The 72,089-nt window shown below is 41.7% G+C and overlaps 1 protein-coding gene across 1 annotated transcript; it reads left to right on the top strand.

The window, feature by feature from the left end:
- Positions 1-16,502: 16,502 nt before the first annotated feature.
- Positions 16,503-59,032, top strand: LOC126413021 (uncharacterized). Its single transcript, XM_050082914.1, has 4 exons — positions 16,503-16,640; positions 27,589-27,803; positions 47,836-47,929; positions 58,826-59,032. Exons 1-4 carry the CDS (start codon positions 16,503-16,505, stop codon positions 59,030-59,032), a joined length of 654 nt encoding a protein of 217 aa, XP_049938871.1.
- Positions 59,033-72,089: the final 13,057 nt, after the last annotated feature.

Below are 72,089 nucleotides of genomic sequence, written 5' to 3'. Positions count from 1 at the left end.
CTGCAGCAGGCTGTCACGAACTTCTGCGCACGGAAGGACACGGTATTTTGCTACACTGATATCGTCGACCGCTAAGGTGGTTGCCTCAATGCTGACGGTGATTTTGCCTGAATGGCATGACAATTCCGCAACTCCGGACTGTACGGCGTTCGAATACGTTTTAGATCGCCCTTTGTACTTATAGCGGTGAGTCACGGACCATGAGGAGAAATTCGTTCAGGAACTGCAAGCTGGACGACAGCAAAGAAGAGATGCATGGTGAGAAATAGAAAAAGAATAAAATAAATCAGAAAACTGACTAGAGTGAAAGAGGTAATTATGAATGTAATGAAAATTACGTAGAGTTTACTTGCAAATTTAATAGGACAATACGTGTCTGTTGAGTTTTACCACTCTGAATGGGAATGAGTTTCTATGGCGAAGAGGGAAGCAAGTCCCGTTAAAGCCCCGTGCTGGCCTCATTACCTGGCGAAGAACGAAACCGCTGCTGAGTTTTCTGGGGCACGTGGCGGGCAGAGCTACGTGAGAGTCGCACGCAGCCGTGTTGTACGACCAGTGCTCGCCTGTCGTTCGCCGAGTGAGTTACACGTCGTACGTTAAAATCGTCTCATTCTGAAAGGTGAGTGGGCAAGTGCTGTTAACGTCACTGGATAACATATCGCTGTGAATCTCAGGGCAATGTCTCTAGGCAAACTGGCAAACTCTTTTCAGCTTTTCTGAGAAAAGATTTCTGCTCAGTCAGCTGTTAACGTCACTGGATAACATGTCGCTGTGAATCGCTGGACAACGTCTCAAGGCAAACTGGCAAACACTTTTCAGCTTTTCTGAGAAAATATTTCTGCTCAGTCGCTTTCTACTTTTGGAGAATTCCAACACACCGTACAACGTGAGTCGCGTAAGATGTAATTTCCCTTTTATTTCATGGTTTAAAGCATCTAAACTTAGTTTTCGGTAAAAGAGCTTCTGCAGAGTGAAACGAAAGTGTATTATATGGCACTACCCTTAACTCCTATATACGATATGTAGGAAAAATGTGGTTGGTTATTAATATGACGATATACTGTTTTTAACGCCATTCAACAACCATCGAAACGAGGAAACCAGAGATTGTAACGAGTCAGGAAGAATTTTCAATCTGCATCGAAGTGCGCACTGATTTGAAACTTCCTAGCAGGTCTGGATCGTGCTGGAACTCGAACCTTAGCGCTTTTCCTTTGAGAAGCAAGTACTCTACGGAGCGAGCTGTCCAGGTGAGCTGTCGGCGCGAATACTTCTCTAACATCTAAACGCCACAGAATTTCACCTACATATCTTGCGGGATTGGCACGCCAGCAAGAAAGGATATTGCGGAGAAATGGTCATTTCTCCTTCCAAGCTCTAAAGCAGTGCCGAAATAAAAAACTGTGACTTCATTTTACTTGGGGCGTGATGAGTATGTTCGTCGTTACCAGCAATGAGTTACAGAGAAACCTGTATCTTTCATCGTAGTGACAGCGCACCCATTTTATCGCAGTTGCCCAGATGAGTTCGATGTACGTCAAAACTGTCCCATCTGCGTCTACCATCCTTATCTTCCTCTCACTAAGACGCAGTAGCAGTTTATATTACAACGAAGGAGATAAAGATTTGCTATTCAAACTATCTTCCGAAACTGTAATATATTTATTTAAAAATCAGCAACCTGTTGCACAAAAGAAATTTAATATCCAGGTTCCTACTGCAATTCTCCAGAAGATTTGGCGAGGACATAGACGGAAATAACTACAGTGCCATGCTGCAAACAGTGCTTATTTTCGACTCTCGCTAATATACGATAATTCTAATCTTCTAAAGAAGCGCACTAGGTGCCTGAAACCCGGAAAGAAATAAAATTTATTTTATAGTTGAGACAGGAAACTTCGTATCAGAGAAGCGACCATAGTTGTATTAAAATGTAGTGCTGTATTGGAGGTGAATAAATCGCTTCAAAACATACAGCAGGTGATAAATTTCTTTATTTCTCCAACTGCTCACTGGACGCGATCCGGATTTGTTTCCATATTTTCAAATGTAGCAGATGAAGTAAAATGAGAACAAATTTGTACACGCAATATGAAAAAATATAACAGACACTAACAGAGTACATAATTCAATACATGGAAACCAACCGAAGTCCACCGAGAGTCACAGGATACGAGCGTCACAAGATGTATATGTAACGTAAACTAAGACACTACCAGCTATCGAAGAAAGACAGAGGAAGACAGAAGACATAGTTGGACATCAGAGGGCAGGGATTACATGGTGGCGTCAAACCACATTCACAAAGATTACAAACTTAGTGCTGGCAGGAAATATGAAATTTACAAATACCAACGGATAATTTTTTGACTCATAAGGTGTACATAAGCACACATAACAATCATATACAGATCTTAGATTCCACGTGGAAATGATGCTGGCAGTGAACAAATAGGAAAGAAAAATGGGTGGGTCAAATATTGCAAAGACGACTATGAGTTATTACTAACTGATATTTATACCCATTGCTAGGTAACTGATTTCCAAATGTAAACAAAGGTTGACTTTATAAGCACACAGGTGAAGGGGCTGCAGGAACAGGTGACGTAATTTTAGTAACAGTAATGAAATTATGTGAATATTCATATTTTAGCGGCTCAATGGCTGTTCCATAAATTATGTTTACATGATGAACGCATCTAGTGTAGAATAACAAAGACAAATTATCTACTGAAATGGGACGGTTTAACTAAAAAGTTGTTGTGACAGGAGAAGGTAATAGATGGCGTGCAGATATAAACCAAAGTGACATAAGATTGAGAGATTGAGGAATGTGTGTGTGAGGTGGAGGTTGGGGGGGGGGGGGAGGAGGAAAAGCGAGTGGAGGAACGTTAACAAACCAATTTGAGTCACACAGTCATTTTTCATCGGCTGTTTGAGTTTTTTGAAGTGACGTAATTAGCTCTAATACGGTACTGCCTCATAAAATTTATTTTGTGCAACTGGTTGCTAATTTTTTCAACAATTATAAACATTTACGTTAGCTGTGTGGTATATAATTCCTGATTAAGTGTTTTTCATTGTTTGCAACTGGCAAGAATCGATTACTTGAGCCATAATCATAGAAGAAATCGTTTGAGTAGATGCGTCTGATGTTACTTTCATCGTTTCAAATGCATGTTACGAGAACTGTCTACAAGGTAAAACCGGTAACAATCGATAAATTTTCGGAAGCTGTTCAGGTATACTTCCTAAGTATTTTCGTATTAGGAACTCTGTTCTCTTCGATGGCGCATTGTAGAGTAATTGCATTTTCTTTGATTTGTTGCCACTATGAACTTTGTACCTGTATTACAATGTATTACAAAAAACTGGAAATGTAGACGTCATATGCTGTGTGTATTACCTGGAAACAAACTAAGTCCTGTCAGTCACATTACTTGATGTTGGCAACAGAAATGCCCATTTTAGTCTTCATCCTCAAGTTAGCATGAAGTAGAGTACCGTCCAGGGTTTCATGTTTTGGCGTTGTTAATCGTACGTTAAGAGTTATATACAGCACTGTAGAGATGTTTACTGGTGAGGGAAGTTGGTCTCATGTACAGGTTCACTGAATGAAGGAAAGAGCGGAACAGCGGTGTCACAGTGCTCTGCTCCCACATTGACGGCAACCGCGTCATAGTACTACTTCATCGGTACCCAGACACACAAAAAATCAAAATTCCTCCCGAGTTAGAATGAGGGCATATTGCAGATTTATCCACTGACGTAAAGATATTATGACAGAAACAATAAATCATAATTTGATTATTACTCTATAACCAATACCCGGAAACGACAGTTCGCATGGACTAAAATGGTCAATTTCAACCTTTAAAACATAATGCACCTTGTATCCTTAGAGACAAAAAATATATTGTCTATCAGCTGAAACAGAGCACTGGTCACATCTGTCCATAATAAGTGTAGCAGAAATGATCTCCATGACTACCGTTCAATATAATAGACATTTCTTTGTTGTAGAATCTTAAAATACATTGTTAACTCTAACTCGACGATGTTTTTCGAACAGAATAATCTCCTACATGCCAGCCAGAATAGATACCGAAAACAGCGATCGTATGGAACACTGCCCGCACTTTTCTCACATTACATACAGAAAGCCACGCATCTAGGCTTCCAAAAAGCATCTGTCTCAGCAACACGGATAATATCGAAACAACGATCGTATGAGGTTATCAACCGATAACTGAGACTTGACTGACGATATCTTGGTATGATGGCGCATAGTGTTATCCTGGATACAGAGTCATCCAAGATGTAGAAATAACTCGGAGGGTGCCCCAGGGAAATGTAATGGGACTTTTGCTGTTCATACTGTATGTTAATGACGTCGTAGAAAATAAAAATACAAACCACACCCGTTGTTGATACGATTATCTGTAATAAAGTACTGTATGAAGAAAGCTTCACAGATATTCACATGGATCGTGTTAAGATGTCAACTTTTTTTAAATTGTAAGAAATATACAATTGTTCATTTCTTGAAACGAAAAGACTTGGTATACAAAGACAACAACATCACTGAGGGACGACTGGATTCCGTCAACTCACACGCATGCCTATGTGCAACAATTTGCTGGTACATGAAATGCAGTGATCACACACGTTCAGTCGTAGGTAAAATAGGTGCTAGCCTTCAGTTCCTTGGTAGAATAATGGAAAAATCCCATCGATTAGAGATTGCTTACAAACCACTCGCGCGATACATCCAAGAATATTACCCAGATGTGGAAGAGCATTACCTAGTAGTACCAAGAGGCGATACTGAAGAGCACTATGAATAGTCACAGAATTTTTTTGATTCGTGGGAAACGGTGGGAGCTGCCATATCCTTCAAGATCCTTTGATATTGAGAAAGCCTGCTTACAGTGCTTCAAGAAGAAGCTTTAAGTCATGAATATAGGAATAAACTCTCTAGGATTGTACTGCATAGAATGCCTATTGCCACCGCAATGATCGTAAGGACAAGATTAGGCTAATAACAGAGCGTACAGAAACATTTACATGTATTTAATGTGCCAGCGAAAAACCTAAATATGGCCAAAATCAATTGTTTGCGAGATGGAAGTAGATGGAAAAGATTTTCAACAGGTAATGATGTTTAAATACCATGTCACTTAACTGTCGGCGATAGAAATGTCCAGAAGGCTGTTAGAGAACAAGTAACGAAAAAGATAAAAGTGGCAGGGTATCTGAATGATAAAACTGAACCGCTCTTTTCTAAAATGGGACGTTTGACGACTGATAAACCATTCAGGAGAAGGAAAAAAAAACATTCCACAGCAACTGTTTACTAATTTAATGTCGATTTTCTTCCGCGGTGTGAAACCATTAATTTTCTGGATTCTGTAAATGTAATATTGCCTGTCCTCAAAACTATTTGTAACTGATATCGTGACTCTTATCACCGGTAGTTCTCCCCCTGTAGGAATAAATATTTAAGAAAATGTATTCTATTGCACTTACTGAAGTTACATGAAACTAAGAAGTTACAATTAATTACTTATATACTTTCTAGTGCAATACATGGAATCTAAAGTAAATACGTATGCCCTGAATGTAGTATTATGCAGGAACATGCATTATCACCACATGTAATTACCTTACGAAGCACTTTTAAACGGTAACTAAATAATCTTAAATTTCTCGATGCTTTTGAATTTAAAGCTCTAGATATTTTTAAGAATAACAATATAACTCTCAATTATTCAGAAAATTGTACTCAGTTCGGACACAATGAAAACAAAACATGCTACAAAAAGTGATAGGCCACTTGTCGACAAAACTTTCATACGTGTATACAGAAATCAATATAAAACATGTTAAAATGTGACAGACCACTTGCTGACAAAACTGCCTTAAGTTTATATAAAAATGAATACAGAACACATTACCAAAGACAACTGGGCAGTTGTTCACAACTCTGAGTTAATTACAGTTTACTACCAAATCCATCAACAGGTTAAGTATAATTCCAGAACTGCACCATGTTTATTTCTTAAACGTAATAACTCCTAGAGTTTTTCTGTGTTAGAAACAATTAGAAACAATTTTTATTGATCTATGAGTATGTCATTTATTTTCTGGTTTCCTATGTCTGCATTAATTGATAAATTAGACTATGTGGCAGTCCTAAGCTCATTGACTATACTATCGTAATATTTTTATATCTTCAGGTAAGATTGTATTTGTGCGTCGTTATTACACATTTTTGGTGACAAATGGCATTGTAGGCAAGGCACTCTTGACATAAATATTCTTCGAAGTTCTTATTTATGGTTATGTAGGTGTATACTCTTTGTTAATTTGATACCCTATTTGCAGATCACTTTTGAAGAATTATTATCTAATTATTCCATGTGATAGTCCACTAACTGGTCATACCTGTTCTTATCGTTTCACATTACTGTGACTATGAATAATTCTGGTTGCCTTTGTTGAAAGTGTTTCAGCAACTGGGTTTAAAAATTGGTGTACTACTGCGTTGTATTTTCCCCTATCAGTCTCTAAATTGGGTCAATTCCTTTTACCTGTGTATATTAGCATGAACTGGATATTTGCAGTGTGGCATTAACCACATTCTGATAGCTTTGTTATATTTTATTGGAAATGTGTTACTTTTCAGTCCTTCCAGGGATAAGGAATAATGTTACCCTATAGTAATTAAGTATGAAAGAAAAAGAAAAAACCATCCATAAAGTAATTTTAAATGTTTACTACATTGTCTTCTTGACAATATTGGTTAGTATACATATTTACTACAAGACGTTCAATTAACGTTACCTTCATCCACGGATGTAATATCTTTGTAATTGTTGACATATGGATTGTTTACTATGACTTCTGGTCCCGTAATGGCAGTGTATGTCTCGTGTTGGTGGTCTTCAGTTAGTTGCTCTTCACACAGATATCATACTTGTAATATTCGGAATGAATGATATTCTTAGTTTGGACTTGAAATGTTGACTGCACACTAATTTTGCAAGCTAATGTATTTTTTTGTTGTACTTTCGAAACACTCTTGTGACTGTTTACATCATCTCCTTTCTGAATATGACGTGATTTTTGATTTTTTATGGTGGATAGGACCACTAACATGGTCTATGGCCAAAATAAGTGTGAATAAAATATAAATAAAGTCACCATTTGTATTAGCCATTTATTCAGCAGTGCTTTCTCTTACGTACTCTCTAATGGAGTACATTTTGTAAAGCACGGTCAACTGAAAGCGAGACCAATGGATGAAAGTTGCATATAATCTTTTTACCATCAGTCAAGCCCTCACTTGACGGTGCGTTATGAACTGGACTCCATTAGTAAGTGCAGTAAGAGGAAGAACGAATGAAACGAACACATAGACAGGATAGATGAACAGAAGAGAACTCAGTGACCTGCTCGTATAAAGAAAAGAAATTATTATGTGTCTAAGGAAAGGATAACGTGACATCATCAAAACATCTCTGACGAACTGACGGAAACAGATTAGCCTATGAAGGAAGGAAGGAAGGAAGGGAAGAAGAGAAGACAGAGTGCACAGAGGCACTCAAGCAGTCAGTCTTCCCAAGCGCCATACTTGAACTGAAGGGGAAGAATCCCTGACAACTGCTACAATAGAAAATACCATCTGCCATGCACTTCAAAGTGGTCTGCTGAGTGTGGAATTAAATGTAGATAAAACTGTAGAACCGTTTCCGAAAATAAATACTTGAACTGAACATGAAGAAGCCCTGGTAACTTCTGTAATGGGAATGGCATGCGCTTTAGTGAGTTTTGCTGGATGTGTATTTAAATACAGATAAAGCTCTAGGATCAGTTCCGAAATTTTGTCGGTGGATTTCCGGTGCACAGCATACAAAGACACTGTGAGATATCTCAATAGCCACGAACTGGAAGACAGCCGCTTGTCACTGTGAGCCAGGACGTCTACTGTACACAGAACGGCTGCGGCTATTAGTGCCGCTTAGCCGGTGCCAGCTAAGTGGTCGGGTTGACTGCCGTCCCGTTGCCAGCGGCGGCCCTTCTTCTCGTCAGACCGTCAGGAGGGCTCACAGAGACGTCATTAGGGGATCCCGTTTCCTGTGGAGCACATCCGTTTGTATACAAGGCACACAGGAAGCGAAGGACCCTAGCGACCTAGCGAGCGCTACCGAACTGCCGAAGTGATTGGGCTGTTCGGAGCTAAGTGAATTTCGGAAAAAAATAATATTCACACAGTACAAAAGAAAACTGGCTGAAATATCTGTCTTACAGTAAGCTCAACAGCCCATGCATTTAAGCTGCCATCAAGAATAATACTTAGAAGAATGGAGAGGAAAATTAAGAATCTCTTAGACGATCATCACTTTGGGTTGAGAGAAGGTAAAAGCATCAGATGGGCAGTTATGATGTTGCACATGACTGAAGATATAGCAAGAAGGTTTACTGGAAACTAGCCTTTCCCCATGGCTTCACTCACGTATTTGTACTCACTCCCTCCTTCCCCATATGTGTCTACCTCTTCCCCCCCCCCCCCCCCCGTCTGTCATTCCACCCCATCCTGCCATATTAGTATATCTCTTTCCCCCACTCTCTCTGCTTCTTCATCTCTTGGATCATTTCCTCCACCCCCTCTCTCTGACTATATCTTTTTCCACTTCGCTGTGACCATATCCTCCTCACTTTCTCTCTTCTCATCTCTGCTTCCCCCTCTTTCCTTACCACTTGCCCACTACCCCTGTACACCATGCACTTGCCTCACGCATTTACCCCGCCTCCCCTCTCTCTGTCCATTTCCTCCACCCCATCACGCTGTCCATCAACTTCTCTGCCCACTTCAACCTATAACTGGCCATGCTCATCGGAATATGTAGCCCCTGCAATACAGTTCTGTAAAGTAAGTTGGTATAACTCCCACATCACACCTATCATTCACAGCACGTTTTACGTCAGGCGCTTGAAAATCATTTATTTGGCAGTGACTTACAGGTCTCTGCGTGAAGCACGTCAGTAAAACAGGCTAATACTACTATAACCCCCCTCCATGAACCATGGACCTTGCCGTTGGTGGGGAGGCTTGCGTGCCTCAGCGATACAGATAGCCGTACCGTAGGTGCAACCACAACGGAGGGGTATCTGTTGAGAGGCCAGACAAACGTGTGGTTCCTGAAGAGGGGCAGCAGCCTTTTCAGTAGTTGCAAGGGCAACAGTCTGGATGATTGACTGATCTGACCTTGTAACATTAACCAAAACGGCCTTGCTGTTGTGATACTGCGAATGGCTGAAAGCAAGGGGAAACTACAGCCGTAATTTTTCCCGAGGGCATGCAGCTTTAATGTTTGATTAAATGATGATGGCGTCCTCTTGGGTACAATATTCCGGAGGTGAAATAGCCCCCATTTGGATCTCCGGGCGGGGACTACTCAAGAGGATGTCGTTATCAGGAGAAAGAAAACTGGCGTTCTACGCATCGGAGCGTGGAATGTCAGATCCCTTAATCGGGCAGGAAGGTTAGAAAATTTAAAAAGGGGAATGGATAGCTTAAAGTTAGATATAATGGGAATTAGTGAAGTTCAGTGGCAGGAGGAAGAAGACTTCTGGTCAGGTGACTACAGGGTTATAAACACAAAATCAAATAGGGGTAATGCAGGCGTATGTTTAATAATGAATAGGAAAATAGGAATGCGGGTAAGCTACTACAAACAGCATAGTGAACGCATTATTGTGGCCAAGATAGATACGAAGCCTTACGACAGTAGTACAAGTTTATATGCCAACTAGCTCTACAGATGACGAAGAAATTGAAGAAATGTATGAAGAAATAAAAGAAATTATTCAGATAGTGAAGGGAGACGAAAATTTAATAGTCATGGGTGACTGGAATTCGAGTGTAGGAAAAGGGAGAGAAGGAAACGTAGTAGGTGAATATGGATTGGGGCTAAGAAATGAAAGAGGAAGCCGCCTGGTGGAATTTTGCACAGAGCACAACATAATCGTAGCTAACACTTGGTTTAAGAACCATGAAACAAGGTTGTATACATGGAAGAACCCTGGAGATACTAAAAGGTATCAGATAGATTATATAATGGTAAGACAGAGATTTAGGAACCAGGTTTAAAAATTTTAAGACATTTCCAGGGGCAGATGTGGACTCCGACCACAATCTATTGGTTATGACCTGTAGATTAAAACTGAAGAAACTGCAAAAAGGTGGGAATTTAACGAGATGGGAAATGGATAAACTGAAAGAACCAGAGGTTGTACAGAGTTTCAGGGAGAGCATAAGGGAACAATTGACAGGAATGGGGGAAAGAAATACGGTAGAAGAAGAATGGGTAGCTTTGAGGGATGAAGTAGTGAAGGCAGCAGAGGATCAAGTAAGTAAAAAGACGAGGACTAGTAGAAATCCTTGGGTAACAGAAGAAATATTGAATTTAATTGATGAAAGGAGAAAATATAAAAATGCAGTAAATGAAGCAGGCAAAAAAGAATACAAAAGTCTCAAAAATGAGATCGACAGGAAGTGCAAAATGGCTAAGCAGGCATGGCTAGAGGTCAAATGTAAGGATGTAGAGGCTTATCTCACTAGGGGTAAGATAGATACTGCCTACAGGAAAATTAAAGAGATCTTTGGAGATAAGAGAACGATTTGTATGAATATCAAAAGCTCAGATGGAAACCCAGTTCTAAGCAAAGAGGGGAAAGCAGAAAGGTGGAAGGAGTATATAGAGGGTCTATACAAGGGCGATGTACTTGAGGACAATATTATGGAAATGGAAGAGGATGTAGATGAAGATGAAATGGGAGATACGATACTGCGTGAAGAGTTTGACAGAGTTCTGAAAGACAAGAGTCGAAACAAGGCCCCCGGAGTAGACAATATTCCATTGGAGCTACTGACAGCCTTGGGAGAGCCAGTCCTGATAAAACTCTACCATCTGGTGAGCAGGATGTATGAAACAGGCGAAATACCCTCAGACTTCAAGAAGAATATAATAATTCCAATCCCAAAGAAAGCAGGTGTTGACAGATCTGAAAATTACCGAACAATCAGTTTAATAAGCCACAGGTGCAAAATACTAACACGAATTCTTTACAGACGAATGGAAAAACTAGTAGAAGCCGACCTCGGGGAAGATCAGTTTGGATTCCGTAGAAACACTGGAACACGTGGGGCAATACTGACCTTACGACTTATCTTAGAAGAAAGATTAAGAAAGGCAAACCTACGTTTCTAGCATTTGTAGACTTAGAGAAAGCTTTTGACAATGTTGACTGGAATACTCTCTTTCAAACTCTAAAGGTGGCAGGGGTAAAATACAGGGAGCGAAAGGGTATTTACAATTTTTACAGAAACCAGATGGCAGTTATAAGAGTCGAGGGACATGAAAGGGAAGCAGTGGTAGGGAAGGGAGTGAGACAGGGTTGTAGCATCTCCCCAATGTTATTCAATCTGCATATTGAGCAAGCAGTAAAGGAAACAAAAGAAAAATCCGGAGTAGGTATTAAAATCCATGGAGAAGAAATAAAAAACTTTGAGGTTGGCCGATGACATTGTAATTCTGTCAGAGACAGCAAAGGATTTGGAAGAGCAGTTGAATGGAATGGACAGTGTCTTGAAAGGAGGATATAAGATGAACATCAACAAAAGCAAATCGAGGATAATGGAATGTAGTCAAATTAAGTCGGGTAATGCTGAGGGAATTAGATTAGGAAATGAGACACTTAAAGTAGTAAAGGAGTTTTGCTATTTGGGGAGCAAAATAACTGATGATGGTCGAAGTAGAGAGGATATAAAATGTAGACTGGCAATGGAAAGGAAAGCGTTTCTGAAGAAGAGAAATTTGTTAACATCGAGTATTGATTAAAGTGTCAGGAAGTCATTTCTGAAAGTATTTGTATGGAGTGTAGCCACGTATGGAAGTGAAACATGGACGATAAATAGTTTGGACAAGAAGAGAATAGAAGCTCTCGAAATGTGGTGCTACAGAAGAATGCTGAAGATTAGATGGGTAGATCCCATAACTAATGAGGAAGTATTGAATAGGATTGGGGAGAAGAGAAGTTTGTGGCACAACTTGACCAAAAGAAGGGATCTGTTGGTAGGACATGTTCTAAGGCATCAAGGGATCACCATTTTAGTATTGGAGGGCAGCGTGGAGGGTAAAAATCGTAGAGGGAGACCAAGAGATGAATACACTAAGCAGATTCAGAAGGATGTAGGTTGCAGTAGATACTGGGAGATGAAGAGGTTTGCACAGGATAGAGTAGCACGGAGAGCTGCATCAAACCAGTCTCAGGACTGAAGACCACAACAACAACTACTACTATAACAAAACAACCCTCTTGTGCAGGGCATCCTATGCTTCAGGACCCAGAATACAGTTTTTTCAACCAGGCACATTATCTGCCCTGTGAAATTGGTTGCTTTGGTAGAGTAACAGAGTTTCCACACAATATTGCCTTGCTTCGGGGCAGCCTGTATGCCAGGTGCTTAAAGAAACATGTTTCAGTATGTGTGACCACTCCTATTGGAGCTAGGATATTATAAAACTCACAGTTCCGATACTCAAGATGTCGTTTCTGTGCCGAAGTTTGGTACAATTGATTCAGGGGGTCGCGAGGTGACCCCAGTTGTGCACACCAACATACATGCTGCTTTACATATATAACATATTACATTTACTTTAGACTATGTGAATGAAGTTTGAGAAGTAGATTCGTTCAACAACAGTTTCCACTAACATTTCTACGATATCCGTTCAATAAGCCTGACAATGCTACACCAACCTGACAATAAACGTCAAACTTACTGTGTTATAAGTAATAAATGAAAAGCACCAGTTTGCTTTTGTTCTACAATATTACTTTTATTTTTAACTGGTTTTCGCCTTACAAGTCCATCTTCTGACATTTACTGAGTATTATCACCAAAGAAATTAAATGTTAGCAAACAACGTTGGAAGAGAATTAACACATCTAGACTGAAGTAGAAACATACAGTAAGTAACATCTTTGCAATGAAAAAGTAAAAACTGAACATTACATAAACAACAATGGAATAGACTGGAAAACCTTTAGCACAAAATAGGAATAGCATGCCTACATAACAGTTTCTATTAATAAACAAAACTAATAAGATTAGTACTAGACGAGGCTGCATCAGGAGGTATGAAACATGGAGAGTGATACACAACCAATTAAAAGAGGAGACAGTTATCAATGTAAATACACAACAGATAAGGAACTTAAGCAATATTCATAAGATAAACAGAAATAAATAATTCCAGGAAAATGGAGGTGTTTGAGGGAACTTACAGTTTGACAGTGTAGTGGTATTGCATTTTAACATTAACATTATAATCAAAGCAGTGGCTGTGTAACAGTTTTCATTAAATAAATGAGCAAAGTAAAATATGAACAGTATTTGATGAGACAACTATAAGGGGTGTTAACATGGACAGTAATACAAGTACCTGTTAAAAGAAAGCCTTTACTATTGAAACTAAAGTCTTTGTGGAATACAAAGACAACTTCAACAAAAAAACAACTTAATGAACACAGGAAAAAATGGGAATATGTAGGAAGAGAGAGAGAGCGTGGGAAGTAGTGAACAACAAAGATGATTATATGAAGTTTATGAAAGGGGAAGTGTTGAGCTGTGTCTGGTCATTTAGGATGAGATCTGGACTGTGAGTAAGATGTTTGTTAATTTCCAGGGCTTCCAGCAGGTTGCGTTTCTGGCCTTTGTTTGGCAAGTGAAGTACATGGGACATTGGCTGGTAGTTGTGACTCTCACTCAGTATATGCTCAGCAAATGCAGAGTCAGAATTCTGCAACCTCCAGCTGCGTTCATCTTCAGCCAGCCTAGCTGATATGTCTCTGCCTGACTGACCAATGTAAAATTTGTCACAATCAGAACAGATGATTTTGTATACCCCACTGTTGGCTAATAACTGGATCTTGTCTTTGCTATTAAAAACACACTGGGCTGTCGTGTTCCTGACATAGTAGGAAAGCCTATACTTGCAGGATTTCAGTGCTTTGGCTACAATCTGTGATACCTGACCTATAAATGGTAGTGTACACCATTTCTTGCAGACAGTGAATGGGGGAGCAAGTGGGGCATAGAGGAGGGGTATAATTCTCCGTTTTTGTTTCCTGTGCAAGATGTGGTCTATAAGAACTGGATTGTAGCCATTGGCTGTGGCATTAAGTTTTATTGTATCTACCTCTGCTTAAAAATCATCTCTGGACATGGGGATGGATATGAGACGGTTTACCATTGAGTTGGAAGCTGCATGTTTGTGAGCTATGGGGTGTTGTGAGCAAGAAGGTATTACTGTGTCTGTAGTTGTTGTTTTTCTGTAAATTTTGAAATTATGTGTGTGTTGGTTGTGTGTGTGTGTACTGATGTCAATGTTGAGAGTTTATGGATTTGTTGCCAATCTCCATAGTGAACTGGCTATTTTTATGTTGACTATTTAGGTTTTTCAAGAATGTGTTGAGTTGTCTTGTAGTACCAGTCCACATACACAGGACATCATCTACATATCTGAACCAGTATTTGATGTTTGCACTCAAAGGTTCTGTTTTTAGAAACTTTTTTTCAAAATGGTCCATAAATATTTCAGCTAACAGTGGACTAAGAGGGGAACCCATAGCTAAACCATGTAGTTGTTTATGAAGAGTCCCTTGGAACTGGCAATAGTTCTGTGCGAGAGATGTCTGTCTGGCCAGTCTCAGGTCATTCAATTCCACAGGACTGACATTAGACTTGTGCATAAGCTCTGTCTGAATATCAATGCATTCTACAATGGGTATGTTAGAAAACAAACTGCTGAAATCAAAGGATACTAATTTATCACTGTGTGAGGCAGATATCCTTTTTTAACTTGTTTACTAGGTCCACAGAGTTTGAAATATCATGCTTTGGTTTGAATTTAGTCTTGCTCTTAATTAGGACATCCAATTTACTGGCTAGTTTGTAAGATGGAGCAGTGAATGATGATACAGCTGGACGAATAGGAACATTTCGTTTATGCAGTTTAGGAAGCCCATACATTCTAGGAGGCACTGGGTTCATACTAGTTAACAGTTTTGCTTCAAATTCAGAAAATATGCTTTTGCATGAATAGATCGCATATTTAACATCCACTTTGAACAATTTAGTTGGGTCTTTAGGAAGGACTTGGAAGCCTGTGGTATCCAGGAAATTATTAACTTTATCCACATAATCACATTTGTTCAAAAGCACAATACTGTTGCCTTTATCAGATGTTGTGGCAATGATACCTTGGCGTTGTAATTTCTGTTTTAAGGACTAGTGGGTGTGAAAGTCAATAGACCATGGGATGTTCCACACGAATTTGGTTTAGTGCACTAAAGGTATGCTATTCCTATTTTGTGCCAAACGTTTTCCTGTCTACTCCATTGTTATTTATGTACTGTTCAGTTTTTACTTTTTCAGTGCAAAGATGTTACGCACTGAATGTTTCTATTTCAGTCTAGATGTGTTAATTCCCTTCCAATGTTGTTTGCTAACATTTAACTTCTCTGGTGATAATACTCAGTAAATGACTGAAGATGGCCTTGTAAACGGAAAACCAATTAACAATAAAAGTAATATTGTAGAACAAAAGCAAACTGGTGCTTTTCATTTATTATAATGTTGTTCTACCAAAAACCGACGGAAGATTCTGTTAATAGAGGAATTTCACTTGGATTCATAGTTACTTTCGATTTTCTAATGGATATATTTCATTGGTTTACCGTTCCAACTTTTTTTAGTTCAAATTAGGCTGTCTTGATGTTATATTATTCTGTTCCTCCCATAGGCAGCCCTCAAGAATAAAAAGAAAATCAATAAAATACATGATAATGGGAAAACTACACCTAAAAATTTTTATGTGAGTTAAATAGTACAATGAATACTGAATAAAGTCAGTAGTAGATAGGCATTACATGAAAACTACTATACTAAATTCATATTCATTATTACTTCTTTAAATTGTCTCGGAGATGGATATAAACTCTAATGTGCGGTACATCTCAAGTTTTCTAGAAGGTTAAAAATGTGTGCAAGAACTATATTCAACAGAAACGTTCAGGTAATTTGAGTTCAGTCAGCTCCTTCTACAGCATATGTTAGTGACTGTACAGCATTAAATATGTCGGAACTTTCCTAATGTTCAATGTTCTCCCTTCAAGTACCACGTGCGTATCATCTGTATGTAAATACTACTAAATATAAAAATTTCAGGTTTTCTTTTTGATAAAGGGTTTGTTAGAAGTTATATCCAACAGTTGATAAATAAAACTCTTTTGCAACTATGTATCGTTAGCGAAGATGTCATTCAGGAAATAATTTTTGTATGTAAGGTATTGTGCCACGCTTTAATAATATCCATGGAAATATGTTGTTAATCCTCATGGAGGCACTTTTTCTTTCCTTCAGGCCGAAGATGTGTGTGTTGCGATGGATTATCTTCACCATCGCGGCAGCGCTGCTGTCGCTGACTGTAGGTCCTGCTGCTTCTAGCGAGAGGAGGTTGTCTCGTCACAGACGATATGCAGTCTTCCCTGAAGGCAGCACCTGGTCGGTAAGTCACTGTCATTGTTACTGACCTGCAGCTAAGTACTCTCTGTACTCTACTAGTAACTTTGGTGGTGAGTAATAGCATGACAGTGCAGGTGTGCGATAACCACGACGAAATAACGATGCTAAACACTTACTGGACTTAAACATTTGGAAGTACTTTAATCTGTTTCAACTGCCTATTTCTGTGTAACAAGAGAGACCTTCTTCTGTATGTTAAGAGAAGCTGCCGATACGCATAATTTTCGAAAATGTGTTCCATATTCTGTGTGATTTTTATATGGGCCAAACCAAGAAAAATAAATCATCTTAACAATGCTCAAAATGCATAGGTTGAGATCCTCGAGCAATCAGAACGTGAACATGTGCAAGCTCCATGTACGTGAAAGGTTGCGATTGGCTATATTTGGTCAAAAACTCACACGGAAGAAATTTTTATAGTTAGGTGCAATCCATTGTACTAGATATGAATGCACGTAATAAACGATAAAAACGGAATTCCTTATCACAGAGAAAAGTATACAATCCTAGTGAGGATTTATCACAAATAGGCAAATACGGCTTCATCCGAGGGTAAGTGCCTTTCTAAAACGCTTTATTAGGCCGCTTTCTTGTCCGCTTGGCGCAAATTTTGCAGTTGATTTTAAAATAAGTTTTTGATAAGCAGGAAACATGAAACTCTGAAAATAGCTCAGAAAAGGATGCCAATTCAATATCAGCTTGCTTTCTTTTTTGGTGTGTGGCGGAGGGCACTTTGTTTGCCATTATCATATTCCGACGTGTCGTAGACCTGAAACTCTCAACGTAGAAGTGGATAACAATTCAGCATTAACTCGCTTTCTTGTGTGGTGTCTGGCGAAAGGTGCTTTGTTTCCACAATCATTTTGTAAATGACTTAGAGCCTAGGTATTTTCATCATAGCTCAGAACGCGATATCAGTGCAGTATTAAATCGCTCTCGTCTCTCTTGTGTGACGTAGGATACTTTTTGTACCATCAGTGTTTACTCTTTTTTCTGCTCCACTTGTGAATGTTTCGTGGTAAGAAGAGTTGCTGTTAAGACATTGTGAGTCCGAGTCTGTCGTTCGAGGTCTTCTCGTGAGAGGATTGTGCGAGCACACAGTATAATGGTTGCCTCAGACGAAAATAAACTGAAATAATCCTGAAATTTACCACATTTCTCTGTTGTAATCTCATGGAAGTATTTGAAATCGATTAAATATTTGACACATACAAGACTACAAATCAGAAAATAATTTTTAAACAAAACCTTTTTATAATGATGCCTACTTAAAATGGACTAAATGGCATAAAATAATTTCCCCTAGACTTATATATATACACATACAAGACTACAAATCAGAAAATAATTTTTAAATAAAACCTTTTTATAATGATGCCTACTTAAAATGGACTAAATGGTATAAAATAATTTCCCCTAGACTTGTATATATTCTTAACCCAGTTCTGACAGTCTCGAAACTTTCTGCTTGTGAATTTTGAGTAGCTGTGAAAATACCTGTAGAATTTGAAACGAAAAATCTTGGGTGCTTGCAGTACCTAAGGGATGCTTGAATAGGTCGGTCACCTTCTTACTATCTACTGCATGCAGCCAAAGGTTTTCGTTTTAAATTCTAAAATTAATTTCGTAACCATTAAAAACTCACACGCACAAATTACCATGACTATGTGTATTGTGTTATAAATCTGTATGGGGCTCTGATAAACTGTTTTTCACTTTTAGTTCGGTTTAAAGTCGAGATATAAGAAAAGTTTTTAGTTTAAATAATTATTGGTGTTCACTCAACACAGTTTTTATTCTGAAACTTAGTGGGCAATGTTGTCTGTTGTGGTGTATGTGGGATGGGTTATCCAGTCCATCGACTATAGATGAGTTAATAATTCTAGAGAAATTTGTACTTTATTTAATGTCTGATTATTCCATATATCAATACAGTGGTTGCTGCCATGGTGGAGCTAGCGTCATTCATGACTACATTACGTCTAAATGGTGAAATGGTCTGCTGCATGCGGTTTGCAATACGCGCCGGCTTCCGGGGACATTGAGTCGGCCGCAGTTGAACTAAGGACCCTCAGAGACCGTCCGACGTGTCAGGTGTTGGCAGCCATTGATTGGCTTTGCTCTAATGAATCCCACTATACCCGCCGACATCGCTGCTCAGTGAGGGCCGGTGTGGACTAGCGGTATGTTTGATCGATAACCGTCCAGGAGACTGCGCTAGTAGAATACAGGATTTCAAAGAATTTTGCTGGCTGAGCCAAGAACTTTTGTGTTCTTCCATCAGTGTTCTGGAATATGGGAGTTTGACGTACCATCGATTACGAGGTTACTTAGAGACAGACCATGAAGCTCGATGTAGGAAAGGATGGGGAACGATATCGGCAGTGTGCTTCACAAACTAATCATCCTGGCACTTGTCTGGACTGATATAGGGAAACCACAGGGAACCAAAATCTGTATGGTCGGACAGAGATTTGAAACATTGTATTCCTCAATTGAAGTAAAGTGTGCTAGCTGCTGCTGCAGAAGGCAGGCTCGCGTCGCGTACTTGGCTGTGGAACTGCCACACAATGCTACACAGTGTAGTTGTGCGGCGAGTGAATGATAGCAGAATGTAGGTTTGCTGGTTTTCTGATGGCCAGACAGCAGCAGCTAATACTCATCTCACAAAACATTGCGCAGATGTGACATTTCGACTTACGAGCTGTATAGAAGACGGAAAGAGGTGTCTGTAATTCGTCCTGATAGTACAGTTCACAATACGTGAGGCTAACGTGACGTTTCAAAACCACACCATTCCATTCAGTTAGCGAGAACTGGAGGTTAACCATTTTCTTTATTGCAGGATGCGTTAACATCGAAGTTAATTGTTTATAAATGTGTAAAATTCAGCACTGGAGTGTAGCAGGTGTAGAAGTATGAAAACGGAATTAGGTTGCAATAATGACACATCTGTTGTTTGAAACTGATCGACTATATTTTATTCAAAATAATCTCCATTGCTGTTTGGTTCAAATGGCTCTGAGCACTGTGGGACTTAACATGTGAGGTCATCAGTCCCCTAGAACTTAGAACCAGTTAAACCTAACTAACCGAAGGACATTACACACATCCATGCCCGAGGTAGGGTTCGAACCTGCGACCGTAGCAGTCGCGCGGTTCCGGACTGAAGCGCCTACAACCGCTCGGTCACCGCGGCCGTCCCCCATTGCTGTTTATACCTTTCTCCCACCTCTCCGGCAGGCTATGTATGTCACTCCAAAAAGGTCTTCTTTTGAAGCTAACCAGTCAGCGTGCAATTTTCGTACATTTTCGTACTAATTGTAACGTTGTTGAGCGAGAGTGTATCCCAGTGATGCAAATAGACGATAATCGGACGGAGCCAAGTCTAGAATAAGCTGCATGCCCTAATATTTTCCATGTGAACGCTTCGATCGTTCCCCTGACCTGCTTTGCTGTGTGTAATGGGGTGTTTTCATGGAGTAATAAGACTTTGTGCTGCTTTTTGCACATTCCGCTCGTTTTTCACAGAAATGGTCGATTTAAAACGATCATTTGCAGTTGGTAGTGATCAAAGTTAACGGTTTCACCAGCTTTTAGCAGCTCATAATAGATTCTATCCTTTTGATTCCACCAACACAGAGCATTGTCTTCTTTCCTATGCGACTTGGTCTTGCGGTAGATGTCGATGGTTTGCCTGGATTCACCCATGATTTAGAACGCTTAGGATCCATTTTTAATCAACTGTCACCTATGCAATGCAGAAAGGACCTTCTTTTGTATCTGGCGAGCAGCATTTCACAAGAGGTCTTTCGATTTGCTTTCTGTCTTTCACTCAGTTAATGCGGAACCAATTTTCCCACTTTATGCACCTTCTCCTTAGCTTTCAACCGAAGAGAAACGGCTTCCCGCGTAACATTCAGTTGTTATGCGAGTTCCCGTTGAGTTTGAATATCATCTTCATCCAATAAACCCTGTAATCCGTTGTCTTCGAACTTTTTCGGTGGTTTCCTGCACTCGTCGTTTCTCCCGTCACAGTCACCACTTCTGAATTTCTTGAACCACTCGGAAGACTGTGTTTTCCCATGAGCATGTTTGTCGAAAAGTTCGACAAGCATTCGATGCGATTCTTTGGCAGCTTCATTCAAATGACAACAGAAAACCAATGTTGTTTGTAAATCGTAGTTCGTAGGCGCAAAAGTTGGCATGTTTAGGCGTTTGAAACAGATGCCGATGTATGGAACTTCCATCACTGTGTGCTGACATTCGACGGCAGCCGTGACAGGTAGCAGATAGCGCTACAAACGCGGTCTCACCGGCTTTACCCTGACGACTAGCACCATCTACAGGGAAACTCCGGTTTCATACTTCTATACCTGGTATTGGCCTGTGTATGATAGAATTAGTTTCGAGACTTGATGAAAAGCTATATTAACTAATTTTCCTAATACGCCTTCATCAACACCGAGTGTGAGAAGGCTCGCTGCTTCACAAGAAAACCCGAGTCAGCACTAAAGACAGTTAACGTATATATTCAAAGTCGTTCATTACGGTTGATTAACAACACCAGTTTATTTTTAGAAACTAGGAATTCTAGTCTCAGGCGTTCTACTGTAATCAAATATGGTAAACAGCCATTATAACGGACAAATTAAAGAAGTTTTTCATTTAACTTATATTCGGTTGATAAATGCTGCTTCAAAACAACAGCACTTTGAGGGTTTGTGGAAAACGCGTTGGAATTTATACCATTTGTTGTAATAAAGTGACGAAGCACTTCATACTAGTGGCTAAAGACGTACTTCAGTTGTAAACATTCTCGAAGTGTCCTAAACGAACTACCTCCTTAACTTTGTCGACGGCAGAGACTAAGTTATAATTTAATGTGTTTGCAACTCTATCAGTCTTTGTTATGCATGTGTCAGCCATGTCTCTGCTGCAGAATTGCGGCTGCGACAATTCTGTGTATAACTCGACTGGTTTTGAAGGCAAATCGGCAGACTGGACTGCAGAAATGTGTTTCCCACTTCCATTGCTGAACACCTGTCGTGTCTGCAAAGTCGAAGACCCGGGCTCAGCTCTCAATAGTGAAAGAGACTGATTCTTAGTTAGAGGCTAAAAAGGAGCACAACGATGGCAATTGAGAGATTACTTCAATACAGTGTAATGCACCCAACATCTGGAACTCTGACATTCGCTGGGCGATCATTGTGTTTATCTCATGCCCTTCCACTCCGAATGATGCCAATGACAGAGAATGTCCATAACCAATTATATCACGGGGCGTGGGGGTTCAAAAATGGCTCTGAGCACTATGGGACTTAACATCTGAGGTCATCAGTCCCCTAGAACTTCGAACTACTTAAACCAAACTAACCTAAGGACATCACTCACATCCATGCCCGAGGCAGGATTTGAACCTGCGACCGTAGCGGTCGCGCGGTTCCAGACCGAAGCGCCTAGAACCGCTCGGCGACACCAGCCGTGGGGAGAGGGGGGAGGGGGGGTTCACCCTCAGAGTGTTTCATAAGGGTATACCACCATTACGCAATGTGCCTTTAAAGCAGTGGACATAAAGTGGGCAGAGACGCCCGGGCAGTATATGTCTTCCAACGAATTCTTTAACATTTTACGTAATAGAAAAATTTGTAGCTACCATAACACTGAAGCACACGAACGAAATCTACGTAAATAACTGCGCTAGGATTGCACTGGACGGGAAAGTGGTTCTCAGCGCTCGCATTCGACAGTCCGGCAGAGGCTACTTCCCCGCAGCAAGTGGTAGTCGCTCTTCAGTTTACAGACAGATAGTGAGTTACGAGAAGGAGACGAATGCCACAACGTCATAAATAACATTGCAGAAGGGACCGTCTGCTCCTTCCTCTTTGGATTTAATGTATACAACTTGACAACAAGGATACACTGTCTTACTTTCAAAATCGTTGAACGCCTCTCTCATTGCGCTCCTTACGCTCATTTTAGCTTCCTTCAGCCTTTGTTTGTCAGCTACGTTTTTACTTCTCTTGAATCTGAGATGAAGTGCTTTTTGTTTACATAGCGCTTTTCTAACAAGGCTATTAAACCAGGGTGGATCTTTCCCATCCCTTAAAACTTAAAGCAGACCATACTTGTCTAGGCATATTGAACGATACCTTTGAATTTGTTCTATTTGTTCTCTACATCTACGTCCTCGTCACCGAATATTTGATGCTGACTGCTGATATATTCTGAAACCTATATCGTGTCAGCCCTGCTGAGCAAATGTATCATCCTATCTTTCTTAACATTCCTTGTAGGACCCGTCATCATCGATGCTGTCACACCCTTATGATCACTGATATCGTCCTCTACGTTAATTGATTCGATAGGTTCAGGTCTGTTTCTTGCCAGGAGGTCTAAGACCTTACGCTCACGAGTTGGGTCTCTAACTATTCGCTCAAGGTCATTTTCGGACAAGACATCCAGAACACGATTCCCTATCTCTGGCACCAGTTTTAATGGCATAACACTCCAAATCTATACCTGCCAAGTTGAAGTCACCCCACATTACAGCGGCATGATCAGAAAAATTACTAATAATGTTCTGCAAGCTCTGTCTGAAGCACTCTTCAACTACAGAACCTGACCCAGGTGGTCTATAAAAGCATCCGATCAACATTTTTGACCGTTCTTTGATACTCAGTTTCACCCAGATTAATTCACATTTTACTGCAAGAACACGCCGCCACCATTGTCCTTACGACAAACATTTCAGTCGGAACATAGGATTTCGTTGTCATAGACGTCTGGCTTCAACCAGCTTTCTGTTCCCAGTACTATCCGTGCATTATAACCTTCAATAAGCGATACTAATTCTGTGACCTTTCCTTGGATGCTCATGCAGTTTTTAAAATCATATTAATGTTTTCTATCTCTGATCTGCGAGGACGAAGATTCTATTAGGTCGCTGTGGCTGATTTAACAGGCAAATCGTGTTTGCTGCCAAGAGAGGGATCCTCTAACCCAAAAAAGCCCCATGTGCACGCCACAAGTACTCCGGTACCCTGCCGGCCGCTGTGGCCGAGCGTTTCTAGGCGCTTCAGTCCGGAACCGCGCTGCTGCTACGGTCGCAAGTTCGAATCCTGCCTCGGGCATGGATGTGCGTGATGTCCTTAGGTAAGTTAGGTTTATGTAGTTCAAAGACTAGGGGCCTGATGGCCTCAGATGTTGAGTCCCTTAGTGCTTAGAGCCATTTGAACCATCCGCTACCCTAGTAGCCGCTTCCTGCGTGTAGTGCACGCCTAACCTGTTACGGGAAACCCTACAGTTCTGTACCCCATAGCTGAGGTCGAGAAATTCGCATCCGATGTCGTCGTAGAGCCTTTTGAGCCTCTGGTTTAGACCTTCCAGTCTTGTCCAAACCAGAGGACCGCCATCAAATTTGGGAACGATCCGGTAAATAGACAGCTTAGCCTGCACCCCGAGTGCGATGCTAATTGTCTTCACAAAATCAGCCAGCCGGAGAAAGGAGCCGAGGGTGGCTTCAGAAACCAACACCGAATGTGTCACAGGTATTGTCACTGGCGTCCGAAAGTCACCGCAACTTCGAGCATTAGCTAGAAGCTTGTCGACGGTAGCCATCGCAGCTTCCAGCTGTTTACGGACAGCAGCCAACTCTGCTTGCGTCCGCTCACAACAAGCACAGTGTCTAGCCATATCGTACTGTGTATAAAATAGATATAAGGTCTCAAATTGCGCTTCTGAGTTTGAAAATATACCAAAGGATAAGAAAGTAACGCTAAAAGTTGGTGTGCACATTTGTCACTGAACTCTGAGACGAGTTATTAAACAGAAGTAAATCTCTCTACACGGAAAACTTACACTAGGAAGACGCCCTACACAAGAATATTCTCAAGACTTAAGCAAAAGCAAAAAAATGCGATTAATTCTCTAAGCACTAGTTTACACAGTAAAATACCTACTTATATTTAACTTCTTTGCAAAAGGATGTGAACAGAAAACAAAGACTAAATTAATTTACAGTTTATCACGCAAGTGCTGCTGCTGTTCTGCTGCTGGTCCTCTCGGCTCGGCGGCTGCCGCTACACTCTTATTCTATTTCTAGTGACTTTGAGCTTCCTGTTGCCAACTGGATCCAGCAGTTTTTCTTATGTTTCTGTCCCATATATCCGGTTGTCTTCCCCTCTCTGTTTTTTGGTAAACTGGGATCAAGTCTAGTATTTGTCTTGACCGTTTACCATCCTCTCCTCGAGCGACACGCCAACCCGCTGCCATTTCAAGGTATTTATACTTTTCATTATGTCACTGAACTTCGTTCTACATCTCATATCTACTGCTTTATTTCTGTCTTTCTATGTGTCGCCCAACAATGATAGCTCCATTTCTGTCTGCGCTACAATTAGTAATATAGCATTGAACTCACTTGCCCTGAACTCACTTAATGTCCATGCCTCACAGACATAAGTTATTACACGTAGTATAAGTTGTTCAAAAACTGTTTCCTGCGGGGCAGCCTAAGTGATTATGTCTTAAACGAACAATCATGATAATAGAATAAAACGGGTGACCCACCGTTTTTGGAAATCCCACCTGTTTGAGAAATATAAACCTGACGTACAGGTTTTAGAAGAATTAAATGATATGATTCGTAGTTTGTTTAACGCCAGTAATATTGGAAGCACAATAACTGTGGAGTGATCAGAATTGAGAATTGTCATTAATCAGAGGACTGAGACGTTTTCTACGTTTTGTCTGATAAACAGACAACAAATTGACTTGCCATAGCAGTAGATAATGGGAACACAGCCATGTGATGATTTATAGTTATTAATAAATTGGTCTCTGGCTGCAATGGTGGTTCTTAAAGTCACTTATTGCTTTGTTACCATACACGTTTGTTCATGACGAAGTAAATGGATGATGTTTGTGAAGCGTGGCATGCACACTCGTTCTCCACATTACATTCAAATATAATTAGTAGCCAACATTATACAATGACACGTTAAGGAACGTAAGACAGAAAAAATTACCATATTCATATTTTATCTGTGATTATGAATAATTGTAACTTCATATAATAGTACAGAAAATTTAATTAGATCCCACGACAGCTAGGGGTTCGGCAGCTTGTGACATACAGTTTACAATAAATGCTGTTATGCTGAATACGCAGTGTTGTAATGTACTTTTGGAATATTTTGCTGATTGAACTGGTGGATCTGAAGAGAGTGCTGATAGTTCTGATATCGGTTGTGCACTAAAGAAATGAAAAACCACCTTTGCGAGCAGAGGCTATTTTACTTATAATTAAAAGAGAACTATTAGTTCTGCGATGCATTTTTCTATAGGCTACGTATGTTAAAATAGTCGTATAGTTTAGACAAGTAATATAGTTATTAATAAACGCTATTTTTCTGCCTTTCAGTTATTGTGCTCCCAGGACTCTTCGCTATGTGCGCCATTACATCTGTCGTATGCTCCTTGTTGCCACGGTGTCCAGATTTCTTTGTATGTAAAAGATCAATGAGGAACTCCCAAAAAGCTATCGAAATTTACCTGAGGCATGCCTTACAAATTAATGCCTATAACTGTTGTGAGAGTGATTTTAAATTAAGAATCTGGTAATCAAAAGCATGAATTATCACCTAAAATTATTTGAAATAAATGGTTTTAGCTCCATAGTAAGTTGCTTTTGAGAAGTACATTTTTTTTATTTTTATTTCTTAGTGGTTAGTGTTGGACACCTGTGTCCATTTTCAAACCATCCGTATCGTATGTGTGACGAATAGAAGAGGCGATAGCCCTTGTACCAAAACTCCCCCTGCAGTCATGACGAATGCAGCACTATGTCAGACTCAAAAACAGTAAACACTATGTAAATAACAGTGGTGTATATTCTGTTGTTGCGTCTCACGTGGTGTCACATTGAACATCACTGTGGCACATGTCTCCGAAACCAGCCACCGTAAAGAAATAAAAAGAGATACTTCCCGATGCCACTTACAATGGAACTACAACAATTTACTTCAATTATAAGACAAGTTTCGGACCCAATTATCATCTGCAGCCTGCTGCAAGTACGTAAAACTATTGACTGAAACCGTGTCTTTGGCGGTTACGTTATAATAAATCAGTAGCCAAATGTACATTCAATTTATTCTTAATCGCTTTCTTAAACAAATGCAAGAATGACTGAGAGTGATGTTAACTTTTATTTGCTGTAATACTGAAAAATAACTACTGTCCACAGTTAGCTTGGAAATGATTCGTTTGGTATTTTGAGTGACCGTGAAAAGAAAAGCAGTTTTCTTTCAGAAGAATTGTACACAGAAATTTATCGGACTTCTTGCAAATAAATGAGTGCCGGTTCTAATGAACGTAATAAGTAAATGGAAATTATGCACAAAATGGCGTTTGAAATTATCTTGAACCAAAAGAAAACTACCTTATTTAAATATTCCACTTTCACTGTAAATACTTAAATTTTATTGTGATTTGGAAATGAAAAGTTTTCATGAAAATGACGAAATCGTAATGCAAGAAATATTTTTAGACATAGTAATGTGTATTTGATCTACGCCTGAAAATAAGCCCCACGTTCAACGACAAAGCACAGCGACAAAAGGCGTCGATCAGGCGATACGGAAGGAATGTCTCTTTTTCTTATAGCTGTGTCGTACATATAATAAATCAATTAACACCTCCTTTACAAACGATAATATTAACTGTCACAAAGTTCTCGCAGATAAAGGATTGCCAGTAATTACGTGTAATTTGTCATTACATAGATATTCAACTGGATAAATAAAATTTTAGAGTATGGTTGTGATATCTCAACCTGATTCAAAATTATGTTCGTTTCTCACGCCGTCTAATAGCTCAAGACATGTTGAAGCTATAAGCTAGATTTGCAGAGCTCTCTCTCTTTTCAGATAGCGTGGTGTCTGTCCGTCCAAGCACTCACGGGGGAGTACAGCATTTACACAGAGGGCTTCGCGTGGGCGGCAGCCTACGAACTCCCAAACAGCACCTTCGTGGAGCAGACGTATCTTAAAAAGAAGAAAAACAAGTATCTGTTGCCAGCACCAGGTATCTTTCGGCGTCACCGCAGGGATCTATACAAGACAATGGAAAAAGTCATAGAAAGGTAGGTGGCCACAGCAATAACGTTAGTATCGAATGCCTAAATTTCTGGTTTTTCGTTGACAGTTTTTTCAAGGTCAACAGAATATCCATTACACTGCGATACGAGGAGTCGTCTTTGATCTTGGTGTGTGTAATTATTTCTTTAGATTAGCATGTGTAATTATTTCTTTAGACTAGCACACTCCGCTTGTCGTAGAGATTTATGTCTCCTTCATTGCTTCAATTAGGTCACATTTGCGACTAATCAGCTTTTCTAAAATCCAGTCAATAATATAACATATATGAATAATATAATATATTAAGTCGCGTTAAGTTACTAGCAGTTGCTTGATGGAAATATCCTAGTGAAGTGCTCAGGACTCTCACTATGGAAGTATTACATACCCTTACGTTCAAAAACACTTAATTTTCTTTATGGGTACTCCATGAACCAAGCAAAAACTGTATTTAATTGCGAAACTGGAGTGACAAGAGTGAAACGTAAGCTCTTCCACGTACACGATGGTAGAGACAGAGCTTCGTTAGCAACGATAGAACATCAAACTTTTACGCTAAGAGTTACATTTTTACCAATTATTGGAACTTGACTGAAGACAGTAGATACTCTTTATCTACATCCATGGTGTTCCTCCTCTGTTTTTGGAGTCAAGTGGCTACCCCAGCTTTGGAATGTATCGATAAATATAATGTATGTCCTGCTGTTATTTTTATTTTTCAACTTCTAGCGTTTTCTCCAGTATTGCGAAGCATTCGCTTACTGTTTCAGTGTCAGTCTAGTCAAATCGCAGTTAATGTAACCTCATCTGACACCGATGGAAGGCAATCCAAAACCTCGTACTGCTTCTGATTCTACTGCTAACTTTTCATTTATTTACTTTTTTAATTCATTCGTTATCCGTTCCACTGTAGAGTACATACTGACTGCCGCTGTTTCTCATTTTAGAAAATTATGAAAAGATTATTAACACAAATGATATACATCTTATGATATGATGATGGTGGTGTTGGCTCTTTTGCTTCCAAGGAGGTGCTGATAGTGAGTTTGGTGTCGTAGCTGACATTAAAGTGGGCATGTCTACGCCACGGACTAGTCTGTATGTTGTTGTTGTCTTCAGTCCTGAGACTGGTTTGATGCAGCTCTCCATGCTACTCTATCCTGTGCAAGGTTCTTCATCTCCCAGTACTTACTGCAACCTACATCCGTCTGAATATGCTTAGTGTATCCATCTCCTGGTCTTCCTCTACGATTTCCACCCTCCACGCTGCCCTCCAATACTAAATTGGTGATCCCTTGATGCCTCAGAACATGCCGTACCAACCGATCCCTTCTTCTTGTTAAGTTGTGCCACAAACTCCTCTTCTCCCCAATTCTATTCAATACCTCCTCATTAGTTATGTGATCTATCCATCTAATCTTCAGCATTCTTCTGTAGCACCACTTTTCGAAAGCATCTATTCTCTTCTTGTCCTAACTATTTATCATCCATGTTTCACTTCCATACATGGCTACACTCCACACAATTACTTTCAGAAACGACTTCCTGCCACGTAAATCAATACTCGATGTTAACAAATTTCTCTTCTTCAGAAACACTTTCCTTGCCATTGCCAGTCTACATTTTATATCCTCTCTACTTCGACCATCATCAGTTATTTTGCTCCCCAAATAGCCAAACTCCTTTACTACTTTAAGTGTCTCATTTCCTGATCTAATTCCCTCAGCATCAACAGATACCCCTCCGTTGTGGTGGCACCTATGGTACGGCCATCTGTATCGCTGAGGCACGCAAGCCTCCCCACCAATGGCAAGGTTCATGGTTCATGGGGGTAGGCTAGTCAGTATACAAAAATCAAACTCGACGCTGAGTGCTCAAAATGCAGGGAGCGAATATTACGACTTCAGGAATTTGAGCCCAAGCAAAAACATTAAATCAATATTAAGACAGAGAAACAGATACCGAATTCTAGGTCCATAACAGACAGGTAGTAGTTGTACCCGACGACAATCAGCGGAACGTAGAATCCATCGACGAGAGAGAACTGCCGATCCTGCCATGTGCTTGTGTTTTAGCCTGTAGAGGGGTAACATTGCTCCCCATGTAACCTATTGAGACTGAAGAATGCAAAATTGCACGTAATGCAAATAATACCGCCACCATTCTTTCCCGTCGTTTCCTTATCACTGGAGTGACGGGATGTTAACATGAGAATTCCTGGTAACTTAAATCTTGGCAGGTAGTGAGGAGGAAATTTTAAATCTAAAGCATGATTTATGAATGTTCTACAGCTCTATTTTACTTCGTTAACTATTCCGGCTTACAAATCTGTCATCAGACTTTAACTGATTGTAGTCGTCAAAGAGGATTCAGTAATGTCTAACAGCTCTGAAGAGGGTACCCTAAAATATATTAAATATAAATATTGAGGTGCAAAGATGGGGTAAATATTATCCTAGACACTGCAATAGTAACGTCCTTAACGTTAATCGGTAAAAAATATAAACGGAAGAAAAAACGCAAGTATTAAGTCTAAAGATCGAGAAAACAGTGTGCATATGTGTGCATGTTGGTATGGATCTTTGGACGGGTAAGGGGATGCGAGTTTTAGTGGATGTAAGTGCATGCAAAAATGAGATGGAAGAGGAGGAAGAAAATATGAGAAATACCCTGGATTGAAGAAAAGATGTACATCTGATAAAACTACCTTATGGTCTATATCACAATTACTATTAAATATCATCTACATCTACAACTACGTAATTACTCTGCTATTCACAACAACGTGCCCCGCAGAGGGTTCAATGAACTACCTTCAAGCTGTCTCTCTATCTGTCCACTTTCGAACGGCGAGCAGGAAAAACGAACAATTAAATTTTTCTGTGCGAGTCGTGATTTCTCTTATTTTATCGTGATGATCATTTCTCCCTACGTATGTTTTAGATTACATCCGTCAGTCCCACCTGATGCGGATCCCACACCGCACACCAGTACTCCAGAATAGGGTTGACAAACGTGGTGTTGGCAGTGTCTTTCGTATACCTCTAGCACCTTCTATGTGTTCTGCCAATGAATCGCAGTCTTTGGTTTGCTCTACCCACAACGTTATCTAGGTGATCGTTCCAATTTAGGTTATTTGTGATTTTAATCCCTAAGTATTTTGTTGAATTTACAACCTCCAGGTTTGTGTGACTTATCGCGTAATCGAAATTATCACTACGAACTGTGACCATTCTGACAGGAAATCCCGAATCCAGTCGCATAACTGAGGCGATATTCCACAGGCACGCAGTTTGGTTAGAAGACGCTTGTGCGGAACGGTGCCGAAAGCCTTCTGTAAATATATAAAATTGGAAACAATTTCACCTCCTCTGTCGGTAGCACTCATTATTTCATGAGTATAAAGAGCTAGTTGTGTCTCACAAGAACGATGTTTTCTGAATCCTTACTGACTGTGTGTCAATAAATCGTTTTCTTCGAAGTAATTTATAATGTTCGAACACACTATATGTGCCATTACTCTACAGGAAATCGACGTTAGTGATATGGGCCTGTAATTCAGCGGATTACTTCTATTTCCCTTTTTGAGTATTGGTGGACTTGAGCAATTTTCCAGTATTTAGGTACGGAACTTTCTGTGATCGAGCGGTTGTATATAGTTGCTAAATATGGAGCTATTGTATCATCATACTTTGAAAGGAACCTGACTGGTATACAATCTGGACTGGAGGCCTTGTCTTCATTAAGTGATGTAGCTGCTTTGTTACACCGAGGATATTTACTTCCAAGTTTCTCATCTTGGCAGTTGTTCTTGATTGGAATTCAGGAGTATTTCCTTCGTCTTCTTTGGTGAAGGAGTTTCGGAAAACCGTGGTTAATAACTCTGCTTTAGTGGCAATGTCATCAGTGACTTCAACGTTGTTATCGCGCAGTGAAGGTATTGATTGCGTCTTGCCACTGGTATGCTGGTGTGTCTTAAGTACGCGTGAAGCGCATTTTTATCAGCTTTTTAAATTGATTTACTTTGCGTTTCTTTGTGATGGTAATAGCTGTTATGGTATTCAGCCTAACAGCAACTGCCTTGTGGTCGTTAATCCCTATATTCGTCATGACACTCCCTATTTGTCCAGGATTATTTGTTCCTAAGAGGTCAAGTATGCTTTCGGAGCTATATACAAGTTGAGTGGGCTCATGAACTAACGTTTCAAAATAATTAACGATCACAAAAATTAATACTAGATACTAGATAATATTAATTAATAAAATAAATTATTACATACACTCTCTGTCCAAAGTCTGCGAGAGTGAAGAGCAAGCAATGTCAGCGCAGAAACTGCAATGGCAGCTTGAAGTAATAACTGTAAACAAGAGACGTGCAAAAAAGTCCATTCTGCCTAGGCAGAGTTAAGTAGCGAGAGTGTAACCATGATGCGTCACCGTTCTTGTGTCACAAATCGCAATCCAGCATTATCTCCAAATCAAGGATTCAACACATTCCCCAGAATGTTTTTAAGATGAGAACAGTATGGGAAAAGTTTGAGCTGAACACTTTGATTCTGGAAGAAAAACGACGCGTGAGTATCAGCAGTCATCTAGTAAAGATTTTTGCTGAGAGGCCTACCTATGGACTTATATGGAGTGAATTGAAGGTACCACCGCTCCCCTCCCCCAAAACCAGCCCATGCACTTGAGGCGCTGTCAGTTCTGGATGGTATCAACCTTGAGTAACCGGTTACTTATTCTCTCCACTGACATTCCTCCCAGCCCCATCCCTATGGACATATAAGCTTCTGGCTAGCCCGTCCTCATCTTCTATAATTAGAGAAAATATGTGAGATGTGTCATTCTTGTTCTGTACAGCACAGTGAAAGGATCATCATGAGGCATCAGGGACAAGCCACCACTCCCAGGTAGTATGTAAGTGCAGTTACACCCATGATCTTGCGGTAATGTATTTGACTAATAATCAAACGACCTCAGTCACAGGTTTGAATCTCACAACTGCTCAAATTTTTACCATAAATGATAATAGAAATTATGGCCAAAGTCTTTTGGAGTTAGATGTCATCTTTATTCTGCCAGCAGCCCTGTCAAAGAGGGTGGAACAGAGAGGTCCTCTCTTGTTCTTGCTTAAGGGAACTTCCTCTGAGAGGCGTAATATTCAGCAGTGTTGAACGGCTTGATGATGCAGATGGCAATGGAAATCACTGCATTAAAAACACATGATGCGTATCCAGGACGTGTGGCCTGTAACTGATAAAGTGTCACGATAATTTCTCCACTGGCAAATGATACCGCAATAGTTGTCCATTCGGATTTCCAGGAGAGGACTGCCAAGGGGGAGGTGAACATGAGAAGTTCGTTATGAATACAGTGGTAGGGCAGAAAGTGAGTTACTGTGAGCAGTGTTATAGTTGTTCTCATGAGCAGCGACAGCAGACAGACACCGCCAAAAACAGTTCAGTTATACATGCCGACGCTGCGACCAGAAGATGAAGCGATGAGATATGAGGGTACCGAACGGGAGTTCAGAACGTCAAGAGACTAAAAGTCGTGGGAGATGGAGTGAGATTGTAGGGTAAGGAACGGAAGAAAGATTTATGAGAAAATATGTGCTTGGCAGTAGGAATGAGAGAGGCGAAAAACTGATTGACTTCTGCAATAAATCTGAGGTAGTAATTATAATTATTCTGTTAAGGAACCACAAGAAGAGAAGGTGTACATGGAGAAGCCCGGAAGGTACAGCAAGATTCCACTTTTATTAAATTACGGTCAGGCAGAGATTCCTAAACCAAATATTGCGTTGTAAGGCTTACCGGGGACAGATATAGACTCAGATTACAACTTCGTGATAAATGAGTAGTCTCAAGTTCAAGAGGCTAGCCAGGAAGGGTCAGTGAGCAAGGAATGAAGACATATGCTCAAATATCTCTGAGGCTATTGATACTTTGATAATGAGTAGCTCGGTAGGCAGTGCAGTTCAAAAGGAATGGAAATCTCTGTAAACGACAGTCATAGAAATTGGATAGAGAAGTGAAGCTGCAGAGAAAGTATCTGCGAAGAAAGAATGGACAACAGAAGATATACTTAAGCTCATAGATGACAAAGAGGAGTACAAATAGATGTAGCAAAATATAGAATTACAGAAATACAAGTCAATTACGACTCAAAAAAGTAAGAGGGGCTGGGAAGAAAAGGCGAAATTTCTGCACCAAAAATGTGAAGAAATCTAGAAAGAAATGATTGCCAAAAAGACTGACTCACCATACGTGAAAGTCAAATCAACCTTAGGTGAAATTAAAAGCAAGGGTGGTAAAATTAAGAGGGCAATGGTAAGTCCGCTATTAAATGCAGAGTTAAAAGCAGACAGGCAGAAAGAGTACACTGAAGGTCCCTGTAAAGGAGATAATTTCTCTCATGACGTGATGGAGGAAGGAACACGAGTGCATGGGGCAGAGATAGAGGCTCCAGTGTTAGAATCAGAACTTCGAAGTACTTCAGAATACTTAGAATTAAAGAGAGATGCTTAATAGTCCATCGGAATTTAGAAGAGTTGCTTAACAGTATATCGGAATTTAGAAAACAATTTGGGGGAAGTGGCAAGAAAACGTCTACTCACGTTCATGATGATGATGTTGTTGTTTGCTTTGTGGGCCCTCAACTGCGGGTTCATCAGCGCCCGTACACCTTCCCAAACTGTAAACAGTCCAATCTAGCCACTTTCATAGTGATGATGGAATGATGAGGACAACAAAAATACACGATCCCCGGGCAGAGAAAATCCTCAACCCAGCCGAGAATCGAACTCAGGACCCCTTATCCAGAGGTAGCAACGCTAGCTGCTATATCACGAGCTGTGACTACTCACGTTCATGAGTAGAGTGTAAGAGACTTGAGATTTACCAACAGAAATTCAGAAAAACATCCTCTTCATCATTCCGAAGACAGCAAGAGCCGACAAATGCGAGAATTATCTCATAATCAGCTTAATAGCTCCTGGATCCTAGTTGCTAACAAAAATGATATGCAGATGAATGGAAAAGAAAATTGTGTACCTGTTAGATGAGAAACAGTTTGGCTTTAGGAAAAGTAAAAGCACCAGGAAAGCAGTTATGACATGGCGGTTGATAATGGAAGCAAGACGAACCAAAAATCGAGGCACGTTCTTAGGATTTGTTGATCTAGAGAAAGCTTCTGACAACGTGAAATGCAGCAAGAGGTTCTAAATTCTGGAAAAAATAGGGGTAAGCTATGGGGGAAGACGGATTTACAAGAATCTAGGGGGAACAATAAGACTGGAAGACCAAGAACGATGTGCTCGGATTAAGAAGGATGTAAGGGATGTACTCTTTTGTCACTACTTTACAAACAGTACATCGAAGAAGCAATGACGGAAATAAAAGGAAGAATCAAGGGTGGGATTAAAATTCAGGGTGAAAGGGAACCAACGATAAGATTTTCTGATGACAGTGAGATCCTAAGCCAAAATGAGCAAGAGTTACGGAATGTACTGAATGGACGGAACAGTATAATGAGTGCCAATCATGGATTGAAAGTAATTTGAAGAAATAAGATCGTAACGAGGAATACCAGAAATGATGACAGCGAGAAATTTAACATCATAATTGGTGATCAACAAGTAGACGTTACATGATTCTGCTACCTCGGCAGCAAAGTAACCCATAAAACACGGTGACTGAAGGGCATTAAAAGTATACTAGCAATAGCAGAAAGGGCATTCCTGGCCAACCGAAGTTTACAGGTGTAAAACATAGGTCTTAATTTGAGGAAGAAATTTCCGGGGATGTGTATTTGAAGCACAGCATTGAATAGCAGCAAGAAATGGTATGTGGGAAAACCTGGACAAAAGAAAATCGAACAATTTGAGATGTGGTGCTACAGAACAATGTTGACAATTAGTTCGAGACAAAGATAAGGAATGAGCAGGTTGTCTACAGAATCGGCGACGAAAGGACCATTTGGAAATCGCCGACAATGATGGGACATCTGTTAAGATATCGGGGAATAACGTCCATGCTGCTAGAGGGAGCTGTACAATGTAAAAATTTCAGAGGACAGAGATTGGAATACATCCAACAAGTAATTGAGAATGTAGGTTGCAAGTGTTACTTTGAGGTGAAAAGTTTGGCACAGGATAGAAATTCTTGGTGGGTCGCATCAAACCTGTCAGAAGACTGATGACTCCAAAAAGTACAATTAACCTTTCGTCTCTTTATTAATTGCTGTTTATGACTTTAAGGTAATATTTTGCAACGTTAGTGGTTCTCCAAATACATGCCTCTCCATACTGAGATATGTCTGTAAACACAATGTTAGAAAATTTTCACAGTCCGTTATTTAACAGCAAACATACTCGTAGCGAATATTAACTGTTTAAAGAATTACAGCGATATCCCGGGTTAAACAATTTCTGCAATGTATTATTTGACAACAAATACATACTTGTTGAGAATCAAATATTGCACAAAATATGTCGATGTGCTGTTTTTTCCGCAATTCATAATTAACAACAAATACTCCATTGTTGACACTTCAAATATTAAACAAGTACCAGAACGAGATATTAAAATAAAAAAATACTAGCTACATGCCAAATCTATGTCATCGCAACTTTATTAGTATTGTAACGTCATACTGCATGTGTCATAAAAGGGCGAGTTGTCCTAAAGGCAGAAATACAGCAATATAATGCTGTCAGGACATATCTGCAAAATTCTGGCAAATTTTAATAAAATTCATGATGTTAGAGCATATGAGAATGCAGTGTGTGATGGAGGTTCAGCTGTGTTACTATTAGAAGCAATTAAAATTGTTTCTTTCGAAGACCATGCAGTCCAGAATCGGTAAGGCATTCAGTCAAAACTTCCGTGAGCATTGAGAAAATCATCCAACCGACTCACCACGTTAAAGATAGCCGTTTGATAAAGTACCGTGTCCTGCTCTGTGATGAAGTCCGTTACTACCTGCTGCGAAAGGAATCATTGACCATTCAAGGCGGTCTTGAAGGGACCGAAGGTGCGATTATCACATGGTGAGAGATCAGTACTACAGGGCGCGAGCTCGTGTGTCTTCCACTTGAGGTGGCGTAGCTTGAGGCTGAGCTGACACGTTGACCTGCGTCTAGTGTCGAATCCCGACCCACACGGTACTTGGCTCATCATTCCGCAACGGTAATTTTCGACAGGCATGCTATCCCATACACATTAACATACCATAACACGATATTTAAACAATGAACTCTTACTACACACTAAATGTCTCTAATTTTATGTTGATCGTCTTTTCGCCATCTATATTTAACAGGAAGTAGTACATTGTTTGACTCTTGTACGAACTTGCGCTCGCTGATGTTCAACAGCAGAGCACATCACGATGTAGAACGCATTTCTTATAGCGTTTGCCACCTGAATTGGCTGCATATCTCCTTCCCACTATCGTGATTCCTAGCGAACTTGCAATGTGTTACTATTCATTGGAACTTATTTATTTCCTCCTGGCTGATACAGATTCCATACCGAAGAGCAATATTCAAGTACAATTTCGTCAGGTACTTCCTTTGCCGATGGACTACATTTCCTGATGACTGTTCCACTGAATCACAGTCTGGAATGTGCCTTACTCGTGATTAATCATATGTGGTCGTTTCACTTTAAATTACTCCAACTGCTTACTTCCAAATGTTATAAGGAAGTAATTGTTTCCAGTGCCTGTTCTGCAATTTTGCAGTCAAACATTAAAGGGTATTCCTGTCTACATATTGGCAACTCGTTATATTCGTTTATGTTGAGGGTCAATAGCCACTTCCTTCACCAAGTGTCGAGTCTAATATACGGTCACATTTTGTTCGTTTGGCGGTAATGAGAAGTGCATAGATTGTTTTCTGGAGGCCGAGGAACACTGCATTTACCTGGGCGCGTGCACCTACTGTTCCTGTGTGTTGTGGTCGAACAGACCGATCAGGGTTCCACACGATAAGTTGGAATGTTTAATACAACAAGCAGTGCATTACTTAATTAACAACAAATACGGACTTGCTAAGCATCAGCTCTGCGTAATCCCCGCACAATTAATTTATGACGCCATAATATTAAAAATCAATGACTCAGGTAATCAGATGTACAAGCATCTTTGACTATTTACATTGTTTTGACTGAACTTTTCAAGAAGATGCATGTAAATGCTTGACTCAACAACTGTCACATGTTGCTATAAATAAAACTAATGCTACTCACCAAGTTCTGGTTCTAAATCAAGCAGCTGCCGTCTCCCCACAGCCGCAGAAGCAGCTGACTCGTGTACGCTGTATGCTGTCCGCCCCGTCACTCCTGTCTGAGAAAGAAGCCCAACAGCAAGTTACACAAGTTATAAGAATCGTCCAGGCTGTGTAGATTTACCGCAGTCTCAAAGCATGGCAAATTACAGATGTTGGTTGGCAGTAAAAGCCGGAAAAACCTTCTACACAAACCTGATCAATATGGTATCACTGATCTGTCTCGCTTTCGATAATGGTCAAGATTTGCTTTCTCCGACAGAGTAATCGCACCTGCTGGCTTCCTCTACGTAACACACACTCCAGCTTGTGGGGTGGCGTATTGATTTTAACGAAAATAAGAAATTATTGAATTTATTCGTTCGTCTATGTCTTTTACAAGAGCCTGAAAACTACTTTTGCGGTCAGCCAGAAAGCGATGGAGAACATGCTAACCATAGTTTCCAGTCTGCAAGTCCTCATGATTCTTTTCCTCACTAAAAGAGGTGTTTCTACTCTCTATTTACTCAGCAGAATCAGGAACTGTGATTATATATTAAAGTTTTGAGCTCTAACTGATTCATATATTTAATAAAATTTCACACGCGCAACACGGTAATGCTCCAGATAATAATAATAATAATAATAATAATAATGTCTCTATCATAAACAGCACTATGAGCATTCAGAAGGGACCTCAACGTAAGTTCTCATGAAATGATAGTTTGCCCTGATTTTTAGTAATCAAAGTTAATTGCTAGCCCAGTGGAAAATAATCTCACCATTGACGCGCAGTTTCGTTAACATTACGGGCGGCACACAAACAGTCACTTCCGCGAAGTCTGAGCCATCCAGGACGGTGTACAGTTCACTTCCTGTTTGTTCCGAAAACATGGGTTTAGTAGCAGAAAAGCTGTGACGTCACCCGAGGCAGCGCTTAAGCTGGCGTTTGACTCACGCAGACAAAGTGATAGCTCGTTGCGAAGTGTGTCTTTATTTCAGACAATCTAAGCGATCCAGGGCGGTGTGCAGTACTCGCGAGCTCACTTCCTGTTATTACCGAAAACATGCGTTTAGGAAGAACCTCACTGTGACGACATCAGAGGCAACGCATAAGTCCATGTTTGATAGAAGCGGACCGATTGAAAGCTGGGTGCGAAGTGTATGTGTATAGAAATCTAAACGATCCAGGAAACGATTTCACTGACGCAGACCTATGAGAGATGGGTGCGAAGTGTGTGTGTCCCTGTCTCCCAGGTGGTATTTATATACAGACGCAGCGGACGATCAAACGGAACATCTGCCGTCATCCGCTCTAGCCGTAGATAGCAGCATCCAAATGTCCGCTTTCTAGGACACGTATTATTTAATAACTTGATCATCAATCAATTTACAATTTTCGTAATTTTTTATATGAGTTTACTCCACCCCATATTACATACGAGGGGCTAATTTAGCAGATGCATCCGATTCTGATACCTCTCATCCAGTTTCTGATACCTCTCATCTATTAACACTCTGTCCATTATAAGCCGCATGTTGTGTTAAAGCTGTCCCATAAAATATAATACTGTGTACCTGAAAGTAGGCTACTCTGTTCACAGCAATACCATTGCCTGATTTAAATCTGAGGCTCCCGTGGAAGACCTGAACAAACATTCCGGATTAAATTTGCTTCCAATTGTTTTTCAGTAGATCAGCTGGCAATTCCGATATTCCGATCACTTTGCAACTGACTTTTATTCCTCTTTAAATTTCCTTAGTGAGGTCGATCATCATTTCTTTCACATTGCTTCTGATTTCATGTAGCCGCTTCCACGTGGGAAATCTTTTTCTGGCTGTCCTCATCGTCGAAAAATCTCTTCCACAGCCCATTTTCATTTATCCGGAACAGGTATTTGTAATGTATCATTCCGAATTTTTTTACATTTGAGCTTAGTCCCTCAGTTTCCGTATAAGATCACCATTACTTCTTTACGAATAAACTAAAGTGGTTTCAAAATTTTTGTTTCTGTTCCTCATCTCTTGGTTAAACTGTAACGCAATGCCAGCCGCAGTGGCCGAGCGGTTCTAGGCGCTCAGTCCGGAACCGCGCGACTGCTACGGTCGCAGGTTCGAATCCTGCCTCGGGCATGGATGTGTGTGATGTCCGTAGGTTAGTTACGTTTAAGTAGTTCTAAGTTCTAGGGGACTGATGACCACAGCTGTTAAGTCCCATAGTGCTCAGAGCCATTTGAACCATTTTTTGTAACGCAATGCTGCAAAATTGTTCCACACTTTTTTCCAATCTCCCGTCACTTTCTCAAGAAAAAATTAAAACCATAGACGCCCGTTTGGCCCGTTGAGTACATCACGTAAGAGTGATGACTTCCTGCAGTTGTTGGCGACTGTTTCAGCTGCTTGCTCCATTATTACTATTACTATTTTGCGATGTCTACTAATTTTATATTTTTATTCTGGAGAAGTATAATTTTGCTCACCGCTTTAAAATATTTCTCATACGTACCGTACTCCACGCCAAACAGTAATTACAAGTAAGTACAGTACACAAATAAATCAGGACATTATGATCTATGCTGCAAGTGCCATTACTGGATATTGGAAATGTTTTCCCATCCCACAGCCGTTAGACTACTTCTGAGATCGCTGCTCACAGAAACCATGAGTCGATTGCTCGTTGACAATTGCAGCTTCATATGCTGTACCTAGGTCCTGAAGGTTTTTGTCTTCCTTGACAACCAACAAAATACTAAACCATATTTCTTATCTCCAATAGACGCCTGACATGACTGATAACAATTTCACTTGTTCTGCTTCTATTTAATGTCAGTACCCGAGATGGTAAACAAAAATCTAATTATTCTCTTAGAATCTCCAGCTAATCTGCAACTACTACAATTCATGAACTGACATATTAGAACATTGACTGTAAACAGCGGTGAAGAGGCCTTTGTGTTTATATGCAGCTGCTTAGCTACGGCACATGTGCAGGAAATCAGGGTCGAAAACAACAAACACAGGGATGAAATAATTTAGTATGCCACATGTAACAACAAGGATATACCGGTTAACGTGTGTAACAGCTGCATAACGAAGTGACCGAGGACCAGACCCACATTGCTGTGACGGCCCTGTGAGTGAAGCCTTGAGATCTGTCATCAGCTTGGATCTGAATTACCCCTCTGTCAAGAACACGATCGCTTACTGTGGTGATCTGTGGGTTCGAACTGCAAACGGATTTGAAATAAACATCAAGAATGTGACCAGACTCAAACTAACTTCTTGTCCTTAACAGAGTGACTTTCCACTTGAGGGTAATGTGAACCTTAAGTTTCCTAACTTTTCCTTTGAGATACGGTTCGTTCTTAATTATGTAATATTTTTAGGGGACAGTGTAGTACCTGAAAGATAGTGTACCTGGTCGGTGTTTCAATCCATTGGCTGATTTTAGAATCATATGAAGGACCACTCGGTAGAACCACCATATGCAGTTTCCGACGTTTTCTATTGTCTTTGTGGTGGTGAGACGTGAGGCTATGTTTAGTGCAGCCTTTGTAAATTTTACGAGTTCTGCTTATTAAGTGATGTACAATATATGGAAGCTGCTTTGAGGATTTTGCTCTTCAGTTACAGAGTTTCATGATGATTAAAATACTGTATATAATTCTTCAGTCGTGCAGCATCTTGTGCCTTGAAACGGAAAAACTTTTCTTCCGTGGAAGACGTGATCTGTGCAAATGAGCAGAGATTTTTAATCTCTTATTAGTTTTCCTTATATCGAAAATGAACATTTGTGTTAGTCCTCTTTCAAAATGTTTTTAACTTCCAATTTGTTTTTGGTAATACTCCTGCTTCATTTTATTTCACTTACTGATTACTGACGTGTATCACAAAAATTAAGTAATACTGAGACCACTGAATACAATATCGTATTTCGACCGCAACATTTTTAAATTTCACCAGAATATTTTGTTTATAGGTACCTTTCCATGATGTATTTTGGAAAACTTTTCACATTTGTTAAAAAGTTATTAATTTATTAATGCGGTGTGATTTTTGCAAAAGCTGTATAAGACTGCAGAACACCTGAAGTGAACACTGTTATCTCAAAATGGAATAAGAAAATATATTAAACTGCTGCGACAGTACTGGCTAGAGGCAGAAGTCAGAAAAATTTATCAAGATGCAACAGTCTCTCCTTCGCTATATAAGATTTAGATTTTATAATCAATGCAGCTGGTTATGCAATAATATTTGTAGATTTTAACTGTGAGTGGGTTATATTTACGGTACAGAGATCAATAATGGCACTGTATCTCAAAGACATATGTAAAGCGTATTTCTACACATAAACCTAATTTCTTGATTGTTAGTTTACTTCAGTTTAACCTTTGCGCTACGTCTGTGACTTATATTTATTCATTACTTCCGTATAACACAGAGAGCGGAAGGAATATCAGATGGCTGTGAAACTGAAACAATATAAATTCGTGTTTTGTGAAATACCAACAGCTCTGTTTCTACATTATTGTCAAGTTTCTACATATTCACATAGTTATAACTCTACATTAATTTCAGTTTGGGAATTCAATGAAACGAACAGAGTGAAAAGGGGAAAGACGTATCATCAATCATGCTTTGTGCAGTGGCCTAGTGAGTATATTAGTATACATACTCCAAAAAAAAAAAATCACCTGAATTAGACGGAAATTCGTCATGTTATTACATGTACAGGCAAACAAATGATTACAATTTCAGAAAACTTGGTTGATTTATTCAAGGGAGAGAGAGAGAGAGAGAGGGAACTTTTCAAATTGAGCAAGTCAGTAACGCGTTAGTACACCTTTGGCCCTTACGCGAGCAATTATTCGGATGGAATTAATTGACAGATCTGCTGTATGTATTGCTGAGGGATATCGTGCGAAATTCTGTCCTTCTGTTCATCAAAACCCCCAGACGTATCGAGGGCACTGCCCATAATGGCCCGAACGTTCCTAATTGGGGAGGGATCCGGCAGCCTTACTGGACAAGGTACGGTTTGGCAAGCACGAAGACAAGCAGTAGAAAATCTCGCCGTATGTGGTCGGGCTTTATATTATTCAAATGTAAGGCCAGGATGGCTTGCTGTTAAGGACAATAAAACGGGGCGTAGAATATAGTCGACGTACAGCTGCGCCGTAAGGGTGCTGTGGATGACAATCAAAGAGGTTCTGCTACGAAACGAAATTGCATCCCAGACTGTCACTCCTTGTTGTCGGGCCCTATGTTGGGGGAAAGTCAGAGTGGTATCCAAGCACTGTCTGGGACGCCTTAACACACATTTTCGCTGGTCACCAGTTCCCATTGGGACTCATCACTGGAGGCAACACTACTCCAGTCAATGAGATTCCAGGCTGAAGACGTGTCTCGAGAAGCGCGAAGCAACAGTGGGTGTTCGGTTCGTTGGTAGAATTTTGGGAAGATGTGGTTCATCTGTAAACGAGACCGCTTATAAAACATTAATACGACCTATTCTTGAGTACTGCTCGAGCGTTTGGGATCCCTATCAGGTCGGATTGAGGGAGGACATAGAAGCAATTCAGACGCGGGGTGCTAGATTTGTTACTGGTGGGTTTGATCAATACGCGAGTGTTACGCAAATGCTTCAGGAACTCGGGTGGGAGTCTCTAGAGGAAAGGAGGCGTTCTTTTCGTGAATCGTTACTGAGGAAATTGAGAGAACCAGCATTTGAGGCTGACTGCATTACAATTTTACTGCCGCCAACTTAAATTTCGCTGAAAGACCACAATGATAAGGTAAGAGAGATTAGGGCTCGTACAGAGGCATATAGGCAGACATTTTTCCTTCGTTCTGTTTGGGAGTGGAACAGGGAGAGATGATGCTAGTTGTGGTACGAGGTACCCTCCGCCACGCACCGTATGGTGTATTGCGGAGTATGTATGTAAATGTAGATGTAGATACCAAATTTAAAATTTTGTGGTAAGATCTTATGGGACCAAACTGTTGATGTCATCGATCCCTTAGCTTACAAACTACTTAATCTAACCTAAACTAACTTAAGTTACGCACAACACACACACCCCTATGCCCGAGGAAGGACTCGAACCTCCGACCAGAGGAGCCTCGCGAACCGTGAAAAGGCACCCTAGACCGCGCAGGTATCCAGCGCGGCGGGATACCAAACAGTCCTTCACTCTAAGGCCCGACCACCATGAGCGATGGTCTGAGGTGTCATTCCTTGGCTGTCATCAGCGGTATTCATACAGCACAGCAGTATGTCGTCGATATTCTACGTCCCTTTCTATTGCTCTTGAAGGCTATGGGCTTATATTTCAGCAAGATAATGAACATCCTGCGCACGCAAAAGTTCCTACCGCTTGTATTCGTGCTTCCTACACCCTACTTTGGTCAACAAGGTGCCCGCATCTCTTCCCTGCTGAGAACATTTGGAACATTATGAGCAAGGCCCTTCAATCATCTCTGGATGTCCACGATGTATCACTCAAATTGGACACAATATGGCACAGTATCTCTCAGGAGGACATCCAACAACACTAGCAATCAATGCCAAGCCGAATAACTTCTTGCATAAGGACCAGAGGTTGACCACCTTGTTATTGATCCGCTCAGTTTATTATGCTCTTTCTCTTCAATAAATTATTCATTATTTATTATGAAATTTTAATGGTTGTCTGTCTGTACATCTGCATCATATCTATTGATTTCGGTTCCACTCGGATAATTCCTGAATTCCTTAGAAGTGCACTGTTATTTTCTTAAGAATGTATGTGGTTAAGGGAACAATCGGTAGACACAGAAAATGAACCTGTTACACTTGTTTCGTGTTTCCCTTTCGCCACCAACACTTCCTCAACATCTAATCGCATCTAGTGGTTCTAATTTTTATCGGGTGCACGTATTATCGCCTATATTTGGGAAAGATAAGAAATGCTAGAGTTCGTTTCGTAGAAGAATGGTAATTTTCTTTTCTTTTCGGTATTGCATGTAATATATGTACAGCCCACACTACGCATGTTATAATACGAGAAAGCAGAAGACTGTTCTTTACTAGTGATTCGTCGTTTTTCGTAAGCAGTGTCTGGTACTGCAAAACGTTAGCCTGCCACAAATGTTTACAGCAGCATACACTAAGCCAAACAAACGAAAATGTCAAATCTTACCTTCGACTCTATCCTACGCTGATAATATTATGATTTCTTCTTGTACAATACGGAATATGCACCGCTCTTTTCATGTAGGGTATATCACAGTTCATTTACACAAGGCGTGAATGTAGTAAAAACAATTATCAATTAGTGTCCATGCTTGGAATGTTCCAAATCGAGCAACAAAATCTAGGCGAGATGGAAATTTTCAGATACATTGGGTCTGAATACAGAGAAATGGTGGAAGAGCTGTCATTCAAGGGATGATGGAAATTGGAGGACAAACAATGTAAGGGCAGAGTGAAGGCAAAGATTTAGAAGACTGTCACAGAAATGTATGACATTCAGTATTCGCCACGTGAATGTGAATGCTCCGTTGCTTTACGTAATTTTACTTCTTGATCACTTTTTAGACAAGCCTATTAAGAACGTAAATATTGATTTTTAGGGCGTCATCGGAAAAAAGTGAATATCGCTGTTCGCTCTCCAGAGGAGGCAAGTGATTGCGAAAACAGATGTATGGCATTAGGAAGAAGAAGATCTTGTTAAAGCGAGTAATCATTTAGAGGAATGAAAGAAAGATGAATGCGTAGATGAAGGGCCGGTAGCATCCTGTTGCTTACTGTATGTAGGGAGTTTTCAGAAACGAATATAGTTGTGATTCTTATAGCTCTCCCGAAGCATCTACAAGCTCTATATACATGAACGTTCTCGCGGACAGGGTGGCCAGTAAACTGCGGCTGTTTCCTAATGATGCTGTGATGTACTGGAAGATGGCATCATTGAGACGACTGCAGGAGGGTACAAGACGACTTAGATAAAATTTCTAGTTGGTGTGATGATTGGCAGCTAACTTTGAAGTAAGAAACCTATGTAAATGCGGGTGAGTAGAAAAACTAACGCGTAATGTTCGGATACAGCATTATTAGTGTGCTGCTCGACACAGCCACATCGATTAGATGTGTAGGCGAAACGTTACAAAGAGATATGAAATGGAACAAGCATGTAGGGATTGTAGCGGGGAAGGTGAATGGTTGACTTCGCTATGCTTGGAGAATTTTACGAAAGTCTGATTCATATGTAAAGTAGACAGCACATAGGATACTATTGTTCGAGTATTTGAGGTACACATCAGGCAATATTGAAGGAAGACATCGAAGGAGTTCTGAGGGGTAGGCTCGAACAACAAGCAAGTACTACATGGATGCTTCGGAAGCTCAATGCAAATACCTGGAGGGAAGGCGACTTTCTTGCCGAGGAACAGTATTGAGAAACCTTACAGAAGCAGCATTAGAAGCTGGCTGTAAAAAGATTCCATCGCCGCCAATGTACATTTCGGGTAAGGAGCACGAAGATAAAAGAAAATAAGGCTCTTACAGAGCGATACAGGCAGTCGATATTCCGTCGCTCTATTTGTAAGTGGAACAGGAAAGGAAATGACGGTTAGGGGCAAAGTCACCATCAGCTTTTGGAGTATATACGTAGATCTAGACCTGTTCGTTGAACACGTCTCGGGTGCGCAGCCGGAACGCGCTGTATATATTTGCACTATATTTCTTGGAGACAATTGCTCTACTTCGTTAGGTGGTGGTTGCTCATCACCTCCTGACTGCTGGTACCCACTGCTGCTTCCTACCTACTTGCTGGCGGTGACCAACAGTGATGACGTCGAGCGGTAGTCTCGAAGAAATGTTGCGCTATTTACACAACGCAACCCGACTGCCGACGTAAGAGTCAAACTTCTTCTTTTCATTCTTCATGTTCTGCAGTCGATTGGTGATGCAGTTTTGCCTCTTCCGGCTTCAAAACGTATCTGTCCCTCGTATCCTTGTTCCTTTCGGACAACTTTTTCCCTAAGGGCTATAGTAGAACACTATTCTTTTGGACCTTCTTCTTTCGCGTTCTATCAATATGCTCTCTCCAGTAATTTCCATAGTTGATATATTTTGCTTCCAATGAATTTATTCATAGTTTTTGTCGTATTTCATCATTCAGAGAGGCTTATGGTAAACAAATACATTTACTACAACGGTAACCCTCCTGCAATTCAATCATGAAAAGATACGCGTGCAGATGGGCTGTGACCTAGATATCACGATCACGTCAATAATAACATTTCCAGTTTCTGAGAAAATTCATTTATATCGTTCACAATAAAACTTTCTAATTTTCATTATATAGTTAATGAGGTAACAGAGTGGTCGTGATATTGCAAAAGGAACATTCAGAAGAGGTTTTTGACAAGAGAGGTGAGAGACGATGATCTTCCATGACTTCACCCCGTTAAATATTGTGAATCAGGACTGGAATAATACAGGAATGATGAATGTAGGAGGAGAGAGAAAGAGCAAAAGTTATTAAATATGTAGTCGCAAAGCGGCTATACAAAGGATGAGAACAATATCTTCAGAAAATGGCCTACGCTAAGAGAAAACAGAGGAAAACTCAGATGTAGACTACACTTCAACCGACGAAGGACATCTGTACTGTTTATGATAAGGATGAAATGCATAGTTCGTTACCCGTAGTTATATGTTAGTGAGAGAGACTTTCGTATAGACACAACCTTGAGAGCTACAGTCATGACGCATGTGGTTTCAGCGCCGGTATCGATGGGCACTCATGCGTGCTGCGAGCTCTCTGTGAGGCCGCTCAGAGGTTTGTGCCGGGCGAGAACACTATTGGCGAGGAGATCGTCAGCACCATTTTCAGGTGAGTAACACAGCCAGTTGCATACAGTTCAGCCAGCCGTTGTGGCCGTGCGGTCCTAGGCGCTTCAGTCTGGAACCGCGTGACCGCTATGGTCGCAGGTTCGAATCCTGCCTCGGGCATGGATGTGTTGGATATCCTTAGGTTAGTTAGGTTTAAGTAGTTCTAAGTTCTAGGGGACTGATGACCACAGATGTTATGTTGCATAGTGCTCAGAGCCATTTGAACCAATTTTGTGCATACAGTTCAATCATATAGACCAGTCAAAACTTCTTGAAACACTTGGAATAATGGACAAATTCCTGCTTCGTTCATAAGAATTTTAAATCCAGATTGATATTGTTTTCTGTAGTCAGTTACCTATCTTCTGCATCCATTGACTAAAAACCGTCTGTACCTATATAGCGGGCAATACCACCGACATTATTTCGGAGATTTCTCGTACATATTTGCTGAATATAGTGGTTTTAATGACCTGTCGTCTCAGGTGGCTCTTTGTAGGGTAGTAATGTAATTATAGTTTGTATTGTATGTTAACCGTGGGCCTAGAAACGACGGAGAGGCTCCGTCTCCGCCATAGCCGCTGTGGTCCATAACCCCATGACGACCAACGCAGTCCACTTCACCCCTCCGTTGCCCCACACCGAACCATTCTTTCAGGTTTATTGTGCGGTTCGGCACCCGGTGGATCCCCCCTCCCCCCTGGGGAAAGTCTCACACTAGACGAGTCTAACGCATATGTTTGCGTGGTAGAGTAATGGTGGCGTAGGCGTACGTGCAGAACTTGTTTGCGCAACAATCGCCGACATAGTGTAGCTGAGGCGGAAGAAGGGGAACCAGCCGGCATTCGCAGAGGCAAATGGAAAACCGCCTAAAAACCATCCACAGACTGGCCGGCTCAACGGACCTCGACACAAGCCCGTCGGGCGGATTCGTGCCATGGACCAGGCGCTCCTTCCCAAAACGGAAAGCCGTCCATTAGACCACACTGAAAACCGAGCGGGCAATTACAGATTACCCGATTTTATATTCGAATTACAGCTGTTTCTCTGGAAACCCTCCACAGGAATGGAAAAGGCTGTGACATGTTATCACTAAAACTTACAATACAAAATTCAAAGTAACGCAAATTTGTTGAGGAACCAAAAGTACTACAATGTGGTTGCTATCGCTGCGACAATAACTCAGCATAGTATTGAAGCTGCATTCACTTAACCAAAAGAAGAGCTGCATACCGGAGCTGTAGACGACCATTACTGAAGGCAGTCTCGTGGGCGAAGAGCGAAGTGGGCTTAATGTTGCCAATAGCAAGTACTGTGAGTGAAAGAAAGTAATAAAATCTTCTCGGGCTCCAGGCACATCGGGTAGTTAAATTCCCTCGGGCTTCCTAGTGGTCGATGGCTGCCGTGTCGCCGTAGCCTTGTCGCCTTGTCACTGCATAGGCCCGCTGTTGGCTGTGACATCACTGGTGTTCTGTTCCTCGTCCAATATGGTAATATTTGAATGGAGCAAGTTTATTTTCAAAGTGTCGCTGGCATCACCTACTGTCGAATTTTGCAGTGTTGTGCAGATTTTATCTGTGCAATTAGTATGTAAAGATAAATGAGGGAAAACAATAAAACAAAATGCAGATAATCCATAACAAGTCAATGAAGGCCAGGGGTCCCACATAGCAAACGAAACATAAAAGATTTCCGAATAATGTACCAAATTTTGTTTGTGGAGATGGAGTTCACCATGCATTGGTCTGATTGGTCATGAGAAGAAATAGCGACTTGATGCGCCGGATCTGGATTAAGTGGGGTCAGCCTGGAGGTTGAGCAGACATGGGCTCAGTTTAATGACATTAATTCACTAAACGTACAATTATGTCTACTAGCAAAACAATAATACAACAACAGTAGTATAGAAATTAAGCTGCAGCTTCTTACAGTTTTTAAAAGCAGGAATCAAATGAGAGAATACAAATAAAATGCCTACAATACAAAAAAAAAATAAGAACTAGTACCATTGTAGGCGCCCTGGCGGTCCCGGTCGCCTACGGTGGACTGGAAGCCGAGCGGTGACCTCTCCAGGTGTCAGGATCCTAGGAAATGACTGTGGACGCGTCAGAAATGCCAAAGAAACAATATTAAATCATGACACCTTTTTTCATGGCCGGCCGAAGTGGCCGTGCGGTTAAAGGTGCTGCAGTCTGGAACCGCAAGACCGCTACGGTCGCAGGTTCGAATCCTGCCTCGGGCATGGATGTTTGTGATGTCCTTAGGTTAGTTATGTTTAACTAGTTCTAAGTTCTAGGGGACTAATGACCTCAGCAGTTGAGTCCCATAGTGCTCAGAGCCTTTATTCCTGCCGAGTACAATGTGGCCTGCATAACACAGGCTGGCAGAGCTTGGTGATATCAACGACCTTCCCCAAGTCCTCGCTGACTCGGAGCTATGACACCAGCTCCAGGCCGCTCCAGTCTTGCTAGCGCAGCGCCTCGTGCTGTGACGTAGCGGTGGAATGCCCTTACTTCGGCCGCACGTGGCTGGCGGCGCCCGGCTGGCCAGCCGGCTCGGCGGCGGACAGCAGGCCGCTGCGCGTAGGAGGCTCCGGGTTGGAGACCCGGCGCTGTCGGCACGAGAAGCGTTCTCGTGGTGCCGAGTGTACGCTATCCCACCCCGGCTTCTTCCCTGCCCCTCCTGGTGGCTCGTCCGCGGTGGACGAGCGGAACGGGCTGCAGTTCCCCAGCGCCGTCGGCTCACCCGGTTGTGACGGCGGATGCACAGGGCCTAGGCCCCACACGATCTCGTCGATGGCTCACTGATGTGGTCAGCATTGGCGGCGAGCGAGCCTGCCGCGATGTCTGCTAATCCTGGGTTGATGACTGACAGCGGCAGCAGAGAGGACCAGAGCTGGTACTGTCCCATCACGTCTGCTGCTGGATGGGCCGCCCTTACTGCAACATCTCCTTAATAAAGATTAACATGTCGATCACCGAGCTGAGGGCTATGCAGCATCCCAGTACACATCTATCTGCGAGTCTAACTGTGAGTGCCTTGTTGCTATCAAAGCTGGCGTATTTAAAGGAAGCACGAGCAACGTCCTGACGTCATGCTCGTTTGTAATGAACGCATTCGTTCCACTTACACTGCTGATTTATCTGTCGTATTCGCCCCTTAGGTGTTCTTGTGACACAGTTACATGTTGTTACGGCAGACTTACGCGAAGTTATTAAATGCAGTACAGTTGACGCTATACCTCTGTCTTACACTCTACGAAACTCTCCGTCTAATACAAACGTGCATGCTAAGCAATCCTCTCTCGCCTGTTGTGTGTAACCAGGACACTGCCCCTGCGTGACGACACATTCTGATAGGTGTGCAATCCTGTTACCTCTTGGCTGACCTACTGCCTCTGGCTCTCGGCATAGGCAACGAGACTTTGACAATATTCCACTTTTCCAACTCTTTACTATTCTGCGACACTACACCATACCTTTTCCCAGCACACAAAATCGGCCAACAACCTTAATAATTGCTGCTTATGGCCCTCTGCCACAGACAGGGGCTACAATATATATAGATTTTGCAATTATCCATGACACACTAAAGTAAATCTCAGACATTCTGAAGAACATCAATGTACCATATAACTGAATATTGGTCAACAGCTATTGACATCACCAACTAGTTATTACGACAAGTTACATATCAAGCACCCTATAAAAACACCCACACACAAACACACACTTATATCACGATAAACTCTTGGACAATAAAAGGAACAAATTGATCAGTAACACGAAACAAATTATAGAGTGACTTCCTTTGTCCGAAAGGCCATCAAGGATGCAGCCATGCCGTATAGCGTAATACGTATAAATTGCTGTCATGGCACGTAATTTAACAAAATCAAAATGCCTCTTAATTTCACAAAAAAAAGCCCAGATGCATAGTGTGCCATTAAACTACAGCCATACTTCGAACCACGCCAACCACGGACATCCATCCAAAACACTGCTTGTACTTAGCACTTTACACTGCACTGTATGACTCAGCCAACCAGCATAGAAAAATTTGTTACTGAAGTACACAGATAGTGCTCGTCTTGACACGCGGAAGCCTCTGTGTCTGCCACCACTGAGATCATTGCCCTCTTGCCCAGGCAATGACACCAACTGCTCCACTAGGTTTTTGCATCCACTCAGCAACCATCCCCCATGCTGACCGGTAGTGATGTCCCATCGACTGCACCATCAGCTGGTAAAGGTTTCCCATACATGGTTCTTCAGATAAATCCATATGCACAGCCTTCCACCAGCTGAATAACACTTCGTCCATAGCTGCTACTTCCGCCCCATGTGCTACAAAAGCCCCAGACTCCCACTCTGCTGTCCACTAGTAAGTGCAGTCTGAGCCCCAGATCCAGGTCACCGGCCTCAGTACATTCCACCCTGCACTAACTGATGACGAAGCACTGCATGCTATCCAACCACACTCACGATGATGGCTTCCAGGAGATATATCACGCTCGATGGGAAGAAGGTGACTGCTTCTTCTTGCATTTCACTGTTCCACCAAGGCCCGTATTGGCTCCAGAAGTACGAAAAACGCCGCCAGCAGCACGCCATGACTCAACGCTAGTGCTATAGCAGCAAAACGCTGCCAGGCGGATGGGTCAGGAAACTACACATATTACAAATTCAAGCTTATATCTCCTCCCGCCCACCCTCCCCGCAAAACCAGTCTCCAGCCCTCCAGCTGATGAGGACAACACACTCATATAGACTGCAGTTGAAACAAGAATAATATACTTACCAAGAGTAATGACAAACACGCATGGCAACAGAATGTCATGCCATCATGCAGGCGCCAACAGTACCCTGCCCATCCAAACATGCTATGGCAACAACAGCCACTGACAAACAAGTACTTTAAAACGATTTTACCAGTGACTGTGCAACAATTAGGAATACCTGAAGAAACTAGCTCTGAAAACGGTGCCACACTGCACGAAACAAATCCTGACCATACTGATACCTAGGAAGGTCTGTCTCGCTAGCCAACACTAAAGATGCACTTACTCACTACTAATAAAAACCTGTATCCTAATCAACCTCACTAACGGTACAAGCTTCGATCTCCTGACAGCAACTACCCTCAAAACCTTATAGCAAAACGCATACTGAGTGGCCCTAACCAGCGACATACAAACGAGGTCCTGACAAGGCACTCCACCTTACAGGAATAGCAACACTAACTCCCCATCAAGGATGACTAACCTAATGGAATAAGCCTTACTAGCTGTGTCGTTGCGCTCTCCCACCATCAACTGCGCTGGTTCACTCATTGCCTGTCTAAGCTCCTGGGATAGCTCTTTACTCCAGTTGCAGAAACCTAGCAGTGAACTGACAACTCATAAATGAACTACTCCCCATGAAGACAGGGCGCGCCCTACAAGTTCGTAGAAGTCATGACAGGAACAGCACACAGAAAAGCGAGAGATGATCTCTTATCCATAATCTAACGCAACCAGGCTATTCCCTCATGCCGACATAACGGACAACCACATTCTGCTACTAATCGTAGCATAGGATTTAGGTGGTCTTCATCAGGCTGAGGGTTGTGCATGCATGCCGTCAGTTTAGCAAATAGTTATTAACTATAATATTCCACTTAATAACATAAAAATCAATCGAAAAGGCGTTATTCTGCAGCCTCCATAGTTTTGAAAGAGAGGCTCAAACAAGGGAATTCAAATGAAATGACTTCAATACAATAAACAAAAATAGGATCAAATGTACATTGTGTAACTGAACTGGGTCGCCACAACGTGACATGCAGAAGTGGGCTGTCTCACAACGCCACAATCAAAGGAGTAGTCCAGTAGGAATTAATCAGCAATCAACCAGGCTACACATTAAGGAATTAAAGACCCTTTGGTAATGAGCAACTCACCTGTGTATCCATAATTTTCCAGTTAACTGCCGGTCGCTGTGGCCGAGCGGTTCTAGGATCTTCAGTCCGGAACCGCGCTGCTGCTACGGTCGCAGGTTCGATTCCTACATCGGGCATGGATGTGTATGATGTCCTTAGGTTAGTTAGGTTTAAGTAATTCTAAGTCTAGGGTACTGATGTCCTCAGATGTTAAGTCCCATAGTGCTTAGAGCCATTTGAACCATTTGAAACAATTAACTTATATTACTTTCCTTGAACATGCAGGTGCAAGTAAAGCCATTAACGAAATTTCCGAGAAATGAGGAAACAGAAATCTGGAAACAGATTTCGCGTGCCACCATTTTTAGAGGAGATGATAATTTACTCAAATTGGCGGCAACCGTTAAAAAATACTCCAGGTTTAAAAAATCGTTCTTCTTCCTGATGAAGGCGTAGGAATATTGTAAGAACTGTCTTTCTGACTGGTGGGTCTCAGGCGGAACAGGAAATCTGTGTCGGCAAAAAAAGACGTGGCCAGCTGCTATGTCTCAGAAAGTATACTTTGGCACCTGCCCTCTCACATAGTTCTCAACGACTCTAATTTGCGAAGTCGTAAACTAACAGGAGTGTACCACCAGCGAAGCTGTGGAAGGTCTGGTCGTCATGAGTTAATCCTCAATCAGTTTGATCTTCGAGACAGATCAATAGCTGCTCTTTCGTCACCGTCATAGACGCCCCTCGCTGGTAGTAACAGTTTGGTTACTTATTGCCTATAACAGTACGTAGCAATATCGCACCCGCACACGACGTTAAAGCAGCGAACGCAGGTATGTTGCTCTGAGACTGCAAAACAACAATACCAAGCATGTGGTAAAGATTACCGGCACTTCCCATTTGTAACCTTGATCTATCTCATTTAAGTACTATCTATCTCTCTGCGGCTTCATTGCAGTTCCGTATATCTTGCTACGGTTTCAATGCTGTGATCTGTGTCGTTTATCAATGTGTAACGCCAGTTACACAGAAGCTGCAGGAGGAATATGAAAAAAATCGGAAAAGAATTATCGTCCGAAGTACTGATTCAGCATCCAGAAAATGAAAAAAACTCTCGATGAAATGAAAGGCAAAGGCGGTAACATTAAGAGTACAACGGGAACTCCACTGTTAAACAAAGAGGAGCGAGCGAACAGATGGAAAGATTACATTGGTGTCTCTAAGAAGGAGGCGACTTGTCAAATGACGTGGCAGAAGAAGAAATTGCTGTTTATACGGACGACTTTTGAAATTGGCTTGCTTTATATATGAGACGGGCGACGCACCATCACCATTTCTGAAAGTTACCATCCACACAATTCCGAAGATAGCAAGGGCAAATTAGTGCGATGACTACTGCACAATATGTTTAACAGATTATTCATCCAAGCTGTCGTCAATAATAAAATACAGAAGAATGGAAAATAAAATTGAGGATCTGTTAAATGACGATCAGTTTGGCTTCAGGAAAGGTAAAAGCACCAGCTAGTGGGATTTGACCTTGCACTTGATAAATGAGGCAAGACTCAAGAAAATACAAGACACGATTTGTCGACCTAGAAGAAGCATTTGACAATGTGAAATTGGGCAAGATGTTCGAAATTCTGAGAAAAGTAGGTGTAAGCTACGGGGAAAGACGAGTAATGCACAGTATGTACGGATCTAAGAACGAACAATCAAATTCGATGAACAAGAACGAAGTGCTTAGCTTATAATGGGTGTAAGACAGGGCCGTAGTCTTTCGTCCCTGCAGTTCAATCTATACAAAGAAGCAGCATTGATGGAAATAAAAGAAAGGTTCAAGAGTGGAAATAAAATCCAAGGTGAAAAGATATCAGTTGTAAGTTTAGCTGATGACATTCCCTTACTCAGTTAAAGCGAAGAAAAATTAGAGAATCTGTTAAATGGACTGAACAGTATAATGAGTACCGAATCTGGATTGAAAGTAACGTGAAGCAGCAGAAAAGAAAGTACCGAGAAATTTAACATCGTAATTGGTGTTGACGAAGTACTGGGTGATCAAAAAGTCATTATAAATTTGAAAACTGAATAAATCGCGGACACCGTCATTCCTCAACAATAGCTTTATTCGAGGAATAATGTTGTGAACAGCACTGTAAAGCATGTCCGGAGTTATGGTGAGGCATTGGCGTCGGATGTTGTCTTTCAGCTAGAGGTGTCGGTCGATCACGATACACCTGCGACTTCAGGTAACCTCAAAGCCAATAATCACACGGACTGAGGTCTGGGGTCCTGAGAGGCCAAGCATGACGAAAGTGACGGCTGAGCACACGATCATCACCAAACAACGCACGCAAGATGGTTCAAATGGTTCCAATGGCTCTGAGCACTATGGGACTCAACTGCTGTGGTCATAAGTCCCCTAGAACTTAGAACTACTTAAACCTAACTAACCTAAGGACATCACACACATCCATGCCCGAGGCAGGATTCGAACCTGTGCCGTAGCGGTCGTGCGGTTCCAGCGGTAGCGCCTTTAACCGCTCGGCCACTCCGGCCGGCCGCCCGCAAGAGATCTTTCGCGCAACTAGCAATACTTTGGCTTTTTCTGTTTTTTTTTTTTTTCTAGTTCTATTAACAAACCATGTCATTCCAAGCCTGTGTGTCAATTTCTACCTCTCTGTCTACATTATTGCGTAGTGTATTAAGTTTTCAAATTTATACTGACTTTTTGATCACCCGGTATATAAAGTTAAGAAATTCTGTTACCTAGGCAGCAAAATAATCAATGACGGACGAATCAAGGAGGGCATCAAAAGCTGACTGTCACTGGCAAGGGAAGCATTTCTAGCCCAGAGAAGTCTGCTAGCATTAAACGTAGGCCTTAAGTTTACGAATAAATTCCTATGAATGTGTGTTTGGAGCATAGAATTGTATGGTAGTGAAACAATGACTGCGCGGAAACCGGAAAAGGAGAGAATCGCAGCATTTCAGATGTGATGCTACACAGGTGTTTTGAAAAACAGGTGGACTATTAAGTTAAGGAATGTGGAGTTTCTTGCAGAATCGGGCAGGAGACGAGTATATTGAAAACACTGACTAGAAGGAGGGACAGAATGATGGGACATCTGCTAAGACATCAGGAATCAGGAAAAAACTTCCATTGTACTAGAGGGAGCTGTAGAGGGTACGAACTGCAGAGGAAGACAGAGACTGGAATAAATCCAGGAAATAACTGAGGATGTAGGTTGCAATTACTACTTCGAGATGGAAAGGTTGGCGCAGGAGAGGAATTCCTGGCGAGTTGCAGCAAATCTGTCAGGAGACCGATGATCCGAAATAAATAAAACAAAATAAAATGAGATAAAACTTGATAAAAATGCTTTACTCTGCTGAATATCAATTTTTGCTTGAAATATATCAATATTTGGATTACTTGTTATTTCTTTCCTATTAGTTTGCGATGTTCACGCGCCTATCCTGATACCTACCAAATCAGTGTCATCTTGCAAGTAAAAGAGTTACCTATATTTTATACGATCGAATACGAAATATGTAACCAATTTAAAAGCCTGGTGACCTGTTAACATTTACCGCTCCAACAGACGGGGGAAAGCTGCGTTCATTTTTGCCTCATGGAATTGCTAGAGCTGTGGAGACACTAATGTGAAGGAGTCAGAACTTTTAACCCTTTCGTGGGCAAAATTATTGAGCAGTTCCTTTTAATGAATGGAGAGCAGATAGTGATTAACAGATAGGTATATTTATCATACAGAATACCAAATTTGCTCCAAGAGTGAAAGTGAGGTCACACAACAAGGTGGGAAGTATTCTTCCCACTGCCCTTCCTTGGAGTTAAATGACAAAAACAACTTTTTCAATATATGTCATATTTATTTGATAAATTTACTTCTCTTGTTACAATGCTTGTTCACAATTACTTGCCATGAAATTTTCGGAAACATGGGTCTATGCAAAGTGGTATTTGACAATATGTACAAACACAGCGAGTGCTCTTTTCCGCAGCTTTGGTACTACAATGACGGCACGCCCAGTAGGTTTCTCCTGAAATGGGTTGGTGCTCCCCTACAGCCACATGGCGAAAATCTTCAGGTCCTTTACCCCTTTTTGCCAGAAAGACAGGTTTTTGTCAATGCCTTTTTTGGGATGAGAAGACAGCGATCAATTGTCTGGCTACATGGATCCTGTATGGGAGCCGATCATGCTGTCCACTTTCTCTTTTGCATATTTTCCACAGGATAAAACTGTTCACTGCAGCAACGTCCACCAGGAAATAAAATATTCTGTGCCACCATTTTACGGAATGTCTGCCAATAGCATACCTTTCTCGTAATAGATCAAACTTTTTGACACCACCCATTAATTTGTTGTGTTCTGCCACAACTTCAGGACAAGAAATCTCTGTACTAGCACCATCCTTGTTTTTCCTTTTCACTGTGGCTGTTTCTCATGGGTCATGAATTGAGGACAGGAAAGTGACTGGACTGTTATCCATTCATTTTACTGCAGCAATGGTTCCTTTTGTCTCAAACTGGAATTCTCCTCGATCCAATTTTACGTTTTCCTTCATAAATTTGGGTAAATCAAAAGTATTTACCTGACACTATAGGTCTGAGGAAAAAATCATAAAATGTCACGCAAACAGCACTGAAACGCTCCTCTACAGAGCAACACTCAGGTATACAATGCCTCTGCGCGAAGGTACAGCAAAAACGGCGGGAACTTCCGATTGGAAGTAGTACCCTATACTGCTCACTAGGTGGTAGCATCGTACAGAGGTGGGAACTGTGAATCCCAGGGGTCTAAGAGCGAGTTCATTGTAGTGGAAGCATGTTTCCCACGGCTCACGAAAAGGTTAAGGAAGAAGGTGCATTCACCTCTTAATTTTATAGAATCAACAAGTGTTAAACAAGCACCTCACTTGACCATTATAATGTAGTTTCTAGACAGGAGGTTCAGCAAGTAAACAGCGCGTCGCTGTCGACAGGTGGCCTGGAGCGCGCACCGCCTCCTGGGAGCCGGAGGAGCACCACGCGTACGAGCGCGCCCAGCGGCGCGGCCGCTCCACGGAGGCCGTCGACTGCGAGCTGCTGTACCCGGCCTGCCCGCTCTCCCTCGTCGACGTGCTGCTGTACGGCCACATGGGCGACTAGGCCGCCCCTGCCTGCCGGACTCACACTTCTCTGCCGCGCACGTGCTGGCAGCTGCGCCACGACCTACTGGAACAATTTGGGGCGAGTGGAAATCGGACCAGTTTCTCAAACTTGTATCTTCACTGTCATTTGGAAGCCGCGACTGCTTTTGACATAAAAGCCAAACTGAAACATTTATTCGTGTGAGTTTTATTTTCCCCGACAATGAGTCTACATTCGCAATCCCCAAGTGGACATTCTCTCTGTCTCTCTCTCACTCTCTCTCTCTTTCTCTATCTCCTTTTTTTCTCCTCAGAGTAGCACTTGAAATCTATGTTCTCAGTTATCTGCACGATGTATTCAAATCTCTGTCTTCGTTTACAGTTTTTGCCCTCTACAGCTCCCTCTAGTATCATGGAAGGCGTTCCCTGATGTCTTAACAGATGTCGTATCATCCTGTCCTTTCTCCCTGTCAGCGCTTTCCATACATTCCTTTCTTCTCTTTCTTCTCCGATTCTGAGCAGAACCTCCTCATTCCTTACCTTACCAGGCAACCTAACTTTCAGCATTCACTGCTGTACCACATCTCAAATGCTTTGATTTTTTACTGTTCCGGTTTTCCCACAGTCCATGTATCACTACAGTGCGACGCTGTATTCCAAACGTACATTCTCAGAAATTTCTTCCCCAGATTAAGGGCTATGTTTGATAGTAGTACACATCTCTTCGCCAGGATTACCCTTTTTGCCATACCTAGTCTGTTTTTGATGTCCTTCTTACTCCGTACGTCATTGATTATGTTTCTACTTAGGTAGCAGAATTCCTTAACTTCATCTATTTCTGGACCATCAATCGTGATGTTAAGTTTGTCGCTGTTCTCATTTCGGCTTCTTGTCATTACCTTCGTCTTCCTTCGATTTACTCTCACGCTATATTCTGTACTCATTAAACTGTTCATTCAGTACAGCATATCGTGTAATTCTTCTTCAATTTCACCCAGGATATGAATGTCATCATCGGATTGTATTACTGAAATACTTTCACCCTGAATTTTAATCCCACTCCTGAACTTCCTTTTATTTGCGTCATTGCTTCTTCAGTATACAGATTGAAGATTACAGTCGAAAGATTGCATTCCCCTTTTACACCAATTTTAATCCAAGCACTTCGTGAACATCCATGTTAAGTTTCCCGCTGTCCTCATTTCTGCTACTTCTCATTACTGTCGCTGCCTTCGTTTTCGATTCTGATAAGAACAACGCTATCACTGATCTGTTCACAGTAACACACTCTTTGCCCTACCTTCCTATTTATGACGAATCCTACTGCCATTCTACCATTTTCTGCAGCTGACCAGAAGTCCTTATCTTCTCTTCATTTCACTTCACTGATCCCTAATATACCTAGATTGAGCCTTTGCATTTCCCTTTTCAGTTTTCCTAGTTTCTCTCTCAAGTTCAAGTTTTTGACATTCCACTCCCTGGCTAGTAGGACGTTATGCTTGTAGGACGTTATCATTTTCTTAGTTATTCAATCTTTCTTTCATGGTCACCTCCTCTTAGCGGTCCCATCCCGGAGAACTATTCCGGAATCTTTTGCCAATGGAGAGATCGACAATACACTTTTTCAATTACAAGCCACATTTCCTGTGGATACACGTTACGTGTCTTTAATGCAGTGGTTCCCATTCCCTTCTGTATTCTTATGCCGTTGATTCTTTCCCCTTTAGGGGCAGTTTCCCACCCTTAGGACAAGATAGTGCCCAGAATTTCTTTTTTGCCAAGGCCGTTGGCAGAACCAGGGTGACTTGTTATTCAGGATGACTTCAGCCGCTAGTGCTGATTATTAAAACTAATGAAAATTTAATTAGGGTTTCTTGAATTGTTATTTGTTCTACTCACCATGTAAAAGATGTGCCACCAGAGGAGAACACTGAGACTCGTTAGAAATAAGTATGTGTATCATCAGCAGCTCACAGACACATATCAAGATCAAAAACAGCGTGTGAAACGACACGAGCGGTGAAAGAGAATAAAAGTCACTCGCCCTCATAATACATAAATTTATTGCTTATCAACTGACAGGCCCGGCATTGCTAAGGTATCCAATTTGCTAATTTTTTGCTAGAAACGAAAACAAAAAAATGAACTGTGTTTATAGCTTAAAATCTAAAAGATTTCATTTCCATCTATTCATGATAACTTCTATGAATTTATGGAACAATCGTACAAGGAAATGAGCATAATGTACCAATCTATAAGTACAGTATCCAAATTAAGAAACATAGTATGCAAAATATAAATTCTCTGTATTGTTTGTTTATCTCACAACCTGATCATAAACAATAATTCTAGTGACATTTCCATGAAGCTGGATGCAGCAGCTTCGCGTTCTACAGCGCGATTCTCTAAACATCCATATGGCTACTCCTCTTCATAGCACCACAGACAATTATGTTCTTTTCACCCACAGCCGTTTATGCTTCGCAGCTGAAAGCTGTCAAAAGCGCTGCCAGGTGCCAGGGATTTTGTTAAGCTGACTCGACAGCAGGAGTGTCTCGGTATTAAAGAATAAATGTATTAAAGCTTCATCCATGATGCGGATTTCTTTCGCGCATCTGACTGCATATGACGTCCTATCTCTTGAAGAGCGTGTCATTCAGTGACATGTATGTGAACCTATATTCAACGGCGTGTGTGGATACTGTTGCCGAAATACGTTGCAAAAAGGGGTAATAAAATTAAACGTCTTGCCACTGCATTAGTTTTTCACGCATATCATTGTTTAAGACGTGATATCGCCCGAACCATGTGTGGTACTGTAATAGAATTTTGTAGGTGCATTTGGCAAGGAATGTGAATACTGTCTGAGAAACTTATTGCCAATGCAGTTAGTAGCACATAAGTAACAAATGTAAACGTCATGTACGATGGGCTTACTTTTTTCACATCTCAGTGTTTATGATGTCATATCACCTGAAACATGTTAGATAGGTGTTTCTTACCTACACAACAATTGTTGCCTGACAGTTAGGGATATGTGTACCTAGCTTGGTAGAATTCAGCCCAGTTATTTAGGAGAAACGTGGAACATACACACGTACGTACACCCAGTTCTATAGTAGGTAAGGATATCGACTTTCTGAAAATAAATGAGACAATAATCTTGATCCAGTACCTTGTGTGTCATGTAACTTATGTGTAATATATCAGTGTTTAACACAAAAACCCATCTGCTTTATGAAGAAATTACTTCAGTATAAGTTTTTAATGTTGTGTATATATGTAAGTGCCACTACATATAAATGATACAACGATGAGTTCTGTTACTAATTGCTAAGTATCGTGATCAACTTTTCTCTTTTTGCTAAGTGTTTCTCGCTTAACGTAAGCATATGCAATCTTTCTCAAACTTTTCCAGAAAATAAATCGTAGTTTTCGACAGCAGAAAGATTTTAAAAAGACTATTATTCTGTTTCTCAGATTAGAATTCATTCATCAGTAGCAAATTTACTTTTAGTGTACCTAATCGGTTTGGAAAAATTAATTTTTCATGTTCAAAAGCTTAGTATTTGTTCAGCAAATGTCAATATCTTCTTCATAGAACCATAATTCCATGATATCTCAAAAAATCTATATACTGTATGTCATTATTGTAAACACTACAATTTACAGTAACTGGATCACGTTTATGTGTACGTCAGGCTTCGCATATTGTATATGATTACTGTAAATTCATATTGACAGTGTGCAATAACTGAATCACGTCTATGAATATGTCAAGTTTGTATGTGATCCAAGTCAGGTAAATCGTCAATCTGAGATTGCAATACTGTCATAGATTATGTACATTTCAGAGTAGCATCATGCTTCTATGAAGAAGAAATTGACATCTACCAGAACCATACTAAGCTTCTGAAGATCATAAATTAATTTCTCAAAACTGATAAGGCATATTAAGATATGTTTGTCTCTGACGAGTGAGTTTTATTCTGAGAAATATATAAAACACCTGAAAATTATAGCCATGAATAAAATAATAAACTAATATTATATTTCACTACAGCAATATAATTCTGCACATAATAGTGTACAACACCAACGCTAAATTTTGAACGTGAGTAATAGTTAATGAATACCACAATAATCCAAACAATTTAGGACTGCACACTGATGAAAATTTAGTTAAAGTACTAAAAGATTCTGAAAGTTCTTAAGTACACCTGTGTAGGCCCGTTTGCACTTTGTATCACTGTAAGTGTTATAACAAACACACCAGAATGTGAACAAACTCTGGTTATTATCATTGAGTACTATATGGAATTATATTCAGCAGCAGGTCATCTAGATTAGCGAAATAACTTTTTTATTGGCAACTTTTATTACACAAAATAATTCAGAAAGATTCTTTTTTTGTAGTGATAGAGCATAGCATATCCCTGTTATTCAACAAAATGCTATTTATTATGCGCACTTATTGGTATGCAGAAACAGTTAAAGTAAGGCATACTATAAATTGTTCAAATTATTGATGCAACATGTAAGTGACAAAAAATAGACAAATGAAAAGTAGAATATAATATAGTGGCATTTGGTGAAGGTTACAGTTAAAACGTCTTCATATTAACTTGTAAATATAATTGACGGTTCAGTGTTAATAGCTGATTAAATTTGTAAGTTACTGTTGGGGTATTGTGGTCTATAGCAGGTTTCGGCTGTTATTGACTATCTTCAGATCTTTTGAGTTCTAATACAGTATAAGTTGTCAAGACCACTACTGCGTCCGAACGCTTCAATTTTAAAATATGAGTGAGCGTTTGTTGTTTTGCACACTATGCTAACTAATTCTTGAAAAACCAAACTGCAGAACCAAAGTGAAAACATTTTCTATAAGAGTCACGTAACAATTTGTTAATCACTTAGCACTGTCGAAGATTAGTATCATCCTTGTTCTCATGAAATTACAGTATCAAGGATCGATGTTCGACTCATACACAAAGTCTTAGTATCGATGGAATGTCGTTATGTGGGGAGGACAGTGACATTTGCATGTGTAAGTTATATGCAGCAGATCAACAATGAGCAAGCAAGTTCTTCATAGCCACTGTCCACACATTTTTATGTGTCGCACACCAACGAAAGATTCCAGACCTCTCAAACAGGTGAGATAATTTGGAAGTAGTATAAAGTAGCTACCTGTAACCTTCATTACCCTCTTGCATTTCATTTATGTTTGCTGCAAAAATACAGTGTTGTAACGGATAAAAAGATGTGCTTTTTGAGACCTAAGCTTAATTTGAATCCAGTAAAACTGAAGTATGCTGAATCTTGAAAGTTCGGATCGGAAGCAAGCCCATCTAAAACACACAGACAAGCTGCAGCTAGCATGTTTTTATGCTACAGTGTGTTACTTGACACAAACCGCAGGCCATTTAGATCAAAAGTAAATTTGCTCGCCTAAAAGTGGAAAATTCCGAATCCTCTTACATGCGCTATTTTATGCTGCTGGTGTACAAAAACTTACTCGAAATATAAGTTACTTTAGTTTTCAAGTCACTTTCAATTCAGTTTCAAACTTATCCTTCGAAATATTGAGTTCGGAAACGTCTATAAATATTCGTATTGTCCTCTCCAAAAAAATTACGGTTACCAAAAACGTCTGTTCGAATCATGTGTTTGTAGCTTCTACAATGTCAGCATAAACGGGAACCCACAACACACACTGCTTGGCAAAGACTGACCACACCAAGTGCTGCTTGGCATTGACTGATAGACAGCTCCACAACAATTTGAACACCTTTCATGGGGACGGCCATGTGAGGGAAACGTTTAACTTTCTCTCAGAGATGTTTACATTACTAGCTGAGAAAGGTCCCATATATAATACAAAACTCTAATTATCTGTCGAATATGGGGATTTATGCTATTTTCAAATTTCTCCAAACTCGAGTGAGATTTCCGTGAAAGTTCCTGGCACATTAAAAGAGTGTGGCCGGACCGAGACTCGAACTCCGCACCTTTGCCTCTCACGGGCAAGTGCTATACCGACTGAGCTACCCCAGCAGGCCTCACGACGCCTTCTCACAGCTTAAATTCTGCCAGAAGAGCTTCTAGTAAGTTTGGAAGGTAGGAGACGAGGTACTGGCAGAATTGAAGCTTTGAGGACGCGTCGTGAGTCTTGCTTGGGTAGCTCAGTTGACAGAGCACTTGCTCGCGAAAGGCAAAAGTCACGAGTTCCAGTCTCGGTCCAGCACAGAGTTTTAATTTGCGAGGAAGTTTCATATCAGCGCACACTCCGCTGCAAAGTGGAAGCCTCATTCTTGAGATTTTCTTGATACGAGTTTTGTGAGGATCCTCTACCACTACAAACCCGAAAGCAATAAATATATTTTTTAAATAGTACAACCACAGACACTGACATTTCACAACTACAAACTTCATTTAATGGCTTGGAAAATATTAAAGAATCATCAAACCCAGATCCCAGAAAGAAAATTTTTTACTCCAAAACCGTTACTATTAAAATATGGAACTTATAGGTTTTGTATTTTGGTAAAGCTGTAACACTCCGGTTTAATCTACTGACTTATCCCGCTCGATCGGGATCTGATAGCAGCCCAAATAGATATTAATTAATGTGACCGTGTACCTAATGGGCTGGCAATCGAATTGGACTGCTACGGAGATGTTACATTCCATTTTGTCCTTCTCGAATGCTGTAAATATGAATGTCTGGTGCCAAGAAGAACAACAACACAGCTTCATTAATCAACGAACTATATTCATCACAAAAACACCAAAATAAGGAGACAGCCACTGCTTTCGTCGTACAGAATTAATAACGGCTAATCACAGCACAGGCCTCTTCGTTATTTATTATCGTCACACGTAATTTCAATCACTGTAATCCAACACTGCAATCCAACACTGCAATCCAGATGACGCCGGCGCGGTAGACGCGTAATTACAAATATCGGCACTGAAATATCACTGAATCACACTAGTAATTATACTTTTCCACTTTCCCGTATATTTCTAACACAAAGGGGTTAAACCACGGCGATGGCCACTCCCTTTGTCGGTACGGTGTTGCATTCCAGCAACCGACCTCCACCCGGCTCGGCCCACAGCGCGTACCACACTCTACTGTCTCAACACTCGCTCTCGCTCTCGCAACCCGACACACACTATCGATTGTTTGTCCTGTCGACCTGTGCTGTCGCAAAACTTATAGTAAGGGCGTACGGACCCATTACAAAGCTCAAATTAGAAAAATCTCTATCTTCTCTTAAACCATTAATTTACTGTACTAGCCTCAAGCTTTTACATTTTAATACACTTGAATTAATTTGATTGCAATTTTTTATGTGTGGTAATTAGCAGAAAATTTTAATGATGCTGTATCTTGAAATACTTAACTGCAAAGCCAGAGATAAGTTCACACGTACGCTTCAACAAGTGGGCTGGGGTTCTCCGTTGTCTCAGCGAGTAAGCTAATTCATCGTACTGCTGTTGTGCAACAAGCACACTTCCTTCCTTACAACATGAAGAAAATGCTTGAATTGGAGGAATGCGTCGCAACATTTTCACAGGATACGTAGTGCCACGGATCCAAGAGAATACCAGCAGGCAGACAAAAGATAGTATACAGTAATGGTATACCATCGGCGGTACATACTGCAATGTGTCTAGCATGGCTGTATAGGATGTAGTGTAGAACAGGCCATCCAGCATAATATACAACAAAACTACCCGTTGCTGGGTGATCATCCTCTGGAGTTCTACATTTTGTGGACTGGCAAGACAGACAATCCACTAGGACGGGAGGCCGAAGGGCACGCGTTTAAGCTCACACAGGATGGCGTGAGGTCTGGAACAGGACAAGGTCTTTATAGTAGCAAAAATAGTACGTAGCTTCTGGAACACTTAACTTTAATCCATAATTGGTGAACATCGGTCTGACGGTACATGCATCACAAGATAAATAGCAATTGATAATGGCGCCTTGCTAGGTCGTAGCAAATGACGTAGCAGAAGGCTATGCTAACTATCGTCTCGGCAAATGAGAGCGTAATTTGTCAGTGAACCATCGATGGCAAAGTCGGCTGTACAACTGGGGCGAGTGCAAGGAAGTCTCTCTAGACCTGCCGTGTGGCGGCGCTCGGTCTGCAATCACTGATAGTGGCGACACGCGGGTCCGACGTATACTACCGGACCGCGGCCGATTTAAAGGCTACCACCTAGCAAGTGTGGTGTCTAGCGGTGACACCACATTCCTCCCCCGCAAATCGGCGTATGGTTGTGCTATAAGGCTTCCGCCCGCCGTGGGGAGGACCCCATGTTGACGTATGCGACGAGGTGGGGAGCCTAACAACAGGCGAGGCTGTGCCACCCGCACCCTGCCATTCGGTCCGAGGGGAGCTAGGAAACGCCTGAAAACCTACTCCAGGGTGCACGCCAACATGCGGTGTACGCGCCCGTAGAGAGACAGGAGGGGCCGAAGGGTCGACCTCCATCGGGTCGGGGCACCCGACGGGCGAAGACGCCATGCGGTCCGGAGCGGGCAAGAGTTCCATGTCGAAGTACAACGGGTCACGGGAAGCGATCGGCGGCGCGTGACCCAGGGAGGAGCCCGGCGGTTGCAACGATGCGTCCACTGCGGGCGTCGCCGGTGGGAGAACAGGCGGCGGCGCGCCGCCATGGGGCAAAATGGAAGGCAGCGACGGTAACACCTGGGGATGAGGTGAGCCAGTAGATGGGTCCCCAGGGCGCTGACCGGACGGCACCGTCGCTGAAAGCAGACGGGGAGCGTCAGAACCCGTGCGACGACAGAGGCGCAGCTGATTGAGATGCCGACGCACCTCACCAGAGGCCCCCAAAACCAGATACATAGCGCGGCCGAGGCAGCGAATAATGCGCCCTGTGAGCCAACGCCGTAAACCTCGATAGTTGCGATAGTATACAACGTCGCCTGGGGAAAAGCAGGTGTCTGCCGCTGCACAGGAACCTGATGCGGCGGATGTAGCAAAGACATCAAGGTGCGATGAGGGCGGCCGTGGAGCAACTCAGCCGGCGGGCGACCATCTCGGGGCTGAGAGCGATACGAGGACAAAATGAGCATTAACGCGTCCTCCCGAGAATGCGACTCTTTCAACTTCAACATCTGGGACTTGAAAGTCCTAACCAAACGTTCAGCGGCACCGTTTGACTGCGGCGAAAACGGCGCGGACGTCAGATGTTGAATACAATTCGCCTAGCAGAATGACTGAAATTCTGCGGACATGAATTGTGGGCCATTGTCGGAAACAATAGTCTGTGGAAGACCTTCAATGCAAAAGATAGCGGATAACGCTTGGATGGTGGCAGATGACGTCGTGGAAGACATCCGGACAACAAAAGGAAAATTACTGAATGAATCTACCACAACCAACCATCGAGCATTCCAGAATGGACCAGCAAAATCGACGTGTAAGCGTTGCCAAGGGGAAGTGGCTTTCGGCCATGCAAAGAATCTCCGCGGTGGTGCGGATTGTTGTGCGGCACACGCCATGCAAGAAGAGCACATATTCGTATGTTGTTTCGTTCGCACTATACCACAATGTCCTTGGTGGAGAAGCCGTAAGACAGAGGACTGTAACGAACGTGGGACCACGACCCGGGACTGATCATTATCAGAACGCAACAGCAAAACACCACGTCGTACAAAAAGTGTCTTCTTGTGAACAAATAGTCGGCGAACCAACGGATCCCCGATCCGTGACTTTGACAAGGGCCATTGCGTAGCAATAAAACGCAGAACGGTAGCAAGGACAGGGTCAGCAGCTGTGGCTGTAGCTACACGACGAAAATCAATCGGAAACGATTCGACCACGTCATCGGTTTCCGAATCAATGAACATGCAAGCAAGTTCGGAAGAATCGAATACTCTATCCTCAGCAACAGGCAAACGGGACAACGCATCGGCGTTTCCGTCCTTAGCAGCGGACCGATACAGGATATTGTAGCGGTACAGCGAGAGGAAAATAGACCAGCGAATGAATTTCTGCGCTGTACGTGGAGGTACAGGCTTGTTCGGATGAAAAAGCGATATCAAAGTTTTGTGGTCTGTGATGATGGGAAAGTGACGACCATACAAGAAATCATGAAACTTAGTAACACCAAATACGAGAGCCAATACTTCTTTCTCGATCTGTGAATAATTTCTTTGCGCAGACGAGAGCAATTTGGACGCAAAGGCAATAGGGCGATCGTGCTAACCATCTTTGTGCGTAAGCACAGCACCGATCCCGAAATCCGATGCATCCATCATCAACAAAAGGGGTTTCTGGGGATTGAATGGCGTAAGGCAAGTATTGGAAAGCAACGCCGATTTCAACTGGCGAAAGGCGCGTTCGCATTCCGTCGTCCAGACGAACGGAACACCTTTACGGCGTAAGCGATGAAGCGGAGCTGAAATGGAAGAGGCGTGGCGCACATAGCGATGATAATAATTGATTTTTCCTAGCACACTCTGTAGCTGCCTCAAATTCTGCGGCGAAGGCAAGTCTTGTATGGCACGGAGGTGCTCTGGACTGGGATGTATGCCTTGGGCATTGAGTACATGGCCCAGATAGGGTAAGTCACGAGCAAAAAACACACATTTGTCCTTCCGCAAGCGAAGATCATTTTGTCGCAAGACCTGAAATAATGTTATGTGATTGGCTAAATGTTCTTCTTCTGTTTTTCCGGAGATCACAATATCGTCCAGATAGTTTGCTGCAATAGGGACCGACGCACAAACAGTTTGCAGATATTGCTGAAACAGTGCAGGAGCGGATGCACACCCAAAGGGCAGTCTTTTGAATCGATACAAACCAAGATGCGTGTTAACCACCAAAACGCGCTGGGATTCTTCGTCCACCGGTATTTGCAAGTACGCATCTGCTAGTTCCAACTTCGAAAAATATTTCCCCGGGCACAGTTTGTCAAAAAGACCTTCCGGGCGGGGTAAAGGAAAAATTGCAGTCACTAGTTGTGGATTCACTGTTGCCTTGAAGTCCACACAAAGTCTCAAGTTTCCAGAACGTTTTGGCCAAATTACTAAGGGTGATGCCCAGAGAGAAGCCTGCACACGTTCAATCACACCTTGTGTTTCCAAATCGTTTAATGTTCTTGCGACCTCATCACGCAATGCGTGGGGAACATTGTGTGCTATGAAAAATTTCGGCTGCGCGTTTACTTTCAGTTCCAAATGTGCTTTATGGTTCTTAGCGCAACCAAGGCCCGGTGCAAAAATGTCTGCAAACTCTTCACATAGACGAGAAACACCGTCTGAAGGCACAGTCTGGTTCACTGATAGAACCTGATTGACTATAGACAAGTTAAACAACTGAAATAAATCTAAACCAAACAAGTTCACTGCAGAAGAAGAATGCAGGACGTACAATGACACAAGTTTTGTTTGTCCCTTGTATGTTGCAAGAAGACTGCACTGTCCTAACTCAGGGATAGCTTGTCCTGAATAACTACTTAACATTTGCGGCACGCAATGGAGGGGTGCCCAGCTGTTTGTACATGTCCTGATTGATCAGTGAAACTGCAGCTCTGGTATCGAGCTGGAATGGAATCACGTTGCCATTAATGTCCAAATCTACAAAAAGTTTATTGCCCTGCTGACGACAAGAGCGACTGTCTCGTGCAACGTGAACTGACACTGGTACAAAATTACTTGCGACTTGACAGGATTTCCGTCGATGTCAACGCACACGATTTGTGGGATGAACACAGTCTCTGTTAGAGAGAGTGGCACTGGGCGGAGTGGAATGAACTACATTAATTTCCATGGGCGAAGGTTCACGAGCCGGAGTATCCTTGGTTCGATTCCAATTCCGGCGCGAAGCAAAGGGCCTTGAATGGTTGCGATTGTCCGATCTGAGCTTTTTCTGGCAAACACTTTGAACATGTCCTCTTTTATTACAGAAAAAGCAAATAGCCTGGCGTGACTGGCAATTCTCAAGCGAATGTCTAGTAGCACACCGCGGGCATGATTTCACTGCATTTGCTTGCTGGCGAGGTACACGTGGCCGAGAGCCAGGCGGCAGCTGCGCGGATGGGCGCGAGGGCTGTTTACTGTTCCATGCAGCGCGCCCGGCAGGCCGGTTAATGTGACACACGGCCAGTGAAGTGTCAAATGATTCCTGAGCAGAGTCAAGTGTGTCTTGCCGATCCAATATGTCCATCACTTGTTGAAGGGAGCGATTGACTAGTTTCAAAATCTGTTCCCGTATACGAACATCAGAAACGTTCTGTGCAATTGCATCATGTACCATAGTATCTGAATAAGGGAGTCGACATTCACACTCAAAAGCACAATCCCTAGTAACGCCTTGTAAGGTTGCAACCCACTCCCGATTAGTTTGACCGGCCGTACGTTTTGTACGAAAGAAGGTATACCTTTTTGCAACGACATTGACTGACTCTTTGAAATATGCATCTAATGCAGACAAAATTTCTTCGTAGGACAGAGTTGTTACGTCGCGTCGGGGAAATAATTTCACTATCACACAGTACGTCTGGACGCCGACGGATGCTAACAAAAAACGCTGTCACTCATTACCTTGAATTCTGTAGGCGGCGAGATGGAATCCAAATTGGCGTTACCACTCCGTCCAGCTTTCCAGAGCAGCATCAAATGGACAAAAAGGTGGTGCAACAGTGTGTTGTGGCTGCGGTAGCGGTGGAGCGGCGGCTGCCGCATCGTTTTGCAGTGCACGTTGACCCTGGACGAGCTGTCCAAGGGCATCCAATAAGGCCTGCGTCTGCTGATTCTGCAAGCGATAAAATTCAGACAGTACATCTGGAGATTGTGGCGAAGCCATGACACAAAAAAATCAGGGCAACAGTTTTGGTACAAACGCGATTTAGCTCGTCGCCAACTTTTGTGGACTGGCAAGACAGCCAATCCACTAGGACGGGAGGCCGAAGGGCACGCGTTTAAGCTCATGCAGGATGGCGTGAGGTCTGGAGCAGGACAAGGTCTTTATAGTAGCGAAAATAGTACGTAGCTTCCGGAATACTTAACTTTAATCCATACTTGGTGA

Source organism: Schistocerca serialis, chromosome 7 (genome assembly GCF_023864345.2).
Source record: "Schistocerca serialis cubense isolate TAMUIC-IGC-003099 chromosome 7, iqSchSeri2.2, whole genome shotgun sequence".
Taxonomy (NCBI): Eukaryota; Metazoa; Arthropoda; class Insecta; order Orthoptera; family Acrididae; genus Schistocerca; species Schistocerca serialis.
Note: the sequence above shows the minus strand (reverse complement) of the source record. Positions and strands in the feature narration are given on the sequence as shown.

Excerpts from the sequence above, each read along its gene's own strand:
- LOC126413021 (XM_050082914.1), top strand. The coding sequence starts at position 16,503 with ATGTGTGTGTTGCGATGGATTATCTTCACCATCGCGGCAGCGCTGCTG. Across the intron at positions 16,641-27,588 it reads CTGAAGGCAGCACCTGGTCG|ATAGCGTGGTGTCTGTCCGT; the intron begins GTAAGTCACTGT and ends CTCTCTTTTCAG. Across the intron at positions 47,930-58,825 it reads ACACTATTGGCGAGGAGATC|ACAGGAGGTTCAGCAAGTAA; the intron begins GTCAGCACCATT and ends TGTAGTTTCTAG.